General features: G+C 36.5%; 2 protein-coding genes across 2 annotated transcripts; one reads left to right on the forward strand and one right to left on the reverse strand.

Annotated features, from left to right (window-relative positions):
- The first annotated feature begins 14,396 nt into the window (after positions 1–14,396).
- LOC106619383 (inner nuclear membrane protein Man1) lies at positions 14,397–16,065 on the forward strand. The gene has a single exon (XM_014237447.3). The coding sequence runs from the start codon at positions 14,516–14,518 to the stop codon at positions 15,950–15,952; it is 1,437 nt and encodes a 478-aa protein (XP_014092922.1). The 5' UTR covers positions 14,397–14,515; the 3' UTR covers positions 15,953–16,065.
- Positions 16,066–27,990: 11,925 nt separating this feature from the next.
- On the reverse strand, positions 27,991–47,545 carry nvy (CBFA2/RUNX1 partner transcriptional co-repressor nervy). The gene is made up of 8 exons (XM_036369163.2): positions 47,526–47,545; positions 43,385–43,481; positions 29,746–30,401; positions 29,231–29,653; positions 28,806–29,162; positions 28,515–28,748; positions 28,334–28,441; positions 27,991–28,229 (listed from the first exon to the last, which is right to left on the reverse strand). The coding sequence occupies exons 1-8, from the start codon at positions 47,526–47,528 to the stop codon at positions 28,020–28,022; spliced, it is 2,088 nt and encodes a 695-aa protein (XP_036225056.1). The 5' UTR covers positions 47,529–47,545; the 3' UTR covers positions 27,991–28,019.
- Positions 47,546–72,089: the final 24,544 nt, after the last annotated feature.

Below are 72,089 nucleotides of genomic sequence, written 5' to 3' on the forward strand. Positions count from 1 at the left end.
AATCATAATAATGAGGGGCACCTGTGGTTTAATCTTTACATCTCTCTAACCATTCAAGCTATATAACCCAAATTTGCACAGGAGATATCATTTCGACACTTCTTACGAAAACATTAAAATAGTTGAAATCAGATGATAATCACGCCAACTCCCTTATATAACGGTTTTGTTAAAAACTGCTAAAACAGCGATAAATCAATAACGAAATGTGTCAAAGACATTAAATTATACATCCGAGATGACACAAAAGGGCTTTATAAGAGAAGGTCTCCGAACCTACTCCACAAATTTCAACCAAATTTTGTACATAAGATTATTTTGACATTCCCATGTAAATGAGCGAAATCGGACAGTAACCACGCCTAACTTTTCACTTTCCAGTACACAAATCAAGCACTAATTAATATATAGGTATACAAATTTGCACGAATATTCCCTTTAAGGTAGGCCATCTCAGGTCTAAAAATTGTCAAATTTGCATAAAGACTTTCGAACTTCCAGTTGACTTTATACAACATATGTATATGGGCCAATGTGCCACAAAACCAGTTATTATGGTACCAAATTTGATTGTAATCCATTCACCATTTCGTCGAACAATGAAATTGAACCTTTTCGCTACATTTCTTAATATAAAGTTTGGCCAAAACCTGAATGTATTTCCCCAGCTTTGATCCTTGCAAGTTGCAAGAGTATGAAATGTTTGGATAGATCCGAATTAGCTCTTACTCATAACAATTTATGGGGATGGTCGTGATCGTATCCGATTTCCCTAATTTGCACACTCATTTTGATCCCTTGTACTAAATTTGGATTCATAGCTTAATTTATGACTTAGTTCTAAAACATTAAAATTTTTGCTTAACATCATTTTGTGGACGTAACAAAAGTCCGATTTGGGACATACGCAATACAGACCCTTTCAGAGTGCCTAGGAAAACGTGTCCCAAATTCACTATTATCACTTAAATTATTTAGATTTCACATATATTGTATAAGTGATTTAATAAAAAAGACTGAAACCAACATTCTAGGTATATTTTCACTCTTTTCGAAGAAGCGGGTATAAGTTGTATTGATAAAAATGGAGTTACGACCAAACGAAAGACAACTGACATCAAAAATAAAAAGGAAATGACATCCAGTCCGCACATTAGATTAAAGCACTTTGTGGGTACAAGACTCTGAAAAAGAATCTTCCTCCGTATTGTGTAGGGATGTTATAAAATTATTATATACCATAAACTGAGATCCCAGATAATAATAATAACATTAGTGATTTTAAGGAAACTCCAAAATCCACAAAAATTAAAAATGATACTATCCACAAACAATTTACCGATTTTTTTGGGAGCAGTAAATTGTTCCGTGCGAAAAGAAGGAAGCAGAAATTTGTAGGACAACTACAAGTAATTTAGCCTAAATGAAAGTAATGAAATACGATATGCGATATAATAATATAAATATATATATTTTTTTTGATATAAGCGGCCCTATTCCCGCTTCCGTTGCCGTTTTAAAACGAAATAAAAATTGCTAAGTTGCATTCGCTTACGACATTTATCCAAAATAAATTCGTATTCTCCATTTTAAAGCGAATATGGTAACAGTTCCTTGTCATTGTAACACGAAGCAGTTTGAAATTTTAGTGTCCGAATAGGAAAAAAATCTTGCATATGCCAACGGTTTCAGAAAGAAAATAAAACTATTGAATTTTCATATATTTTGGAGGGATATATAAAGTAAGTAAAATTGCAATATTACTGCATTTTTACCATATACTCTCGCAACATGTTGCTACAGAGTATAATGGTTTTGTTCACCTAACGATTGTTTGTATCACCTAAAACTAATCGAGTTAGATATAGGGTTATATATAATATATATACCATAAATGGTCAGGATGAAGAGACGAGTTGAAATCCGTCCGTCCGTTTGTGTAAGCTGTAAATTCAGTAAAAATTAAGATATCTGGATGAAACTTGATATACATGTCTTGGTACCGCAAGACGGTTGGTATTGTAGATGGGCGTAATCGGACCATTGCCACGCCCACAAAACACAATTAATCGAAAACAAATAAATTGCCATAACTAAGCTCCATAATACGATACAAAGCTTATTCAGTACAACGAATTGCATTTGCGAAAGGCATCTTTAGTAAAAAAATTTTGTTTAAAGTCGGCGTGGCCTGCTCCATAATACATTTAATGTACATATCTCCTAAACCACTAATGCTGTAATAACCAAATTCACTCCACTCCCCAAACAACGGTTTTGATTAAATCTACTAAAAGTGCGATAGCTCATTAAATAAACAAGTCAGACACATTAAATGTTACACATATGATGGTAGATATTTGGTTCATAGGAGCCAATACAAAAATTATCATTTTTTTATATAATCCGTTTATATTCAAATTTGTCCACCTCACGCAATTTTTATACTCTGAACAGGGTATATTAAGTTTGCCGGAGACCCTACAAAATATATACACAAGTTTTTAAGCTATCGATCTGAAATTTTGCCCCTGTCCTTTTCTTACAAAGGCGCTGCTTATTTGTCGGAATAGCCGATATCGAACCACTATAGCACATAGATGCTATACAAACTGAACAATCGGAATCAAGTTCTTGTATGGAAAACTTTTTTATTTGACGAGGTATCTTCACGAAATTTCGCATGGATTATTATTTAAGGCAATCATCTAATCGTCGAAGAAATTGTATAGATCGTATGACTATAGCATATAGCTGGCATATTGACTGAACGATCGGAGTAAAGTGCTTGCATGGAACATTTTTTTATTTGACGAGGTATCTTCACGAAATTAGGCGCGATTTATTGCTCGAGGCAAGAAATTATTCTCCGCAGAAATTGGTCAGATCAGATCACTATATCATATAGCTGCCATACAAATTGAACGTTCGGAATCAAGTTCTTGTAAGGGGCCTTTGTATTTGTATTATAGCTTCGGTGCAACCGAAGTTAACGTTTTTTTTGTTTTTCTATAAAGAAAGTCAATTTGGTAGTGCTTACTCATACTTTGCTCATCCAGAAAATGTTATGCTATCAATGCTTTACGATAATCATGGCGTGGCAATAAAAAAATGTCTGTACTACCGTGACAACCTTTGCAAGATAAAAGAACTTAGAGAGTACAAAAAGCCTAAAATTCATTTTCACTGCTCTAATCATTTGAGTGAGTTATTTTTGGATAATGACAATATTTAACCAGAACCGAATTAAATTTAACTTTTTTGGCTCTCTCTAAATGAATCCGCTCTAATGTATGTACATATATTGTATATTTAAGGTATGAATGGAATTAAAATTCAAAATAAAGAATAAATGGAACACAAGAAATCCGAAGCTAGGTCAACAGGAGGTGAAATTAATAAACCAGATAGAGTGGTCGGATTTGCCGGATGCCCAAGTTGCGACGCGGAAAGTAGCAAATATTTTGGAAAAAAGTGAAGAGGATGCAGATGTTGCAACTACTTTTTCCGGTATTAACGCCAGCACTGATATACCCATCGCTTCAATATGTGTCGATTAAAAAAAAATCAAATAGGGATGAGGGATTAACATTGTTTGGCTAACAACAAGCGCAGTGCCATTGTTTCGGGTCAATAGAAGATAACATAAAATCCATTAAAAAATACTTTACAAATGTGTATTAGTACACAAGAAAGAAGTTTTTTTTGAAAAGGAACGCCTCCAAATATACGAAAGGAAAACCCTGAAATCTTCCGTAATCTTTTCCGACATGTATTCATATATATTTTTTCTTCATCATCATCACTTGAACTCGAAAAATATAATTCCGTTCTTGTCATTGTCCTATTTATTATGTACTTAAATCCACAAAAATAAATATTCTCTTGATATAACATCACTTACAGCATTTCATATTAAATTTGCAGCAGTTTGCAAATTATCCAAGATGGTCTTGTGTTTCAGAAACTCCATTCAGACAAAATTTTAAGTTCATCCTCACTGAAAATTTTATGAAGCAACATAAAATATCACAGCATTTCTACACCTTGAATTTTACAATAGTATATGTAATTTCCCAAATCTCTGATTCATATAGTCGAAAGTATGCTCAATTGCCAATCGTGCAGAACTTAATATTAAATATTTTCTGCTCATTTGTCAGGTGCCCATTGTCGCGGTAGGGTGTGACTACCATAAATGTGAAGTACAGGGATAAGCAGAATCACCTAATAAAAAACAACAACTAAGGAAGTTTGGGTGTAACCGAAAATTTTATATTCTTGCAAATTGCAAGTCGGCGATATACTTTTAGGTGTTGGCAAAACTTAATATTAAACAAGTAAGGAAGTGCTAAGGGAAATACCTTCAAGTGCATAAGGTTTGGTAGAACACCGAAAATCAATACATATGGTACGAGTATATGGTAGTTTAGGTAATTTGTGGACCAATTTCTATATTTTCGGCATTAAATTATAGTATTAGGTCAAGTAAAAAGTTCGTTCGGTTTTTATCTACGAGATGGCGTTATTGTCTATAGTACTAGTGTTACATCCTGTCATACTATACGGCGCTGAAAACGTGTTTATTCGCGCTAAAAGTTTGTCTTTGACCGTTTTTCGATTGATTGACTAATACGTTGTGAGCGCTCGTCAAAGATGGACACCAGCAAAGAGAAAACTCGCTATATTTTACAATTTTTCTTCGATCAAGGCGAAAAAGCAACCAAAGCGGCTGAAAAAATTAATTTAGTTCATGGGCCCAATACTGTAAACGAATGTGTAGCACAAAAGTGGTTTGCTAGGTTCCGTTCCGGTAATTTCGATGCTTGTTCGGAGGCTTGTCGTCGAAAATTGCGATAAAAGCATGGCAATAATGGAAACAGACCGACACGTGTGCACTTATTTAATTGCTGAGGAACTAAAAATAACCCAGAAAACCGTTTGGAACCATTTGCTATTTGAATCCAAGTCAAAAAGAAGCTCGATGTTTGGGTGCCACACGAACTAACGCAAAAAAACATGATGGACCGAATTTCCATCTGCGAATCGCTGCTAAATTGCAACAAAATCGACCCGTTTCTGAAGCGGATTGTGACTGGAGATGAAAAATGGGTCACTTACGACAACATCGAGCGCAAACTGTCGTGATTAAACTCGGGAAAGCGGCCCAGACGGTGGCCAAGACCGGATTGACGGCCAGGGAGGTTTTGCTGTGTGTTTGGTGGGATTGGCAAGGAATCATTTACTACAAGCTGCTCCCTTATGGCCAAACGCTTAATTTGGCCCTCTACTGCCAATAACTGGACCGCTTGAAGGCAGCACTAATCCAGAAGTGGCCATCTTTGATCAACAGAGGCCGAATTGTGTTCCATCAGGACAACGCCAGGCCACACACGTCTATGGTGACGCGCCAGAAGCTCCGGGAGCTCGGATTTGAGGCACCCACCTTATAGTCCGGACCTGGCACCAAGTGATTACCATCTTTTCCTGTCCATGGCGAACGCGCTTAATGGTGAGAAGTTGGCCTCAAGATAGTAATGTAACAATTGGCTCTCCGAGTTTTTTGCCAATAGGGACGCAGCCTTCTATGAGAGGGGTATAATGAAGTTGGCATCTCTTTGGCAACAAGTTTACGAACAAAACGGCGCATATTTAACTTAGATCGGACAAATGTACACAAAGTTATCATCTTTTGAAAAATCAATAAAAACCGAACGATATTATATGTTCAGTCAATTTTGATAAGGTATCTAACTTAATTGTCGATATATTATATACAAGTACAAGTATATCTTAGCTGTAGAAATTTTTGTTTCTGTAGCTGAACAGTTTTAGATCTCAACACTTAAAAAAATCTCTTGCCTTCTCTTACTTGGCTAACTCCGCACGTATCGCGTCGGTTGGGAGGGTTATTAATATGCGACATAAACTTTATATTAAACAAGTAAGGAAGTTCTAAGTTCAGGTGTAACCGAACATTTTATACTCTCGCAACTTGCAAGGATCAAAGCTAGTCAAATACCTTCAGATGCATACGGTTTGTTAGAACAAAAAAAAATCTATATGTAGTATATAATAGTTTGTGTAATTTGTGAACCAATTTCACATATTTTCGGCATTAAACTATAGTATATCCAATATTATACTTACAGTAAATTTTGCTAAGGAATCTTTCTTATTTGCTTGAAATATGTGGTATAAAGTCACTTGGAAGTTCAAAAATCTTTATATTAGGTTATGGAGGCTTATGGAATATTCAACCCATTTTTGACATACTATTATTTGGAAAGGATCCTCTCCAAATTTCAATTATATATCTCACACATTGACCGATATTTTGGGTAAAAAGTTAGCTATAGGCACTGTGGTTCACATATTCAGTACCTAGGGGCTTGAACAGTTTTGGTTCGATTTAGACAATTTTTGGTCACAAGTGGGTACACTTTAAACGCATTATTCACGCAAAGGTTTACCCCGATACAATCATTGTTGCTTGATTTGCGTAGTGGAAAGTGAAAGAATCAGATGGAATGTAAAATGGTGTTATATGGGAAATATGTTTGGTTGTAATCCGATTTCACCTATTTTCACACTCATCCACACCATCCGAGAGATAAAATTTAATGCCTCTGGCGTGTTTAGTGCTTGATTTATCACGCTTTTAGTAGTTTCTAACAGTATTTTGATAGACCCAAAGATACACTGTTATTGGAAAAATACGCTCTCTCAATTTCTTTAAAATTACTCCCACATTAAAATAACTCCCACATTGGTCGATATGTGTAGTACGAGTATAAAGTCAACTGGAAGTTCGAAAATCTTTATATTAGGTAAATGAGGGTTTCCCGTATTTTTTAACAGAACCGTTATATGGGAAGAAGGCGAGGTTAAAATCCGGTTTCCTTTATTTTCACACTGTCGGTGGGGGTTCTAATAGGATTTGTAATAAGCGAATTTGGTTATTGTAGCTTTAGTGGTTTAGGAGGTTATGTACATTAAACCTATTAGAGGTCGAGGCCACGCTCATTTTTAAAAATTTTATGTCTACAGATGCTTCTTACTACTGCAATTCCCGATGCCAAATTACAGCTTTAAATGAAGTGCTTAGTTATCGCACTATATAAGTTTTTGTTTAATGGCGTTTTGTGACGTGGCCCTTCTACTAACTCGTCTTCTCGTTTTTGCCAAGGAACGTTATTAAGTTATCGCTGGCACAGACGGATAAATGGACAGACGGACAGACAGACAGATCATTTATATATATATAACTCTATATCTAACTCGATTAGGTTTAGGTGATACAAACAACCGTTAGGTGAACAAAACTATTATACTCTGTATAATACTCTTTATATAAAATGGAAGCAAAACGCCTTCGCGTTTGTCCCTCCCCTTCAAAATTGTGGCTCGATGACGTCATACATTAATTTTTTCACCGCAAGTCGGGTGCCAATACAGAGACCAGTCTGGTTTATATTATGTTAATTAATGATTATCGATCCGATATTTAGTTGCAATTATGAGGTAGTAATACCTGCGAATTTATGAACTCCTTTGGTTATCATATTAGTTAGTAACGAAATCAATCGATTTGTATGTCATTAATTCGCCAACTAAATATCTTATTTTGAATCTGGAATACATTTCGTTAACATCAACGTTTTTTGCAGAAAATATACCTCTTTCGCTTAACCATCCAAGATTTTTGATTTTGGGATAACCTTCTCGATGAGTTTGGTCTTTGTTTTAGTTAAGTGACAAAAGTTATACAAATTGGTCGTTCTGCATATCGTCTTGTAATTGTGTGTCATCGTAAACTTATCCCAAACTATGAATTTGTTCTCCTGCAATACTTTGTCTATCGTAGAATTTTTTCGAAAGGTTGCAAGTTATGTTTCATTTATTTGTATGCTTAACGGCATCTTGAGTTCGCAATGAGCTGTTCTACCGCCTTCTAACAACGTACCTGCAAAAAAAAAAAAACAAAGAAACTGCAAGTTCGTATTTATTTAGGATTTGACGAAATCACCTTAAATGCGTTTGGCTGTGTAAAGATGACTAGTGCTTCGACGGAAAAAACTTGTGGCTAACTTGGAACCACCTGTCTTTGTTTTCGTCGCTTAAATTTCTTTAAAGTCATCATTCTGGCACATTTCGAAAAAGGTGGTCGATGACAGCCAATATTCATTGCAATACGTTTTACGTTATAAAGTACAGTCTTTGCGTATTTTCTAGATGTACAGCCCAGTGAACAACCATGGGGTGTCTTTCATGAATTGAAAATGAAATTAACATGTGTAGTTTAAAAAAATCTAAAAAACACGCTTTTGAAGCACATCAAACTAAAAAGTTTAAAATAATTCTTAATAGAAGCGGTCAGCAATAATGATGTGTTTCGGATATATGCTGCAATTGATTAATACGCCGATGTAAAACAATATCTCAGTTTTATAAATTTTCACCCATGACTACAATAGCGACTTTGTCAATTGTTGACGCATTACAACGTCTCACGTCCTGAAGGCATCTTATAAGCTTCAAGGACAATTTTATGGTCATCAGACGGCGTGCAGTCCAACGTGGTCGTGAATAATGCAACTAATTCCAGTTCCATAGTTGTTCTACAATTCGTCATTTCACCGAATTGTTGTTTGCATAATGTTGATCGACTTGTCTAGCTGAATCACCAAAAAAAAGATATGCAAAAATTTTAATCCACTATCTGGCGTTGCTAAGTGCAATAAGGAAGCTGTTAGATGATAAATTTTCCTCTGACTCATTAAAGTTGGCATACAATTTTCTTGAATATCTTTTGTTGCGCCAATTGATATAACTTGAAAAGAATTACTGTATTGCTTGATATAAGTCAAAAAATTTTTAAAATCTGGTTCATCTCAGGAAACCATTGAATGAAGTGACTCAGGTGTCGGTGAGGATATCGTCAATTTGACTTGACCGCTCGCGGAACACAATCTAGGAGTTTCATTGCGAAACGCAAATGCCTTGCAATGTTTGCACACAACGTTCGTTGGTTCCAATAGCCCATTTGCTGTCAATTGTAAACGACTTCCACGATATAATTGATTGCTGCTCGTATCACTTTATTTCGTGCTTCGCGTTGATCGTCAGTTTGACTTGCTCTTGTATTTAGTACAAAGTTTGTTCGTACATGAATAATTGGGTGCCCACTTTAATGAAAAGCAGACAGCACTGTATTTAAGTTTTTGTGAGCCACTTACACTCACGGTTAATATTACAAGTAAAAATACATAATATCTATAACATATGGGAAATAAGCGATAATTTTTTTTATTTTTATTTTTAACATGTATTTATGTATTTAAATAGTGAAATAAAGACAGTCGTGCAGAATCGATGTTAAACGAAAAGACGACTGCGCTGAATCGCTATATCGAAAAGGGTTGCGGAACGGTATCGAAGTGGATGGTCGAATAAAGTCCGCAGCGATGTCGATCGATGTTTGTAAACGAATGGGTTGACAGATTAAAAAATGTTTGTAGCGCGTTTGATCGTATATATCGCAGTGTAGAATCGATTTGAATTGGGCTGTCGAATTGTATATAGTGAATGCCGTGTGACCGATGATTCTGTCCTTTTTATACTCTCCCAACCTGTTGCTACAGAGTATAATAGTTTTGTTCAAGTAACGGTTGTTTGTATCACCTAAAACTAATCGAGTTAGATATAGGGTTATGTATATATAAATGATCAGGATGAAGAGACGAGTTGAAATCCGGGTCCGTCCGTCCGTCCGTGCAAGCTGTAACTTGAGTAAAAATTTAGATATCTTTATGAAACTTCGTACACATGTTTCTTGGTACCGTAAGACGGTTGGTATTGCAGATGGGCGTAATCGGACCACTGCCACGCCCACAAAACGCCATTAATCAAAAACAATGAATTGCCATAACAAAGCTGCACAATAAGATACAAGACTGTTATTTGATATACAGAATCACTTTAGGGCGTGGCACCGCCCACTCAGAGGTTGAGAGAGGTGGCGTCGTCATGTGGGGTGCAAATCCTTCAGTGTCCTCAGATGATGTTTTTATTTATTTTTAAAATTTTTTATTTAAATTGGTGGTGTTATAAAATTATTAGGAATGTATTAAATTTATATAATATGTTTGTGATCTGTGCAGTTTTAGTGATTAATCGCGGTTTTTTACCGCCCTTTGTAATAAAGTGTTTTAGCATATGTAACCCAATTTTCTGTGTAATACAAGTTGGGTGGATTCGACTGTCTGAGCCATAGTTTTTGGTTTGTTTGTTAATATGATCTATCGTGTATGATAAGTTGAAAAATTAGCTGTATATTTTTGCAACGTTGTGATTTTTTTATTTTTTTAGATATTTTTTTAATTTGGCATAGTCAACCAGTGCCAACAAACAATATTTTAGCGGTTGAAAGTCATGTTTTTTCTAATGTTGTTGATCTCTCAAAATTTAAATAAGAACAAGAGAGAATCAGTGGCAAGCGAGTTACAGGATCATGGGATTGGTTGAAGAGCGAAATAAGGAATAGTTAGATGGAGATCTAATTTTTCCTGTAGCCGTATTTGATCAACGTAAAAGTAAATCTTTTTCAGCATGCGCACGAAGAGTTAATGGTAGCAACGAGCGTAAGTATTTAAAAGGCTGATAAAAGGAATGCTTCGCAAATTGTTTCAATGTTGAGCTCAGAATCCGCACTAGTTTCGAAAATGATTAAAAGTTAAGATGATGACATAAAAACCGCTATTTCTTACACACCTGAGGAAGCTTTGGCTCGGTTTTTAGATGGAGGCTACACAAAAAGCTCTTATAAATTGTTGCAATATGGTGCAAAAGAACGAAACTGCAATATTTATACGAGCTACGATGTTTTGGTTAAAAGTAAAAGGGAGTGTTATCTCAGTGGCATACGTGTAACTGAATGTTCGGCTGATGTGAATTTGCAATGTCTTGGTGACCACACTAAAGGGCTTTTCACCAGAATTTGGGAAATTGGGGAGTAGAACATGAATCACATTTGACAATGATCGGCGGAAAAGTATTTAATGCCATCGCGGAATCATCATAACTGGCTTGCTGAATTTGTGCGCCGATTTCAAGATTAATGAATAATTTTAATTTGGTTCGGTTGTGGCAACAAGAAGTTTTAGTCATATCGCCTACATATTACCAATAAAAAACTGGCAAGTTCGTGGAGAAAGTAAAGTAATTGTATCTTGGTGGACATTCCAATGACGGGTTCAAGGAACCAAAACAGTGATAATACTGTTAGAAAAACGAAAATCTTTATATGTAGTATATTGGAGTAATTCGCATATACTTGTATGGTATAAAGCCAACCGGAAGTTTGAAAATTGTATATCAGGTATACGGAATGGTATATGGTATTTCTGACAATACGACATACTACTATTAGCATGCCTCATACTAACGATTCCTCATATGTACTAATAATATGCTCCCTGACTTTCATTATGGTACACTTACCATCACCAATATATATGGAGTAAAGTCAGCTGGGTGTTTGAAAATCGTGATATAAATTATATCAGATACAAAAATACAATGTTATTAGCAAAACGTGCTCTCTTGTTTTCACTAAGATAACTCACATATTGGCCAAAAATGCGGTATAAAGTAAACCGGAAGATCGAAAATCTATTAGGTATATGGCGTATATATCTATAATGTTCGCTGTAGGAACTTGGGTCCACATATTCGGTATTAGGGGGTGGGCCACGCTCATTTTTAAAAAAAAATTTAGCCCCAAGGTGCCCCTTTGCTACTGCGATCTTCTGTGCCAAATGACAGTTTTGCATATGAATTAAGTGTTTATGCCCATCTACGAACTCGTCCTCTCTTATTTGCCAAGGAACTCGTGTACTAAGTTTCATTACGATATCTCACTCTTAACTCAAGTTACAGCTTACACGGACGGACAGACAGACACACGGAATTCAACTCATCTCGTCATCCTGCTCATTTATATTGTATATACATATACCTATAATATAACTGCATATCTATCTTGATTAGTTTTAGGTAATACAAACAAATGAGCGAAACCATTGTACTCTGAAGCAACATGTTGCAAAATTATAAAAAGGAAACTCTACTTCGTTATATACTCGCAGAACGCCCAAACGGTAAGACGAGAAAATTTGCACAGTTATTCGTTTATTGCTGTAGAAGGTTATATCGGGGGCATTTTTTGCAAAATCACCGTCGATTTTTATTATTGTTGGCAATGAGTTTGATAAAAGGGATATTGTTCTTCTCACACAAAGTAACGCGCTACAGCGTATATCCGAAACCCATCGATGACGTTCAGCAATACCCGTTGCTTTTTTAGAAAGGCGAAGATGGATACAATTTTAACATGTATCAAATTGACTCTGTGACACATGCACCCACTAACAAGAAAGTTACAGCAATAAGCGTAGATATCGCACAATGATAAGAGAAGGGCGTCATAACCTTCTACGTTGTTGACGACTGTTTCAACAGTTTTTGTGTGCGAAAATTGAAAGTAAGCGTCTTTGCTAAATGGAATCATATTAACAACCTGTTTTCCGTTGGGTCCTAAGGTTTTGTGGAAAAAGACTCTCGACTCTTTCAGCTCAGACATAATTTAAAAGAAGTAAGGAAGTGCTAAGTTCGGGTGTAACCGAACATTTCATAATCGTGCAACTTGCAAGGATCAAAGCCGGGGATATACCTTCGGTTGTTGCCAAAACTTTATATTACAAAATATAGCGAAAGGATTCAACTTCATTGTTCGACGAAATGGTGAATGAATTACAATGAAATTTGGTATCGTATCAACTTATATTGAAGGTTATAGATTCACTTAGTTTTAATATTATAATATACTTCCCGCCAGCTTAAATTATTCTAAAATCATAGGGGGCATAAAAATAGATGAGCAGATTGCATTAATGTTTGACATTGCTCAGGTATACTTGAGAACTTATTTTCAAGCAATTTTACAACTATTCTAGCTGAACCCGATGTGCCCTACTACACCCCTTTTCATACTCTCAAGATGTTGCTGCACCTAATGGTCGGTTGTATCACCTAAAACTAATCGAGATAGATATGGAGTATAGGGTGCTCCATCTCGAGGTTTCCTACTTTTTTAAAGAAAGAAACACAAAAAATTCAAATTTAATGGGGAATATTTATTATCATTCGAAAGAATATTTTTGTCATAATTTTTTGAAGATTATCTCTTTCAAAAGCTGGCCGCAGCTACGTCTAAAATGGTCCATCCGTTGAGTCCAATTTTCCATGACGGTCTTGGTGGCCAAACGACCGGCGCAATACTTGAAACTATTGGCTCACCAAAGTGTCAATAAATCCGTTGATTGATGTGATGTGTGGGAAGTGGCGCCGTCTTATTGAAACCAAATGTCTCCGAGATCACGAGCTTCAATTTGAGGCATCAAATAATCGTTTATCATGGCACGTTAACGGTCGCTATAGATGGTTACGTTCTCACTGGCATCATTTTTTAAAAAATATGGACCGATGAACTTTTCAAGAGCGGCTTCAGTACTTGCAAAAGCTGTAGTTTGTACGCTTTAAATTTAAGATCTCGACGTAAAATGCGCCAAGTCATTCCATACGTCAGTCCGAGTTGCCGAATCGACTCTCCATGGCCTTCGTATATACTCTTAGCTACGGCCGCTATATTTTCTTCTCTGCGTGCTGGACGTGGTCTATTCAGTCGAATATTATCCAATAATGAATGTTGGGTCTGAAGGTGGGAGATGGTGTTGCGAATAGTACGCTCAGTAGGCCGATTGTGTTGACCATAAGTTCAGCGAATCTTTTTTTACAGAAAGTGAATTTTTGTAATAAAGTTGAACAATTTGTAAACGTTGTTTAGGCGTAATGTATTTTTAAATATAAAATAAATATGTAGAAACAATTTAGGGAAGTGTTAGTGTATAATAAGTGCATAACATAAAGAAAAATTAAATAGAAATCGAGAAATTGCAAGATAAAATTTATCAAATTTTCAACTTAAAATGCAAATATCTCGAAAACTATAAGTTTCCGGCGGTTCCAGTTATTTATATATATTCTTAATCTGGGAAATCTTCTCTAACCAACCATACCCCTTTTAACCTTGAAATCGTGGGAAGGTATACTAAAGACGACCCAAAAACAGCGTCCGAATACTTGGCATGTACGCGTACTTCACAAGGACATATCTATGTATGTTTATGCCGAGAAAAAATATGCAACTATTCGTAGAAAAGTATTCATTGACAATTTTATTCACTGAAACCCTCAAATATTTCAAAAATATTTTTAAAACGAATGCAATGTCTTATTTATCTTGTAAAAAATACAAATTTTCATTTTGAGAAAATAATAAAAACATAAAAATTTTATTTGTAGCTATATAAAAATAAATAAATTGTTAGATAAAATTTGTTGTTAAATCACTATTAATAGAATAATTAAAATTTAAAACTGTTTATTTGTGAAAATGTCTTTGGAAAATTTTGATAATTTAACTGATGTTGAATTACGTCATAAATTGCTAGAATATGACTTCCCGAATGTTCCCATAACAGAAACGAGTCGCGGTTTCCTTGTGAAAAAGCTTAAAAATCATATTAAAAATTTGAAAAATCGAAAGGTGTCAAAACGAACATACTTGACGGTGCGCGCCAAACAAGAGCTGGATAATTTGGTGGTTATTCAAGCCCATGACTGGAATCACCATAGCCTGCATAATAGCGCACTACTCGGCGAGGACGATGCAGCAAATGCTGTTCCGGATCTGTATGATATCGCAAATACCGACACTCAAATGACCGACCAAGTACCATTTCTTTTACCGAATCCTTTAGTAGACCAGAATATAAGGAATAGCATTCAATTGGCAGATTCACAGTTCAATTTAGCTAACAACAGTCCATGCGGATACACCACTATGCTTTGGAGACTTCTAGGCTTGCAAGAAAATTATACCAACAGCGTATGGTGGGCCTTTACATTATTTTTCTTAGCCATAACTTTTATGTATATGGCGAAGATTGCCGATTTCTCAAAGTACATCAATGAAGGTAATACTAACTATGTAATCTGTAATAAAATTAACCCAGCAAACCCGTTTTTGCGACCACCATTCATCTGTATTGAGAAGGAACGTGTGGAACCAGCATTAACAATTGTGCGTCTGCTAATGATGCAACTAAGAAAACCATCAGAACGGTTTTACTGTTACGATACTAAACAAACGAAAGCTATCAGTGTGACAGAATTTATTAGACAAGAGTACAAAGGGGATAGTTCAGTGGATATTCGAAATTTGAGAGCGGCTCAGTATCTCATAACTTGCAATCCCCAGTGGAAGATAGACATGGTTGATAATAAAGGAGCGACAGTTATTTTTAATGGAGTTGACAATATACTAGCAAATCAGAATATATTTTTTGTACTGAAACATCCTCAGATGTCTTTGCCATGTCAGCTATACCAAAAAGCTCACCGATTCATAAATCTCGGCGGAAATCTATCGCTCCTGTTGTGTGTATTAATATTCCTTTGTTTTTCATATTACTATGTCCGTCGCATCCAAAAACAACATCTACAGACTGTGCAAAGTTTCATTGAAAATATTATAGAGGAACTGCAGAATCATGCAGCAAATAGCGAGAGTTCAGAAGGTCGCGAAGTTGATGTGAACCATTTATGTGATCAACTGATGCCCTCCAGAAAACGAAAATTTGAAATGAGATTTTTTAATGAGGCTTTGAAGGTATTGGAGTCTAGTGACAGTCGAGTGCAATTTGACTGGAAGATTCGTAATGGTCAGAAATGTCGCACCATATGTTGGGTTGATTACAGCGACGAACTAATAACAGGGCGTCCTGCTGGATACACAGAGGGTTTATTTAAGGCAGAAACTACATGCTAAAGTTGGGTTTTCCAGAGTTTTTCTTTATAATATTTTGCTATGACTGGATCAAATAAATTATAAATTATATAATCGTTCTGCTAACTGTGCGTTGCTACAAAGTAAATAATGAATTTACCGTCTTTTACTTGTAATTTACTATAAGTCATCCGTTTAGGTCTGCGATCTCATACCATATATGTTACATATTATATTAGGGCAAGTAAAAAGTTCGTTCGGTTTTTATCTAAGAGATGGCGTTATTGTCCATAGTACTAGTGTTACGTGTCGCATCATGTCATATTACACGGCGCTGAAAACGTATTTATTCGCGCTAAAAGTTTGTCTTTGACAGTTTTTCGATTGATTTACTCAGTTCGTTGGGAGCGCTCGTCAAAGATGGACACCAACAAAGTGAAAATTCGCTATATTTTACAATTTTTCTCTGATCAAAGCGAAAAAGCAGCCAAAGCGGCTGAAAACATTAATTTAGTTTATGGCCCTGATACTGTAAGCGAACGTGTAGCACAAAACTGATTTGCTAGGTTCCGTTCCGGTAATTTCGATGTCAAAGATGCACCACGCGTCGGGAGGCCTGTCGTCGAAAATTGCGATAAAATCATGGAAATAGTGGAAACAGACCATCACGTGAGCACTTATTTAATTGCTGAGGAACTAAAGATAAGCCAGAAAACCGTTTGGAACCATTTGCATAACCTTGGATTCAAAAAGGAGTTCGATGTTTGGGTGTCACACGAACTAACGCAAAAAACATGATGGACCGAATTTCCATCTGCAAATCGCTGCAGAATTGCAACAAAATCGTCCCGTTTCTGAAGCGGATTGTGACTGGCGATGAAAAATGGGTCACTTATGACAACATCGAGCGCAAACGGTCGTGGTCAAAGCTCGGGGAGCGGCCCAGATGGTGGCCAAGACCTGATTGACGGCCAGGAAGGTTTTGCTGTGTGTTTGGTGGGATGGGCAAGGAATCATCTACTGCGAGCTGCTCCCCTATGGCCAAACGCTCAATTCGGCCCTCTACTGCCAACAACTGCACCGCTTGAAGGCAGCACTCATCCAGAAGAGGACATCTTTGATCAACAGAGGCCGAATTGTGTTCCGTCAGGACAACGTTAGGCCACACACGTCTTTGGTGACTCGCCAGAAGCTCCTGGAGCTTGGATGGGAGGTCTAATGCACCCACCTTATAGTCCGGACCTGCCACCAAGTGATTAGTGAGAAGTTGGCCTCAAGAGAGGCCTGTGAAAATTGGCTCTCCAAGTTTTTTGGCAATAGGGACGCAGTATTCTACGAGAGGGGTGAAATGAAGTTGGCAACAAATTTACGAACAAAACGGCGCGTATTTGACTTAAATCGGACAAATGTACACAAAGTTATCATCTTTGAAAAATCAATAAAAATGAACGAACTTTTTACTTTACCTAATATATATTATCAGAGTAATATTTGTATATATGTATAATTACGCTTAAGCATCCAAACAAGTAAAAAAAAACACTCATTGACTAGCCTTGAGCAGCTACAGCGAACTCAGGGCCAGTATTGACGTTCTATCATCTGACCGCAGTGATCTGATGAATACTCTCACTGTAACCTTCCCCCTGAGTTTCGGTCCACCCATGAAAAGTTTCACTGCGGTTCTTCTCAACCTGCTTCGCCCTACCACTTATCCCCGATTGGTATGTAAGCAAAAAATTAACTACCAGTGCGCAGTCGGAAGTTATTCTTTGGAACTTTCCGTGCACCCACAATTGCGGACTTTATCCACGGGTGCTTTCTGCATAATGGCATAGACAACCTTTTCAAAAGGGAACTCGAGGGAAACTAAGATCTAAATATAAATCCCCGTAAATATAAATCCGAAAATATACTGAAATTTTTTCCAAGTCCTCCTTGAGTACTTGAAAGTTAGACTTAGTTTTATTGCTATATTTTAGTTCACATCAGCTAAAATTATATTTAAAACATCTTCAAATGAGTTATTGTATATGTATGCGATATTAACTCGACCAAAGAGGCTAAATTTAGTATATTGAGTTGATGTGGAAAACGTCAGCCTGATATTCGGAATTCCTTATATCAGGGATGTGAGGTTTAGACCAACCAAATGGCTTAACCATTTTTAAGAAAACTTGTCCATATAATTTCATTTAAATATCACACATCCCACCTAAATAATACGCTCTGAACGACATATTCGTCATAAAACTTATTAGAATAACGAAAATCATTAAAAAATCATAAGTAGTACCAGGTGTTCCTGTATGAAGTGAGCGTTAAGATACAAATGTGTCTGTAGAGAACATTTGTTGTAAAAGAGCCTTATTTTTTCTTCTGTTTTGGTTGGCATGACATCTGTCAAACATATTCAATAACCTTACAGTCATTGATCAAACAACATCATATTTTTTCATTAAGTTGCAAATGTCAAATTTTGTACCGAAAAGTGATAATATGCGGTAAGCATTCATTTTTTGTTTCCATTTGAAGAACAGTGCTGCAGAGCCGCATCGAATGCTTGTCGAGGCATATCTATCAGTAGTAACATGCCAAAGATGGTTTCATCAGTTCAGAGATAGTGATTTTGATGTGAGGAATAAAGTACCTGGAAGACCCCCAAAACAGTTTGAAGACGCCGAATTGCAAGCAATATTGTATGAAGGTCATACTTTGAGACAGAAGGAAATGACAGCCATGTTAAACAATTCAGACCGTTTGAAAGGTATAGGAAAGATTCATAAGTGTGGGAAATGGGTACCACATGAATTGAATGAAACCAAATGGAAAACCGAAAAATCACTTGAGAAAGTTTTGCTTTAAACTACGAACGAAAATCTGTTTTCCATCGTATTATCACCAGAAAGGTGGTAAAAATGTGTAAAAAGCAATGGCCAATACTTCAAATAGTTTTTTTTTTTACTTTTTCATTCAAAATTAATATTTCATTTTCACAAAGCGGTATATGGGAGCGGGGGATAGTATTGACCCGAATTTATCAATTTTGGCCAACACCACAAACTACTAACATGCCAAAGGCTAATAAAATGCTCCCAAGGTTTCATAATGGTACCTCACATACCATCACCACTCATATGGACTAAAGTCAGCCGGATGTTCACAAATCCTGCTATTAGTTATACTATGTTTCGCACACTTTTGCCAAACTAAGGGCTTACTTGATATTCATGACATTTTTGTACTCTTGCAACATGTTGCTACAGAATATAATAGTTTTGTTCACGGTTGTCTGTATCACTTAAAAATAATCGAGATAGATATAGGTACTTATATATATAAATGATCAGCATGAAGAGACTAGTTGAAGTCCGGGTGACTGTCTGTCCGTCCGTCTATCTGTGCACGCTGTAAGTTAAGTAAAAAATTGAGATATCGTAATGAAACTTGGTACAATTGACGAAAAAAGAAGGACGAGCGTAGATTGCGTAATCGGACCACTGCCACGCCCATAAACGAAAACCTATAAAGTGCCATAACTAAGCACTGAATAAAGATATAAAACTGCTTCCACAAAGATCTTGGGTAGCTAATTCTGGCCACCTGGGATTTTTGTACGCGAATTTAAGCCTAAACTTAGAAATCATACTGAGAAAACATTGTTAAATTACCAAAAGCGACCACCGATTTAAAAATTGAATTGGCAAAAACTCGCTAAACATTTATTATCAAAATGTTAGAGGTACTTAAACAGTTCCAATTTTAATTTCCATATAATTGTGCAATATAAACAGCGAGTTTCAAATATTTAGATATGAACGACTGAACAGAATCGGAGGAGGTGTTTTATTTGCCGTATATTCCTCTATTCCATCTGAAGATTTTCTCTTTCCGGGAACTTAAACACGTAAAGCTTTTTAAATCATACACTTCAATAGATAAAAGGTGTCTGCTCCAAACAGACTTAAATAATTTGGTTGCATGGTGTGATAGAAATAATGCCATTGGATCTCAATAAATGTAAGACGATGTGCTGACGATGATTGTTTTCCCGTAGATCTGTACACACCCCTCCTTATGTAATAAAACACCAGAGTCTAGAGCAAGTTTTTAACTATGTCGATTTTGGAGTTAATATGGTCTTAAAAGTTGGTCTAAAAAATAAATAATTAGAGATCCATGTATTACTAAAACACTTTTTATAACTTTGTTTAGACCTATATTGGAATATGGCCCTGTTGTATGGAACCCTAGTTTCCAAATCGATTTTGACAAGTTAGAGTCTATTCAAAAACAATTTTTACTTTTCGCCTTAGGACATTTCTGATGGGATTTTAGGGTTAAGTCTACCTTCATACACTAGTCGTTTAAAACTTATAAATCTACCTATACTGTCTAGTCGTAGGGAAATGCTTGGCATAGTATTCTTAGTGAAAATCGTGAATGGAACAGTTTGCAGTTCTTTTCTCCTGTCTGAAATTAAATTTTATATCCCGGTTCGCTTTTCGAGGCAAATTTCGAACTAAACGAACAATTCCGCCGTATATGTCTTGATTTTAATTCTCATTCCAGCACATTTGACTTATCAGACTCATTTTTCAAACTTAAAAAGACTTTACTGCTTTACATACATCCATATATGTATAACGGTTCTGTTAAAATCTACTTAAAGCGCAGTAAATCAATAAATAAATGCCTCAGAAACAATAAATTTTAAATCTGAGATGGTATGAGAGGGCTTTTTAGGAGTCGCTGTCAAAATTTTACGATTATTCTGACATTCCTACGTCGCAGTGCGAAAACTTGCGAAATCCATCTACAACCACGCCTACTTCTCATATAACACATAAATTCTATCTGATTCTTTTACTTTCCGGTATTCAAAATAGCAATTAATATAACGTGATAAGACTTTGCACGAATAGTGCCTTTGAAGTGTGCCAGTTTATAACCAAAAAGTAGTAAAATCGGACCAAAATGGTTGAAGCCCCAAGGTACCGAATACATGGACACCTATTCCTATTGCGAACGTTTTATCGAAAATATCGCTGAATCTGTAAGGTATACTATAGAAATTCAGAGAGAATCCTTATCTGATAATAATACACCCGTGTGGCAAAAATGGTTTGAATCTGATCAATATCTGCTTTAGCCCCCTAAAACCTAATATAAAGATTTTCGAAAGTCCAGCTGACTCTATACCGCAAATAGCGGTCAATATGTGAGTTATCTTAATGAAATGAAAAGAGCGTGTTTTTCTAATAACAATGTATCTTAGTGCATAAAATAGATAAAATTGGGTGAAAACTTGCCCTAGCAGCCATATAACTAGTATCAGAATTTTAAAACATCCGATTGACTTTATTCCGCATATGTTGGTGATGGTATGTGCCTTATAGGTACCTTAATGAAATTCGGAGATCATCCTTTTCTGTTAATAATATGTGTTAATGGAAAAAATATATAAAAGCGGTTCAATACTATCCCTATCTCTCATATACCTAATTTACGATTTTAAAACTTCTGGTTGGTGTTACACCGTACATATAATGACTTTCGTTATTCCAACAAACCCTATGCTAAATATGAGTTTTATATTTATAAAATTGCTTGAAAATATTTTCTTAAATATACCTGAACAATGTCAAAAGTTCGTGAAAACAGCCCAGATCTTTACTGTCTCCAATATACCCTATATAATGATTTATGATTTCTCACCTGTCTTCAAACCGTTTAGGTTGGTCAAAATTTGTGATATTTTAATTAATTTAAGTGGACAGGCTAATTAAAAATCATGTGGTTTAGCGTTGAATATGTTGTTATGCATATCACATCCATATATTAAATTTTATATCAGATATGTAGTATGTCTTATCAAAGATGATAAAGGCGATTAAAATATATTAATAAAACTAAGTGAGTACATGACCTTCAATGTAAGCTAATAAGAAACCAAATTTGTTTGTTATCCATTCACTATTTCGTCGACTAATGAATGTTAAATTGTTTTGCAACCTTTTTTAATATAAAGCTTTGCCAACACCTTTGAGTATTTTACCGGCTTTGATCCTTGCAAGTTGTAAGAGTATAAAATATTCGTTTACACCTGAACTTTGCCCTTCTTTACTTTTATTTTTAAAACATAAGACTTAAAATATATGATAGTAAATTAAAGAAAACCAAGATAAAGGGTTACAGCAACTTTTTTTCGCGCGACAAAACGTATTTTTTCACTAAGAAAGAGTCATAAGATTATTGTTAATGCATCAGAAGACATGTTAGCGCAGGGTTCATCTGATGATCTGGTATACATATGTATGAGTATGTAGTCTGTTCGCTTTGACAGCTTATAACAATATCAGCCCAGCGCCATACTCACTTCACAAAAATCTTATTCTAATTACTATTTTACTGTTTTGCCTTACATCACTTGCAGCTTACTTACAAGCTTGCAATAGGAAGTTGCGTAGTATTCAGACGGTGTTTTCAAAAAAATTTTACAGAATCAATTAAACTTAAATATGGTCAATGATTTTGAATTGGATTTGGTAGCTGTTCATATAAAGTAGGTCTACAAGAAAAAATTGTTGTTGTTTTTATATAATATATCAATACATTCGTCTATATTAATTTTGTCGCCTTTTAAATAGTCTTATGCCAGCGCTTCTTCCAATCGTCAAAACGCTTCTCAAACTCGATTTTTGGGATAGCCTTTGGCACTTTTAGCGATTTTCATCTATCTTAAAAACGACGGGCCTTTAAGGTTTTCTCTATTTTGGGAAATAGGAAAAAGTCACACGGAGCCTATAGAGGCTGGATCATCGTTACAGTATTGTTTTTGGCCAAGAATCCCTGAACAAATTCGTTGATCCATTTCTTTTAACAAAAGAAAATCGCCAAGCTCATAAAAAGACATCTAGCGGCTCCTACTGACAAGGTAAGCAATGTTTACAGCTGAAAATTTTATCATACTTCAGGGGTATGTACATATATCAACATAATAAAAAATGTTGGAAATTGGTCTCTCCAAACCAAAATTTTTATATTTTGAAATTCTCGTTATTTTCTGAAAACACCTCGTATCATATACTACATACGAAACCTGGTTTTCGTTAATAGAAACTACTTACATATGTATGTATATTGTATATGTACTCGTGTAATGTATACATACAGCTAACGTGAAAAATCCGACCAAACTTCAATTCCACATCAACTTCAGAATTTCGTTTACAAGAAAATTTACTACCTGAGTGGCTTTTGTATTCATGCTTAGTATCTGCTTTGGTGGTTTTTGGCACTTGAATGAATATTCAAAAGTTTATCCAGGTTTCACAATGGTACATATCCCGCCGCTCTTTCCAAACCACACAACGCTTTGAGTTCTCATCGTCCTCTCGTCTGTCATTCATTCACTGTTTTACATGCACTTATCGTCCCGAGGCAAGGATATAAAGACTTGTATGAAATACAGTCAAACAGACGGACCAAAATCCGATAAGCACGATTACAGGGATGCGAATATGAGAAGAAGTGCTTAGGTTTTATGCAAGTTGTAAATACAGTTATGATTAAAATAGTTTAGAGGGCAAAAATAGTGCAATACATTACAAAAATCGAGCCGTCGTTAACTATGACTTGAATCATAAAAATTTCCTATTGACAGTAAACTGCTACAATAGCTGTATTCAACTTGCGAAGCGTTGGAGAGTAGATAATCGAACAAACTATAAACGAGATGTTGACATAAACAGGCAGCAATTGTGTAACCCCTTAGTTTTGTTTTCTATAAACTATTATAATCGTTTTATATCTTAAGTTTGGAAAACCGAAGAATAAAAAGAAATTTGTATTTTCATTTGTCGTTAGAGCCATTCTATGCTAATAGTAAAACTGGTCTAAAATATGCAAAGCATAACTTGGTACACTGAAGATAGCTTTAATTACAAATTATATCACTTTAATGAGGTGTCCGCGTTCTCTCATGTACGATTAACTTGTAACCTTTTGTTCTTGCTATTACATATAATCTTTTTGTGAAGAGAACAGCGCGCAATAATAGTAAGCGATTCGAAGACAGCTAAGCTTTTTAGAGAGAACTGAATTAGGTTCATTTTAGGAGAGCATTAAGTAGTTATTTCTTTGGAAATATGTATTTTGAGGACCGAGCGATTTAAAAGAGTTTGCATCAGATTATCAAGTACCTAAATGAAATCTTTATTTGTGTACAGTGAACAGTTTCTATCTGATTGATCTAAATTTGTCACCATATCAAAAGTAAAAGGCCTTTTGGTCCGCGCTGTATTTTGAAATAAAAGATGTAAAGTAATTCTACTAGTGTACCATTCATGAACAATTATTATAAATACCATAAGTGAAGGTACAGTTACGAGTGCGTAAAATATTTTCCCTGTGCAGATTTTTTCATCGTCACTGTGCTCAATTGGCCACGAGACGTGCATGTACATACATACATATGTAGATGATGTATACAAAGTTTGTTGTCGAACTGTTGTTGACGTTCGTATTTCTGTTGCTGCCGCCGCTTTTACTTATGATATAACCTGCATATTTCATATGAATGTGTGTGTGTGTTACTTTGTTGATGTCCTTTATTGTTTGCCTTTCTCTTTTCAGTTACTGCCATCATTTTGTGTTGTTGTTCTTTGTGCCTTTGTTGTAGCAGTTTTGTGCTTTTCCTGTGGTTGTCACAGGCTTTTGTTTACCTGTGCGCTACGGTGGGGATGCCACTTCCATTGTAAAACTCCCCACGTTGTTGCTGGAGCGACAAAACTGCTGTCACCAGCATTTCTACATTTAAGTTGTCGTATTTGATGCAAACTGGATATGTGTTAAACGAGGAGGCTACTTCACACCACAAGAGAATCTGGATTTCTTCGAAAAGGTTTAATTTATCCCATTTAACATTATTATTAACTCCTAATCACACCTCGAATCCGAGGTTTTTAGCACTCTCAAAACCTCCAAAAACTATTTCTGATATGATTTTTAATACTCTCATAATATGTTCGACAGATTGGTTGTTTGTAAACTATGTCCGTCCGTGCAAGCGATATCTTGAGTATCTATAACTAAGCTCGAAATTAAGAAAAAACTGAAATTTGCAACAGAGAAGTGGTTAAAAATGTTTTTAAAATAGGTTTAAAGTGCATACACTAGCCGCCATAAGTCTACGCTCCTCCTCAAAATAAATCTTTACTTCTTTAAATAATAGGAATTATTATTTAAATAACTGAAACTTTGTAAATGTACAAATGTATGGCGCATTTCAGCCTAACCTCAATGTGAGTTCACAAAATTTGTATATTTGGAGTGTTAATAATACTTCAATATTATTAATATCCAGAACCTAGATGCTAAATGGTTCCAACATGAAATGAATTTGTGAATTGTCCACCCAGGTTCAGTGACTTAACTAAAAGGCAAAGGAGGAATAATAATCTCTTAACAGTGGTCATATATGTATGTACATATCATAACAAAATGGGTATTGCAGACTAACAGGTGATACTCTCGCAACTTGTTGCTACAGAGTTTAATAGTTTTGTTCACCTAACGGTTGTTTGTATCACCTAAAAGTAATCGAGTTAGATATAAGGTTATGTATATATAAATGATCAGGATGAAGAGACGAGTTAAAATGTGGGTGACTGTCTGTCCGTCCGTCCGTCTGTGCAAGCTGTAACTTGAGTAAACATTGAGATATCTTTATGAAACTTAATACACATGTTTCTTGGTACCGTAAGACGCTTGGTATTGCAGATGCACATTAAATTTTATCTCTGGGATGGTATGAGATGACTTTATAGGAACCGCGTTCAAAATTAGATAGTGGGCGTGGCACAGCCCACTTCTAGGTGAAAACCCATATCTTGAGATCTCCTTAACCGATTTCAACCAAATTCGGTACGTAACATTCTTCTCATATTTCTATGTTATAGTACGAAAATGGGAGAAATCGGATTACAACCACGCCTATTTCCCATATAACATCATTTTAAATTCCGTCTGATTTTTTCACTTTCCAGTATGCAAATCAAGCAACAATAATTATATCGGCTTAAATCTTTGCGTGAATAACACGTTTAAAGTATGCCACCTTGTGACCAAAAATTATCTAAATTGAACCAAAACTGTTCAAGCCCCTGGGTACGGTAATAAACAAAATTGTCGCATTTAGAGTGATGATAATCCTCAAGCCATTGTTGATGGCATGACATGTTGTGATTGTGTGTATCTATATTTTTTCTAAAATGTATCCGGCCATAATGTTGCAGTGAATTAGGAATGATATAGGCCCAGATTAATGACTTTTTCGGGCCTGAATTGGAGGATTTTAATGTGGACGACCTTAACAGCTAACGCAGCAATCTATTGAAGGAGTGCGTTATGTCGCGTCAAGGGCCTGTGTCGTGGCCTCCAAGGTCCGATTTAACACTGCTGGACTATTTTTGAGGGGTTGTATCTAAACAGATAAGTTTAAGACAATTGACGCCTTGGAAGAGAATATTCGTCGAGTTATTGCTGACCTGCGACCAATTCTTACAAAAAGTGGTAAAAATGTATGTAAGTACATATGTACAATAATTGCCTTTAATGCTTAGCCCAATTTTATTAAAATATCACTCATGTTGGCGTGTAGTTAAGAAGAGAGCCGGAATAATTTTATTCGATAAATATCAGCGAAGTGCAAAGATCTTACCGAATTTGATTGAGGTACATAGGTCTAGCAATTAAAATAAGTATAAATACACTAAAGTATTAGAAGCTGGCTTAACGCACACTTTTCAAAATCTTAAAAACCACATGAAGAGCAGAAAATTTCGTACAAGACTATGAGCTTTGAAATTTAAAATGATTTTATTTCATTGACTTATAAAATTCAAAAGGAAAAAACCAGTTTGCCTTAAAATAGCCTTGCCTATTAATAACTTTTAAACAGTTAAAAATTGTAAAATACCATTTTTGAAGTGCATTCAATTCCCTAAAAAATCCACGAACCGAAACATGTTTTCAAGTAGTTAGAAGCGAGATTTAAATTTTTCTATCTGATAATAAGAAAAGAAATAAAATACTGTTAGGCGTAGGACCCTCTCGGTACAAGAGCTCATACTTGGAGAACCTTTTTTAGAGGTGTCTATCAACGAAATTTTTAGAGTACCAAGCGAAATAAATACCTAACCTAATGTACATATACTTGTATGTATCAGTATATGATTATGTTGACCCTGTGCAACATGAACGTAATGTAAAATATAAAATAACGCCGCTCAGAGCATGAAATTATAGTTATTTCCAAAAAAATTTGTAAAACATTTTCCATTAATTACATACTATGTATTCCTACTCACCTATTTTTTCTCCCCTATTGAATAGGTAAAAGTGTGTCTGCATTTATAGTCAATTAGTTATCATTTCATATATTTTTATTTATTTATTTTATTGAGCAATAACATAAATTAATACATTTAAGATTATTGAAATCTGTTTATAATACGTAATAAATAAATTACTTAAATTACAGTATATTTTCTTCGTTTTCTACTTTTTGTTTTTGGTTTTTCACTCTCAGATTAATTACTTTAATATTAGTTCTACTAAATCGGTTTACAAATTTTTAACTTTTTTGAATCAATGACAGAGAATATTTAAAATTTTCAACCATTGAAATCAAAGTGAACTTCTACATTATTCTAGGGGTGCCCTCATACTGTGATATATGTATGTATTTAGTATCTGTGCGTAAAACGTCTCATTAACATTTGAAGTTTGAAGACTGCTATCGTTTAAGTGAATTCCAAACGTTAAAATTTTATCTCCTTCTCTATTGTATTATATTATATAATAAAATTTTAAAGTCTATTTTGATTATGGTTTTGATATTGCTGGGCTGATGTAATAAAATTCCTTTCATTTTTTAGCGTTTCAATGCCGTTCTCATTCTAATTTCCACTTTACTGCAGATTTTTATACATAGTATCAATAAATGTAGTTTATATTGAAGTTAATTTTAATTAATTTATGCATAATTTTTAGTTTAATTTGACTAGCACAAGTACTTTTTCTTCGGTTTCATCATGCGAATGCGTCATTTGGAGCCGACCCCGTTCGCCACGAGTGAAGTCGGTGGCGCAACACTGCTGCTGCCTGAGTTCTGTGGCTGCGGCACTTGAGACGTTGACTGCGGCTGATTAGGCGGGGATCTAGAGATGGAGCCACGCATGTTTGCCGTAAGTGGGATCCCCTGAGACACACTGTGTTTAGCAGAAATATCAGATGATCGCGTAGTGCCGCAAATCTTCGAAATAGCATTAAGCACAGAAAAATACGGTTAATATTAGATATGATATTCAATGTATATTCCAAAAATGCCCATTCGTTCAACAGAGGTTTAACAGTTACCTGGTGATGGTGTTCCCAATCCTTATGCTGGCAGAAAGCGCCACAATAACGGGCCAAATTGCAGCCAGAACAAGTTTCGGTTGCTTTACGTCCACAATTCCAGCAAGCCTTAATACAAAATAATAATATGTATAGGTAATAATGAAATAAAAGCTTTCCATTATTAATTTAGTCAGTTTACATTTTGGCCGGCTGTAATCGAGGGAGACTTGTTGTCCATTTCACGTTCGGCTGGCACGGTTGCTGCTGCTACACCTGCGATAGCTGCACTGGAATTGTGGATACCACCTGAATGGCGACTCATCTCGACGAAAAACTTTTCCATACGCAAGCGTTCCTGTGACATCACTTCTGATGCGCGTGTTTCTGCTGCTACCACTGCACGCTGTATTTCAATCACCGCCTGTCGTTTCACCTAAACAAACAAAGTATATTTCGGGTGAACTAAGATATCAGCCTAGCGGGTATTTACCTGGTTGACTGCTTCTTCGGCATTTCGTTTGAACTCAGCCACCTTCTCTTCAGTCTGACGTCGTATTTCGGCCAGTGATGCTGGTGTAACTTCACTGTAGTTGAGCTGTTGGGGCTCTACGCCCCGCTGTTGCAAGATGGTAATCGCCCGTTTTGTCTTATCCACCATTGCCGAGATACAGTTCAGCATGGTGTGTATATTCTTCCATTCCTCTTCGCCGCCGAGTGTGGGATTGACGCTGCCAGCACCAACCGCACTAGTGCTTGTGGTTGGGGGACCAGACCGTGGAGGATGTCGTTGCGCTGCATTTTCAGCAACGGTATTAACTCGCAGATCACGATCTTCCCTATGATTTGCCTATAGATAAATACAGACATATTACTACCAGCATTTCAAATACATCACAACTAACTGGGCAACTGTACCTTCTCCATAAGGCTGTTGAAATTATTCTCGGATTGAGTAATTGCTGACGTGCTACTGGCTGCCGCCGAGTAATCAAAAATGGTTGGTTGACTGGTAAATGCAAGACGTGCATCGGCGGATGCGGCGTTTAAATGAGTCGAATGTGCATGCAAGGCGCGCTTGGCCGGCGGATAAGCGGCCATATAATCATTCCAGTCTTGTATTCCATTGTGGTGTTCCATTAGAGTGTCCGAAGCTCGCCGCTTAAAGACGAGGCTGGTAGTACCCGCGCTGTTGGACGCTGTAGCTTGCACAACGGCTGCCGCAGCTGCAGCCTGCGCAGCATCCATGTGTACGAACATGTCACTGTATTCCGCAGAAGGCCCGTGTGGAGAAAACTCCATTACAACATTCTCATTCGTGGTAACGTATTGTAGTGTAGTCTAAAGATTGGCGATCAAGCAATTACAACCAAGTCCATAACATTTCTAGATATATATAGACTATATACTGTAAATAACTAAGTAATTCTTACCTGATTACTGGCACGCGCTAATTCGGAGATCTCGCGTTGCAGCAGGGAAATGTGATTTTTGAGTAATGGAATGACATACGGACGCAATGGCAAATTGATGGCATCTTGAAGTGTCAGGCGGAACTCATCAATGCTTATGCTACCACTGACCAGTGAGAGCACTAGCGCACGCACACGATCACTTACTTCAGGATGAATCTCTTGCGCTAACTGTACCAGAGATCCAAGAAATTTACGTATCTTACTAAGTAGGCGTGTCTGCTCAGCATGCACTGCAGCAGCAGTAGCTGCAGCAGCGGCAGCAGCCAGTGCCGCCTGTGTAGGTGGTGTGGGTAGTGGAGGCGGTGATGTGGTGGTCGTTGCTCCATTCACTACCGGTGAGGCGCTGGCATTACGATTCGGTCGTGGTGGTGGTGGTGCCAGGCTAGAGTGATGCAGTTGTGGTGACATAGGTGAACGTGGTGCAATAGCCCGTGCGCTCTCCGGAGAGTCGGGGGTGCGGCAACTGCGCGTTCCGTTAGCGTTCGGATTCGAACAAGTCGAACTAGAGTTGCTCACCCCACTGCTACCACTTGCACCAGCGCAGCCGTTGGTTTGCGAAGAGTTATTGCTGTTGCTCGAGTCCTTGCCGGAAGAAGAGTTGGAGGAGGAGTTAGCTGCAATAGGAAACGAAGAGCCGAAATTGTAAATGAATAAGCAATGTTGTAATTAGCGTGTGTTAGTTGTGTTCTGTTTGGATAAGCGTGCCACAAGCACCGCAACAGCAACATAAGGTGAGCGCCTGTGAAAAGCAACAACGTTTTGCTGCTCAACTACCAACCGAAAATGTTACGAAATGTGGCCAGCGGCAGTAGCGTGGCAACCAATGCTGGTCAAATTTTGAAGAGGCGAGTGCTGCCTGTTCTAGTGATTTTTGTTGCAGGCGGGTTGTCATGCTCAAAATATGCAGTACCTGAAACACGCAGTTGCCGTTGCCATGTCCGTCCAACCGTACCTTTATTGTTATGTCACGGCGTTCGTGTGTTCGCGCAACCGCAAATACCGAGATTTGTGTTACATTGCTTCTGCCACTGACGTCGACTCAGTTATGCTGTGTTTCGACTGCTGTTGCTACTGTTGCTGACCCGAAGGATAAATGCGTTGCTGTCTGGTGGAGCATGCGAAAGGACATGTCAGCAGCCGACACATCATAAATGCATTAGCTGCAACATGAAGAAGGCATTTCGCTTCGTTGCTTTGCTGCATTGTTGTATTCCACATTCAAGTACAAACAAAGTACAACTTCAGCCATCTCTCGCTCCGGTCAGCTGCCTCTGCTTCATCACCAGAGACTCGAGGGCAACTGACCAATGTCACAGTACATCCTGCACATTTTCCACACATTGGGAATTGTGCTTTTGTAGAATATGGCATGCTACACGAATATGGAGCAGTGTTGTCCGGCCATTAACCATTGCACGTTACGATAGTGGGCAGCAGACAGCCGGCAACTTCGGTGTGGTGTGGTATTCCCGAACATGGCAAATAAATTAGTAACATTCTGGACAAATTGCACTTGCACACGAGTTTTTCTCATCGCTAGTGTTCTTGTTGCAATAGCTGTCATTCTCGTTTGTCGATGATTCTGCCGTCCTGCTGTTGGTTGTTAGTGATGGTGTTGAAAGCGCAAACACGTGTTTCAACATTTGTTGCCAAATACATGATTGCATTTTGCTGCCACATGTACGTACATGGAAAACTTTGAAGAATTTGCTCCTACATACAACAATTATCTCAAGTTGGACATAAAAACAGGGAGTGGCAATGATCGTGTTTGAATAGGTATTAACTCGACATTCTTCATATACCCCCTGCTTATTTGCCTACAGGTACGCCGAATGATACTCTATTATGCATTTAGATATACATATATAATTTTATTAAGCTATTTATTAAATTTGGTCTCGCAGCTTATTTTCTCTTTTCTAAAACTGCAGTGTTGTGAGTGAAGCATTTTATTATTTTTGGTAAAACATTTATCGCAGAGAATGTTGAAGTATAATTCCCTTGTAACAAGACAGAAAATTTAAATCAAATTGACCTCATATAGAGTAAAAACAAGAAAAAACGTTAACTTCGGCTGCACCGAAGCCATAATACCCTTAGCATGTGCATTTTTTTATAAAATAAATGAGCATCAAAAGTTCTTTTTCATAATTTTGATCGGTCAGTTTATATGGTACAATCTGCAGTGGTCCAATCTGAACAATTTCTTCGGAGTTTTCCATACAATGACTTGAGTTGGATTGGTTAGTTTGTTTGGTATCTATATGCTGTAATTGTCCGATATCGGCGGTTCCGACAAATGAGCAGAAAAAGACGTGTGCAAAATTTCAGACCGATATATCAAAAACTGAGGGACTCGTTCGCGTATATGTATATGATAGGCGGACATGGCTAAATTGTGCAACTATTTGCTTTAAAATATCCTCGATCTCGGGGATTATCTCTTAATTGTCGCTAAATTTATTTCCCAATAGCATTTAATTGACTTCTGAGTACAAGAAAATCGCCGGGGTGCAGAACCGGGTAATACAGTTGATGCATTACCAAATCATTACCTAATCCTCTTCGTCATACAATTATACTAATCGCTCGTTCTTTCCGTCAGTTCTTTCAGTTCAGTTCAATATATTTGGTTAAAAAACAAGTTAATCTAACTAACAAATTAAGCAAATAAAACACCAGTATTATGAAAGTTTAAGTGCATGTATAGTAGATCCGTACAAAATCACAATGGGTTGAATTTGTAAGCAGCGTCGCTTTCGTTAGTTGAGGCTGATAAGTTAGCTGGCTATTTTGTAAGTTTTAAATATGATTGTAAGCAATTTACAATTAATCTAGAACCAACTGAGGCGTATTTCTGTATAGAGATGCACAAAGTTATTAAATAAATGATAGCTGGCGAGGTAACGATGATGACAGGACGTCTTACGTTAAGTTATGTACAAACTCGTATGAATAAAATAACTGATGGCAACAATGATGGCATTGTTTGAACAAAAGCCGAGGCTACATGATCCATTATATTCGTCGACACTCTACCACTTTAACTTGACGTTTGTATATACGTGTGTGTGTCGATCGCACATCAGAGCCCACCTGCTGCCCTGACGTACGTATGGACGCCACAGCAACCCTCTCCCACAACCCGCAAGGAATAGAGTATATCCGTTCAAATCGTAGATGTGTATGCCATGAATGTATGTTATATACGAATATATGTATGTTATGTCAATACCTGAATGGGATTTGGGTGTGATTTTGTCGCAGAGATATTAGTTGGGTTTTTGGGCTGCCAGCTGGGCTTGGTTGGTTGTGCGCTAGTCGCTCGCATGGTCGATAGAAGACAATTTGCTGTGCAAACAAACCAAATTGAGATAAACGAAGCGTGTTAAAACAACAACAGCTGCAACAATAACGAGAAGAGCGCAAACAAAACGGAAATGAGAAGGAGGCACAGAATCAATACGGGTAGCGTGCGGGGACATACGACAAAAATATTGAATGATGACATGTCACTCGGTGAGCAGTGCACAGCGGCAACCACCTACAATGGGATGAAAATTTTTTTTAAGAAACTGAGAGTATTGGGTACGAAGAATGCACCATTCAAGCCACACATCAAAGAAGAGCGAAATTCTGACTATAACAAATAACTTAGGCGATAAAGGTCTTTGTCTGGCCCCTTAGCGCCCCCTGTTTCTCCCTTAGTTTTATCACACTGTTTTTGTCAAAGTGAAAACAATTAAACAAACAAATAAAGTAAAATGTAAAAAATAAAGCAGCATCAAGTAAATAAGTGAAAATGACAGAAAATAATATCAAAAAAAGGAGAGTTATGTGGAGTGAAGCTGCCGAAACCGATCTAATAGATTTTTGGCGGGAAAAAATGCCACAGCTACGATCGGCTAGTCAAAACCAGCTGTTTTATAAACTTTCAACGGCAGTGAGGACAGTCTAGATTAGCGAATATATAAAATGTAATTTAATTGCTTAAAATTGTTGGTGGGAACATGATATAAGCCAATAGTGCAACCTTCGATCATATTGTTCAGACTGGATCACTACAGCACATATGCATAGATGTCCACAAATAAACAAGAATGACCACATAAACAAAACGAGTCCTTTCATTTTTAATAAAAAATATGTTTTAAGTCTTAAAATTTATGCATAAGATATTCAACAACATATTATTATTTCCATAGTCCATATGTTTCAATTGAAAGGAAAGAAAGTTTCATATCACAGTTTATGTTAAATAAACTAAAAACTAATTCCACATAAAAATAGGAGTATTCTATGTAGTACGAAAAATTCTAAAAGTTTTACCTTAAAATTATTTCAAACCTTTACTAAATATTAAAATAATTCATATTTATTCGAACAGCTTTAGTTTCAAGAGAATTTGACCAACGCCACTAAAATCAGGGACTATTTTTCAAGTTGGGGGGATGTCGGACAAAGTTGACATAATACAGACATAATACAGAGGTTTCAGTCAAAAATTCTCAGAGCGATAAAGGGTTCGCCATGGTACATTCGAAATAAAAACTTTCACAAAGATCTTGGTATTTTTATGGTATATAAAGAAGTAGAGGACAACAGAAAGAACTATGAGCTTAAACTCCGTAATCATCCAATTCCATCAGCTAACGTCTCGTTGCATTCCTGTATTCAAACTAGTTTAAAAAGAAAAGTTCTACCAGCCTTTTAAAGAGCAACGTTTTTCCAAACAGGCTCAATGACCCCCTTCAGCTTGTCTTGTTTTAAATAGATTTAAGATTTTATTACCTATCGTTAGGCTTTGAATAAGCAGATTCAATAAATAGAAGATATCTTAATAAAAATAGGCTCTAGAACTGGTACTAACAAATAATTCAATTTTGGATTCATCTGACCACAATATATTTTGAAATTTAAACACGGGCCCGGAGATTTGCTTTTTTGCAAATTTGTAAGGGTAAGGGCCTCCAAATTTGGGGGACCTCCAAAGGGAGGTCTTGGTTTTTTAGTAGCGGTACTTTTCGTAGACTTTTTGCTCTGTGACAATCGCCCACAAAGAGTTTCAGTATTAACTGATAAATTTGGTCCATCGCTGATGCTCCTGGCTGAGGCAGAAGTATTAATTTTGGGTTTGGGATCGTCAGCAATGTGCGTTTGGCTCTTTCGTCCATGTGTTTCATTTTTATTCCAATAATTTAAGGCATTTGCTACTCCTTAAGCAAAATATCAAATATATTTTTAATATTTTCCTATTATTTTGTAGATTGATCGGAATCAAGTGCTATTGTTTAGCCGCTATAAGACGACCCATCACGGTCGATTTTACATACACACATTTACGGTCGCACATAAGAGTGTGTAAACACTACGAGCTACTGCTGCTGCCATTATCACTATTTACCTCAGCAGCAAGACGAAGTGAGTGATGTTGCAGCTGAATCCACAAATTATTATCTCAAAAGCAAACTCACGCATTTGAGAGATACGAATATAACGGCGATTGAAAGGACGGCAATATATGTTTATGTACAAATGTATGTAAAGCTCATATTTATACATATGAACGCTTAACTGTGATAGCTGTTCGAATTTCAACGCACACAAGTACTTGTGCCATTAGCTAGCTGTTGCCATCGTTATCGGTCCCACACAAATACGCAAACAATCTAAACAATCCTGCCCACACGACCAACAACAAACTTACAAAAACACCTGTTTGGGAAACGCGCACCACGCCGTATGTACCTAGGGACGAAGAATTTCAATTAGCCTGTACAAACAAGAGGGACAGTGCTGTGAATGATGGTTTGGATGGTTTCCCCGCTAGTTAGTCAGGAAAGCGTATTGCGGCATTTTCCATGAAGATTCTTTCCCGATTGGCAATTTTCAAAACATGGAGAGAGTTTAAAATTTTGTTGGACCCTTCACACAGTTTGACAATTCCACTATTTCCGAAGTATTCAGTACGTTTAGATTAATCCTTTGCATGCATATTTTGTGATTTCAATGAACCCATTTCAAAACAAGTAAGGAAGGGCTAAGTTCGGATGTAACCGAACATTTTATACTCTCGCAAAGTCAAATGGTATACTCGTTTGAGATTTCTTTGTGGATTGGCTGATATTTTCGGTAGAAGGTCAACTATAGGCACTGGGGTCCACATATTTAGTACTTAGGGGCTTGAACAGTTTTGGTTCGATTTAGACAATTTTTGGTCACAAGGTGGCATACTTTAAACGTATTATTCACGCAAAGTTTTACCCCGATATAATCATTGTTACCTGATTTGCATAGTGGAAAGTGAAAGAATCAGATGGAATTGAAAATGGTGTTACATGGGAAGTTAGCGTGGTTGTAGTCCGATTTCGCCAATTTTCGCACTATGACATAGAAACGTGAAAAGAATTTTATGCACCGAATTTGGTTGAAATCGGTTTAGCAGATCTCAAGATATGGGTTTTCACCTAAAAGTGGGCTGTGCCACGCCCACTGACTAATTTTGAACGCGGTTCCTATAAAGCCGATTTATGCCATCTCAGAGATAAAATTTAATGTCTCTGGCGTGTTTAGTGCTTGATTTATGGCGCTTTTAGTAGTTTTTAACAGTACCGTTATATGGGGAGTGGGCGGAGTTGCCGCCCGATTTCAACTATTTTCACACCGTCAATAGAAGTGCTAAAAACATTTGCTTCTAGTGAATTTTGTTATTATAGCTTTAGCGGTTTAGGAGATATGCACATTAAACCTATTAGAGGCGGGACCACGCCCACTTTTAAAAAAAAAGTTTTAACTGCAGATGCCTCTCCCTAATGTGATCCTGTGTACCAAATAACAGTCTTGTATCTTATTGCGGAGCTTAGTTATGGCAATTTATTTGTTTTTGATTAATGGCGTTTTGTGGGCGTGGCAGTGGTCCGATTAGGCCCATCTGCAATACCAACCGTCTCACGGTACCAAGAAACATGTCTACCAAGTTTCATAAAGATATCTCAATTTTTACTCAAGTTACAGCTTGCACGGACGGACGGGCAGATGGACGGACGGACAGACAGTCACCCGGATTTAAACTCGTCTATTCATCCTGATCATTTATATATATATAACCCTATATGTAACTCGATTAGTTTTAGGTGATACAAACAACCGTTAGGTGAACAAAACTATTATACTCTGTAGCAACAGGTTGCGAGAGTATAAAAATATAAAGTTTCAAAAGAACTATCTCTATATTGCGAACTCTCTGTGACTACTCTTTCGTAAGAAATAAGCATTGTTTTAGCCTCGGATTCAGTTTTAGCTCTCGGAATGCCTCTCTTTAATAGTTAATGTATTCCATCCTGCCTCTTTAATATATTACGTTACAAATTTGTCTATCTACAACAAGGAAAATAATCCCACTTAAAATTCATTATGTATTCATTGCTTTAAGAAATGTGTACATTTGTTTTCAACGGCTCAAGTCCTCTCAACAACTTTATGGCTTCATAAAATGATGAGTAGTTTTTGAAAATTTGTGTGGTTTTTAACACCTTTTTATACTTTACGCTCATAAGTGCAATAGTTAGTATAAAATACAGTGTACAAAGCACTAGTACTTATTCTGTATGTCATTATCATTCGTGTATCTATACATAGAAATACTGGCAAAAATATCATAGGTGGTGTAAAAAATTTTACATTCAGTAAATATTTAATAAAGTATATTTGCTGATAATGATTGTCATTCCAATTTAAATTAAAATTTAACCAAAATATACTTTAAATAATAAATATTTTTAATTATACTTTAACATCTGTGGTTCATTTCGAATTCTCTAATAGAAGTAAAAAAAAGATTTTCTGATATACGATTTGTTCAATACAATTTGTATCAGTAATTATAATAAAAAAGGAGCAGAGGTGATGACATTCCAAACCATATTAAGATGGTCTGAAAAACCAGAAAAAATCTTAACTTCGCCATACAAGAACTTGATTTTGATCGTTCAGTTTGTATGACAGCTATATGATATGGGGGTTGTATTTTTTCATATATTTCGGATTAGAGAATAAAAACAAATATTAATCATCGAAAATCGCTTAATTCTTTTTTCAAAATATTATTCATTAAGATCTATACACTTTTGCATGAGTTTGAACTAATTGTAGAAGCACTTTTGCCACTCTGAGGTATCTCCAAAACATGCGTTTTGAACACATCACTCTTCAGATGTCGAAAAACGTTGACTTCTTAGTTTATTATTAACGTTCGGAAATAAAAAGAAGTCATTTGGTGCCAAGTCAGGACTATACGGTGGATGACTCATCAAATCGATGTTTTGAGTGTTCAAAAATGTATTTGTTTCAGTCGATGTGCGAGAGCTCGCATTGTCGTGGTGAAGACTGATGCGTCTTCGTCGGTTGGTTTTCTTATTTCTTAAAAGACAACTAGCAAACAAATGGATGTGTACAACTCAGAATTTACTATTCTGCATTGTTCTAGTGTATGGTTGCGACATGTCGGCTCATCTTGAAGCACCCATACAGTCGAATGTTGTTTACCTTCCGGCCTATACGCGTAAATCCACGATTCATCACCTGTCACGATGTTATAGACAATTTTCGAAACACCGTTATCTATTTTCTAACATTTCTCTCATCCACGTGCCTTTTTTTGAGTAATTAACAAATTGTGTGGGATCCAACGTGAACAAATTTTTTTTACAGTCAAATGTTCATGCAATATTGAATATTATTAGTATGCTAGGCCCACTAATACCTATAGTTATCTCAATCTCACTATAGATCACATGACGATCCGGCAATTTCAGTTTGCGCAGAGCATCGTTTCCGTAACAACAACTGATTTTGGACGACCTTCACTAAATGTGACTGGGAGAGTTCTAGGGCTTCGATTGAACTCACTATACCATCGATAAAAACTGGTCCTTGATGGAGTTTCAACGCCAAAATTGAATCGAATTCAGCGATGCACTGTTGCTGAGTTAATCCACGTCGAGAGTCGTAAAACATAATAGCGCCAAAATGTTCGCGATTTGAATCCATTTTTTGGCCTAGATGAATATTTTAAGTTATTGTAAACATCACAAATAGCATTTGTATGTCAAAACATCGAAAATGTCAAACTTTTCGAGTGTGTGCGTTTTGTGTGTTGCCAGATTGCAACGCTAGGGTTGCCAAATCCCGAAATATAAAAAGCAGCCTACGTATAGTGGTTCGATCTGAAAATGTTGTAGCGTTGCCCTGGATAATCTTTCATGCCAAATTTTGCGAAGATATCTCGTCAAATAAAAAAGTTTTCTATACAAGAAATTGAATTTGATCGATCAGTTTGTATGGCAGCTTTATGCTGTAGTGGTCCCATAGGAAATATTTTTCTGATATTGCAGAGTTGCCTTGGTCAATAATTCATGAAAAATTTCATGTTCAGAGGTTTAGGTATCTCAAAAACTGAGGGACTAGTTTGCGTATATACAGAAACACGGACATGGCTAAATCAACTCAACTCATCACGCTGATCATTTAAGTATGTATTGTATATATTAAGTTCTCCGATGTTTCCTCTAGGTGTTACAAACTTCGTGGCAAACTTTATATATCCTGTTCAGGGTAAATTCCCACTTTTTTACTTCGTATCCAACAACGTACTTCTAATGAACAGTGAGTAATAGACCACTTTTTTCAAAATATTCTTATCGTAGTGGACAACAAGTCAATATGTAGATACCAAATTAATTTGAATCAAAATAAACTGAATTTATTTCTTAACTAAGTGAGTTAAAATCGCCTAATGCTTGAAAAACTATTTCAATCGACAGAACTCCTGTTATAATTCGCAGAAGTTGTCATCTTCAACAGCACAATCTATTGTGCCTAGTGGTATCAACCGCATTTTCACTACACTTGGCAATACCCATACACATTTCCCAATAGTCATGATGAATATTAACGAGAGCACTGTTTTCTTTCCATCTTTCCAGTGGGTTCGCTCCTAGTGTGCGATCCGCTGGGACAGTGCTGCTGATGAAAGCCGTTTTGTGTGCGGCCGGCCTTTCAACAAGAACGTCGGTTGGTCACAGCTGCGCAAAGTTTGGACACACATTTCGATTGCACATAAAATGAAAAAGGGACCCTTATATCGACAAATATATGTAGGTATTATTCAAATATGTACATATACGTTTGTATTTGCATAGATTTACCAATGAATAGTGTCCACATTTCATTCCAGCCCGCTTCGCTATCAGTTTGGTGGCACAAATGAACAAATAGAAGCAGGTAAGGGGTTTCCACCATTTTAAATAAAAGCTCTAATGTGGTATTATCTTGGGGCTTCTACAAATACAAAACATTTTACCGCATTCCGTTACCCACACGAAGATGCTGCGATAATACTTTTTGTTGGTGCTGTACAATAATGTTAAATAAGGTACTTTTCACAAGCAGACGACGTAAACAATTGCAATACATATATACAAGCTTATTTAGTATGGAATCATGGAGGTAACTTCCCATATTAGCATGGCTCTATCTAATCTCTTTATTTCTCTCTAACTCTCACTGATTAAATTAATACTAGGTTGTAATCACACAATTTATCCAGTTCCACTAGGGAACTAAACGTTTAAAGACTCGATGCACTGGTTGCTCACGTTGTCGCCATAACAAACTGTAAAGAGTAATTTCGATTTGGCGAAGACTACGTCAGAACGCAGTAAGTGAAGAACTACAAAATACAGAGATATTCCATTGCGTTGTTTTACATAAATTTAAACTATTATTAGTCATCATCGATTCTCTCTTTCTCTGCACGCTAACTTTGGACGCCGCTCTCTTGTCAAAAAATTTACATTTAAATGCAACAAAACAGTAAGCGAGTTGAATCCTGTACAAAAGAGTACTCAGATACCTGAATCAGCTAGTATAACCGCTTTCTCCAAAGCCATCAAGTTTCGAAAGCAGATTTCATTTGGATTCAGTGACCTAACTCTTTGATGGCTCCTTCCCCGCGATACCGTCATTTTAAATATCATAACAACCGTCTCAAGGTGTGATGGGGAAAGACGGTATCCAAGAGCGCACAAGTGGTGTCCCACAATTGACCAAACACAATTGGACAGTTGCTGCAAATATTTATTCAAAGATGGGGCGTTGAGTTGGAGGTGATTGGAGTTATACAAACTTTCTTTTCATGCTGCTATTGTACACATGGTTCTTGGTCACTACTGATGACGAAGCTTAGAATTGCCGCAACTGTGGCAGCTGTTGCCTTAATGTATGTACATACATATGTTTTCAGTTGAACTGTGGGTGCGACAGCAAGTTTTGTTAGTTTTGTGGGGACTGATGCTGCGAAAGTTCTGCTTTCTAAACTTTTCTACAGTTGGTACATAGTATTTCTGCTAAATTTTTGCTTGTTGCACTAAAACATTTTGTTTCAGTTTTTCTTTGTGTTAGAAACATTCAAAATTAAAAAAAAAGCATTAAAATTTATGTTTGCCTAATGGCAATGCAGAGAAATGGTGTGTGAGTTAAACGGAATTGCCTGAGCGCATATGTTGCACGCTGGGTATGCCCAATGAAAGTTGACTCAAATTTATTCTTACCGTCGACAATGGCAATGACCAACGTAACCAATTCCGTTTTGTACAGTTCTCGCATGCGACATTTATTACATACAAATGGATACACACACGTCGCCATGACTATTTATAATCGCTGGCAGCTGTTAGATCTATAACAGTTTGCCAAACTATTGCAACTTTTAAATCAAAATAAAAATATTGAATTCGCCGGAGTGCAACTTCCAAAAGCTTTTTTCATAGCTTTTAAGCCAATTATTTTATACCCCAACTAATGAAAAATCGATACTCAGTTGGCATGGATCTGCATATAAAAAGTTCGTTGAAATATAGAACTTCTGAAGGATGGATATAGCAACAGTTCTTCTCTTCTTCTTAACTGGCGTTGTTAACGCTTAGCCACTTGAGCAGAGTTCAATTTGTCGAACATTGTTGAACGTTCCTACTAAAGTGAGGTTCACGTAACCAGAAGAGACCTGTATTTTTATTTTTCGAGATGACAGCGTTCCTCCCATTTTTGGGGGAATGTTTTGACAACAACAAACGACAGAAATTATGAAATAGATTTTAAGTCTCACATTATCGGCATTGATTCTGCCTCCATCAGGTCTGACTTAATATCTTATACTATAGTTGCAGACTATCCCATAGTTAGCTAATGAAACAAAAAACTCCATCGTCTTTTCTTGGTTTTCGAGTTCTTCTTTATATTTAATTTAAATTTGCACATATGTACATATGTATGTACGTATATAATATTAATTAAACCGATTTTGAAACTTTATAATATATGTCTGTACATATGTCTATACTCGCTCAATATTTAAGCACACTTATTTAGAAAATTTGTTAGAACTTTTACCACGAAAAATAGTTTCTATTTCAAACACAGTGCCATAAAAAAAAACCTTCCTGCATTTATGAATCTTTGGCTGACAATAGCAAATTTGTTGCTAACATTTTCATTAGGAAGTAAAACTACATACATATTTTCTTTAGTTTAGTTTACTATTATACCCTTACCACCACTAGCATTGAGTATTCGCTCCGTTAGCCATGTAAGTGGTGAGTGGGTGATTGGGGCAAATAAGGTGAATGAGTGTATTTTTCCGGTTCATGTATTTTCTTAGAATTTGCATGACACAACTCACAAGCAACCACAGGAGACACCTGTTTGCATTCCCAGCAGAGCCGGATGTGTTCGGTGAAGTGGGCGACGAAAGCTTTTTCAAACAATTCGGAATAGAAATCGTAAAAATAATCCCTCGTTGGTTTTCTTGGTCTTTGTCCTTGGCTATGTAGTCTTTATTGTTACGTAATTGTTTTTTATGCGAAATTCCCATCATGATGCTACTATTCATAAAAGACGTGCATGAATATACTGTTATACATAAATATGTACGACAGATGAATACCGTAAATTTGTACGCACCGCTTCATATGTTATTATTAAGTTATATTATTGTGCTGCGAACAGCGGAGGGCGTTCTTTATTATATCCTGAACATAGTATATAGGTATATTAAGTTTGCCGAGAAATTTGTAATACCCTATCGTTCTGAAATTTTGCACATGTCCTTTACTCACTAAGAAGCCTTTAAGTCGGAACCACTAATATCGAACGACCTGAACGATCAAAATCAAGTCCTTGTATGGAAAACGTTTTTATTTGATGAGATATCTTCATGAAATTCGGCATATTATAGCTTAATATGTAGCTTCCAAATTACAAAGGTATGCATTGTGCTCAGTATCAAAAGAACACTGTAATATCTCCTTTTCTTTAATTGAATTCAGTATACACTGGGTGTTTACTTATTTAGAAAATCTAGAGCAGAAGTTCTTTAGTTATTTTCAGACCCTAATTAATCCAGGTCATCCGCTCTATCTAATAATCCGAATTAATCTAATAAGTTATTTGATTAGTAGTTTGTTCATAAAGAATATCGTTGAGATAATTTGAATATTGATTGGATTGCAAAAATTTACGTAAACGTCATAATACGAACCTTTGTTCCGTCGACTAGAATTATTGTGTGCAGAAGTCTCATAGGCGTCCTTATCAGTAATTTCTTCTTTAATTATCGTCTTGCCGTCAAGAGCCATCTGCAAGCAAAATAAAATAATTGTTATTCCAATGCAATATAATATTAAATGGAAATGTACCATATACATGCTCTGAAGGAAATATATACCTATTCACCATAACTTTTAAAGGTGAGATATTCGCCGTCGTCTTTCAACAAGGCCTTTAAAACATTTACCGTTAATTAAGCTAATACTAAGCTAAGCGTTTGCTATTAATTAAACTTTGTACGTTGATTGATTAGAATCCGTTTGAGAATTTGGTTTCTTTTTCATGTACGTCATTTTATAGAATTTATTTCAGTTTCCTTAATTTTCTTTAATATTTAATTTTAGTTTAGGTATTTATAACCCTGATTCTAGTACACAGTTATATTTAGATTTGTTAAATAGATCCTAAAGTTACATAACTACAAAAAAGTTTGATGACAAATGATGATTTTCCCACAGTGCAATTACGCTGTGCGAGGGTGGATTGTTGTTGATTTCGAGGGGGTTATAATAGTAAAATAGTATCTGACATGCAAATCAGTAGTGAGTACTGTTATAGAGCTAAAACAGGCGACGATGATACTTCGTACGAAAGCAAGAAATGCCGAGTTTACATTGTTATATTAACCAGTGATAATACAGTTGCAAAACCAACATCGTCAGTTCAGAAAAGGAGAATGACATTAGTCTGCTCTAAAGCAGTTAGATATAGACCCGCCGAGAGGGAAGTGGGTCGGAGGTGATTCCCCCGGGTCCGGAAATCTCGAAGTGGACCGCATTTTCCAAACAATTGGTGATTAGTAAAAGTTAGTTAGTAAAAAATAGAATAAACGTTGTGATTACCGATAAAGTAACGTTTTCACGCTTTTGTAGATTGGGTCAAAAAATCGGCAAAGCTATTGCCGCTTTAATTTTCAAAACATGGTAGTAATATGAGCGGTAAATATAAAGGAGGGCAAAATTACATCCAACGTATTAATAAGTATGCAGTTCTTTCGCTCTGTGGGGCCCACACGCTGAATTTGGTTGGAGTCGACTCGGCTGAATGTTGTTCTCCAGCAATAACTTTTTTGGTGTCGTTCAAAAATGTTTCAATATTTTCAGTAGCAGCACACAACGTTGGGAAATTCTGAAATGCAAAATATTCAGATCACTTCACTGTCTTTATAATACAAGGTGGTCTACCAGAATCGAGGTCATTAAGTCATTTGCGAAAAATGTTCCCGGATTGATAAAAGATTTAAAAAAAATTAAAGAACTTAATTGCAGAAACTCGTCGAGGCGTTGATGGAATTTTGAAATATAAGAGCAAATTTGAGTGCGTTTAAATAGCCACCATATGGTTTAAAATCTTTCAGTCAATAAATGAAAGAAAGTTGGTTCAAGAGATGAATGCCACCATCGACGCTAAAGTTAGAAATACAGAAAATCTTCATGTGGACTTGCAATGTCTACGCGACCAGTGTGAAACAATTTATAATGAAAGCAAAATTGATGCAGAGGATAGAGCATGTCGAGACGATTTTACAATCAGCAAAAAAACAAAAATAAAAAGGGAACGACCTACATGAAGAAGTGGATGAAAATTGGATAAAGAGGAAATTAAATTCAAAAGAAATCGATCTTATTTCTATGGCAGCTCCATAATTTGAAGGAAGATAAACTCAACGCAGCTGTCAAAAAGTTTGTAAAAAGTTAACGATGCAAATTTTGAAACCCGTATGCTATCAAAGCTCGAAAATTAGGAAGACTTTTCCCAAATATTTATTTGTATCGCTTTGAGAATATTTTGCACTTTATCCGTATCTGTTTCAAGTGGTGAACGTTCGTTTAGTGCTTTAGTAAGGATCAAAAATTTAAATTAATCATGCTTGTCACAGGGCAGAATTTCAGAACTAGCTACACTATATTATCGACTCATTTGCTGTCGCCGATGCTCGAAAAACTCACTTCCACACAGTTTCAAATAATTGAAGATAAGAGGATTTTAAACAGCATGTTCATAAACTTAATCACGATAGTCAACAGCTTTTAAAAGAACCGTTTTTTCATGAATTAGATTGGTAAATAAATGTTTAAATGAGAAGTTTCTGTCTTCTTATTAACTGTAAAGTCGTGCTATCCCAATATTCATATATTCCGGTATAAACTGAAAAAATAGTTTAGACTGAAAATCTATGTATGAACTGATATATACATATGATCATTATTGATTTTCAAAATCGTGCAATACAAATTTGTTCCAGCCAACATCAACAAGAAGTCAAATTAATACAGATGTGATCAGAGCATAAAACATTACGTCGTATTTGACTTATTCCTTAAAAACATTGAAGTAGTAAGTGGAAAGATAGTTATTAAAGTTTATAAAGAATTATAAATATTTACTCCTGGGCCGGGGTTTTCTTTCGGCGGCCCTGTATACATATAGTAAAATTATAATCGAAAGAGACAGGGTAGCTTCACTCACTTGGGAATACTTCGTGGCGAGGCTCCAATTACGGAAGGCAAATTATGCTCTCCAATGAAAATCAAAGGGAAAACATCTGCATCGTCAAGAAAAACAACATTGGCAAGGAGCAGTGGGCAGAGTTCACGCCGGTCCGGAGTGAATTGTTGGAGCCCTGTAGCCATATTAATGTATGTAAAAATATGTAAGTACTGGCGGCAGCTGCTGCATGCCTACTTTCCAAGCCCCGTCTGCTGCCCACTTTGACTGCCTTTGGCTGTCCGCTAGCCTAACTGCTGCTGCCTGAATAAAATAAACGATGCCGGCGATGAAATCAGCATTCAGTCATTGAATGCAGAGCAACAGTCTCTGCTAGACATGATTGCTAAAAAATCAGCACCACAAATAAACAATAACAACACGACTACAACTACAACACCATAGAGCAAGCAGCGTACCTATCCATGTACGTCAATTACAACAGCTGGCCTCAACAATGCGCAGCATTAAAACAAGTGTTGGCAGCGAAAGCTACACACACACAGGTTTACATGTTTCTGCTAGAAATATATGTAGATTCTACTACCAGTCAACAACATCTGTTGCTGTAGCTGGAGTGCGACGGGCGGCATATACATACACATGTGTGAGCGCATATGCATATGTGGATTTGGGTAATGGTGAGTGGTGACTGGTGAATTGTGAATGGGTGAATGGGTGAAGCGCACAACTGCGAGAAAACATTTTCCGCTGGTCTCCTCTCTACATTCAGCGCGCTGTGTTGTTGTGTTTCTTTTAACCTTTTCGCCTTTTGCGCCGATTGGAAAAGTAACACCTGCATTCATAAATTGCTTAAAAATCACCTTGGCTGCCGGCAATTGAGAATGACAGAGTGTCTGGCGGACTGACTGATGGGCAAAGAGCTGTACCGCCACATATTGGACGGTGGCAATAGCATGGTGGCGGAGTACACAGCTGCAGTTAAGTTGTATGCCGAAAATTGTCAGTGTATTGTCTATTTAGATACTATAATGCATGACATACATACAAACAAATACTTGAAATGTGAGCGAAAACCCACATTTAAGCACACACTGATATGTAGAACCTTTTAATTTCCTTTAATTAAACGAAGCACACAATGAAGCACGTGTGATGGATGGATGCGTTCAGACTTCATATTTTTAATCGCGTATATATTTTTAACGGTGACATGGCAGATATTAAATAAACTTTTTATATTTCGTGAACGCATTTCTATTTTTCTTTTCTACAAGTATTCTATTCTATACCCAAAGAAACAAGTCCGTTCGGTAAAAGTCCAGACTACGAAGTTTTCGTGTCCTTTCTATATGCAGAAATTTATACTGGTTTAATAATTATTTATCATTACCTTTAAAATATATATTAATATGTATTTTTTTTTGTTATTTAGCTGAAAAATAAAGCGGAACCCGGTTAAAACTTAAGTTTGGTTTTATAAGAGATTTTTCATAATTTATTTGATGAATAAATTTTAAAAACATCTTTGATAACTAAAAAGATTTTCAAAGTATATTTTACTGTTAAAATAATAAAAATATTTAATAATAAAATATAAATTAAATAAATAGTAAATAAAATACCATAAATGTCTTATTATTTCCAATGAAATCCTTCAGCATCAATAATCGTTTCATTCCGTGTTCTTGATACGTCCAGTATATAATATCGGGACTTTGGCCAGTCCATTATTATACTCTTGTTACAGAGCACACTAGTTTTGTTCACCTAAAAGTTGTTTGTGTCACCTAAAACTAATCGAGATAGATATAGGTTTATGAATATACATAAATGATCAAGATGAGGAGACGTGTTGTCCGAATGTCTGTCTGTCTATCCGTCTGTCTGTGCAAACTGTAACTTGAGTAAATATTAATCGAAAACTTATAAATTGGCATAATTAAGCCTCAATTAATTCAACTGTAAATTGATACAACGAATCGCAATAGCGAGGGTCACCTGTGGTTTGACAATTGTTAAAAAGTGGGAGTGGCTTCGTCCCTTAATAGGTTTAATGTATATATCTCTCAAACAATTCAAGCTATATCACCCAAATTTGTACAGAACAAACCGTTTCGACAGCTTTTGCGTCTGCGTAAAAGTAGGTGAAACTCTCCTACATAACGGTTTTTATAAAAACTACTTAAAGTGCGTAAATTAATAATGTAATGAGTCAGAGTCATTAACGTATACATCCATAATGGCACAAAAGGGATTTATAGGAGCAGGTGTCAAAATTTGACAAATGGCGTTGCTCCGCCCACATTCAGGTGAAGTCACATACAACACCTACTTCTCATATAACACAAATTTAAATTTCATCTGATTTTTTGACTTTGCAGTGTGCAAATCAAGCACTACTCCATATGTATATTGAAATAAAGCTTTTTAAAAATAATGCCTTCAAGATATGCCATCTCAAGTTTAAAAATAGTAAAAATTGGGCAATAACTTTTCAAGCCTCCATACACCGAAGATGTGGACCCAAGTATCCATGGTTAACTTTTTACCGATATTATCGTTCAATGTATGAGATATATGATTGGAATTCGGGGAGAACGCTTTAATGACCAATATGTGAGTTATATTAATAAAATGGAGCAGGCGTAGTCTTCTATTAACGGTGCATATGTGTGCCTAAAATGGATTAAATCGGGTAAAGACTTGACCTAGCCCCTATATAACTAATATCAGGATGTTCACCCATCCGGTTGACTTTACTCCTTATATATTGGTGTCGGTATATGAGGTACCTTAATGGAACACAGAGAACGTCTTTTTCTGTAAATAGTATGTAGTAATGCTAAAAATAGATCAAATCGGTCCAATACTACCTATATTCCCCATGGCTTGATCTCCTTTTTCTACGGTTAACTGGGACAGTGCAAAAAAATCAAATTTTCATATAGAACCCACTAATGGGTTCAATTAAAAAAAAACAAGTCCGTGCAAAAAAAAAAGAAAACATGAAAACAGATATTCTTACAGTGAGAATTTACATAGTTAAAACACTGTAGATTTTCATTGTACGATATATGTATTATGGTTAAAAGGAAACAACAAAAAAGATTCTGGGAATGGTAAAAACACAATAATAAATTTCAAAGTTCATGTAAATATTATGTGTTACATTTATGATTTTAAAAAAAATCCGTCATTAATCGCTGTGTCTTCTTTGCCTTCACTTCTTCATAGAGCGAACGGTAGCATTCTACTGCTTCATTTAATTGGCGCTGGAATCTTGCAGACGGTTCTGTGTTTGGGTCCAAGTTAAAGAAATGATTTTCTAGTTTCGTCGCCATTTTTAACCCCTTTTGGATCAAAGTTGCACTAATACCAGCAGTGCTGGAATGTTCTTTCCCCATTCTCTTTGTTGTCATTTCCATCGTTTTCATCAAAGTTTTGCAAAATCACATCGTAAGAAATGACAACATTTTCGAAAAGTTCATTGATATCTTTAATGCTTATATCGTGAAATCCTTCTCCTCCCATCGTGTTTGAAACTTGGAAAATATCGGCATATACAGATAATGTCTCATTCTCAGTCTCCATTACCGCGACTCAGCTGCATTGAATACTTGGTGAGCCTCAACCTCCCAACCGATTGTTTCTAGGAACACTTTAGGAAACTCTCTTGCCGCATCCTCATTTGCTGAAGCTCCTTCTCCTCTAATTTCCATGAAAATGAGAACGCTTGGCATCAACTGAAGTGGAAGGCATTTCACTATTTATTGTTCCATAAAACTGCTGCATCTTTACTTTTATGGATTTGGTATCCACAGGAATCCTCTTTTATGAGTTATATCCTTTGTATATAACTTCTGCTTTAACAACTGCAACATCTCGAACAAGAAACGTATGGGAGAAGCACCCAGTACTGGCGGCTGAAACCACTTTTCATATTGTGCTTTCATTTTTTCAGATAGTGCGAATGGTTGCTTCATTTATTTGTTTACGTTTTGAAATTTTTGCAACCTTTTTACCGGCTTTCAAATCATCTATAAGTATAAGTTTTTCGTTTAAACCTAACTTAGATTGCTTGACAACCACGTCGCTATGTTTTGTTTTGATATTTCCCTGTTTGCCTTTCCTCGCAACCTGATGCAACAGAGGTTGTTGTATCACCTAAAACTAATCGAGTTAGATATAGGGTTATGTATATATATGATCAGGATGAAGAGACGAGTTGAAATCCAGGTGACTGTCTGTCCGTCCGTCCGTGCAAGCTCTAACTTGAGTAAAAATTGAGATATCTTTATGAAACTTGGTAGGCATGTGTCTTGGTACCGTGAGACGGTTGGTATTGCAGATGGGCGTAATCGGACCACTGCCACGCCCACAAAACGCCATTATTCAAAAACAAATAAATTGCCATAACTAAGCTCCACAACAAGATACAAGACTCTTATTTGGTATACAGGATCACAATAGGGAGGGGCATCTGCAGTTAAAATTTTTTTTTTAAGTGGGTGTAGGTTTAATGTGCATATCTCCTAAACGCTAATACTATAATAGCAAAATTCACTGGAAGCAAATTTTTTTGGAACCTCTATCTACAGTGTGAAAATGGGTGAAATCGGGTGGCAACTCCGCCCACTCCCCATATAACGGTACTGTTAAAAACTACTAAAAGCACGATAAATCAAGCACTAAACATTTTATAGGAACCGCGTTCAAAATTAGACAGTGGGCGTGGTACCGCCCACTTTTAGGTGAAAACCCATATCTTGGGATCTGCTTAACCGATTTCAACCAAATTCGGTACATCACATTCTTTTCATATCTCTATGTTATAGTGCGAAAATGGGTGAAATCGGATTACAACCACGCCTACTTCCCATATAACACTATTTTAAATTCCATCTGATTCTTTCACTTTCCACTATGGAAATCAGGCAACAATGACTGTATCAGGATAAAACTTTGCGTGAATAATGCGATTAAAGTGTGTCACCTTGTGACCAAAAATTGTCTAAATCGAACCAAAACTGTTCAAGCCCCTAGGTACTGAATCTGTGGACCACAGTGCCTATAGTTGACCTTCTACCGAAAATATCGGTCAATCCATAAACGAGTATACGATTTGACTTTGCGAGAGTATAAAATGTTCGGATACATCCGAACTTAGCCCTTTCTTACTTGTTTGTCATTACTTTTGTTTGAATTCTATTAACAACAGTGTATTTTGTAGTAGGTAGAATTTAGAGTTACATTTTTTTAAATATTTATTCGAATATAAATATGAATATACCTCGTATTACTATAACATGTTCTAAAATGAAGCATATCTGTATATACGTATTGAATTTTGATTTTATTGCAAAAAAAGTATATAATTAAAATGAAAAACACGTGCTAAAAAAGTAAAACCTTGTAAAAGAGGAAACTAGGAGGTGTACAAGAAAACCGAGTACAAAAATGAGTGCAAAGATTAGATCTAGTGTACTGTATATATTGGTTGATAAGTACGATATCTTGGCAAAATTAACTGAACATATAATATTGGATATACTATAGATTAATACCAAAAGTATGTGAAATTGGTCCACGAATTATCCAAACTCCCATATACTACATACATGATTGACGTTATTTCGGCTTTGATCCTTGCCAGTTGCAAGAGTATGAAATATTCGGTTACACCCAAACTTTGCCTTTCCTTACTTGTTATTCATTTGTTTTATTTTTATGAACAATTTCTTAAATGTTTTTTTATCCCACAAAAAAGAGACTTGAGTTTTAATTTTAAGAGGTGGGGTAATCTATTTCATTCTGCCTTATAGCTCGATACTTCAGATATTTTATTTTATTGCAAAAAAATCATTGAACGGCATTTCTCACATACTAACTTTAAAGTCTTTAATATCTTTATTTGAAACCTTGATCGAATTAACATATTGTATATACTTACATATGAACACTGAAGATCAAGACTGGAACAATTACAGAAATGAAGTTTGATGTAATAAATTGCAAACATGTGTATATTTTCGTAAAAAAAAAGTGAATATATTATTTTTACACAGGTTTAAAGTGCACTTTAACTCCATTGTTCCACTTTTGCACTCATAAAAAAAATAATATTTTCTCCTTTACTTTAGTAGTCCACAATTCATTCACTTGTTTTAACGCATTCAGCCGTTGTGGCATGCTCTCATAAAATTTTTATATGAAATCTGGCGAAATCGCGTACTACCCATTCTCAACGCGCATCCAAAGCCTTTTGGTGGATTCGGGTAATTTGCCAATTGCCGTTTCAAAAAACGGCATAAGTTCTCTATGGGATTCATGTCTCGGCAAGCCACTTCATTGTTACAAAACTTTACGATTTCAACCAATTTTGCACTAAGGTGTTTAGAATTATTATCCTGTTTGAATATAATCAGGTACTCCCGCAAGCGAGCCATATCCACAGCAATCAGCAAAATTTGTTTTTAAAATGTCCAGATATTGTTCTTTTTTCATCTTCCCATTGAGCCCCAATATTACCATCTCCATACTGCGTAATACAAACCTAAATCATTAAACATCCACTTCCAAACTTTACAGTTTGCTTTACTTGATGGGGTTGAAGTGAGGTATTTGACCAGTACCAGGAGCGACCACCTGATTGGAAGCGAAAAATAGTTAACATTTTAACGTAACTCAAGAAAGAATTGAACATTGTTTTGAGAAATTTCGATTCGAATACTAAATTACAGTGTTTACTTAATCGATGCAAAACTGGAATAATGTAGTTTTGCCATACTTTTTATTTTTTCGAGGCCTTGCCACATAATATCTTGCATTTTTTTTTTAGTCACAGGATACTTCAACCCACCTATAAAGGATATTTAATAAAATAATAAAACAAATAATCCATGTATACAATACAGTGCATCAAAGTCCATGTATGTAATTATTGTTCCAGTTTTGCTTTTTAGTGTAAGTATATAAACTCGAAAATTAAACATTTCCTTCGAATTCCACGTCACCAGATCTTTGCTTTTCTTTCTCACTGTCTTTTGCATATTGTTGTAGTCTGTCGCTTTAAGGAGCTGTACAGTTTTTTAGTTTAAGAGTGCACAACTGTTTTATCTCAATGAGTTTCCAATTGATGCCATTTGTGCTACTGCAGCTGACAGCCGATCTTAATTTCCCCTGCACCGGTACATCGACAATACGCAGGCACGACGCGTCTGTTTCTCCACAGCCGTGAGTATATGAGATATTTTCAATGGAATTTTTAACATACTGCTCATGTCTGTGATTATTATTGATACTTTTCTTCGGTCGACTGACCAGATAAATTTGCATTAAATTTTATTATTGATTATAATTACGTGGGTAAAGCAATTTGCATATCTTGCTGTTTGTAAATAACATATTACCTCTATGGTTCAGGAATTCAAAATAATAAGGTTCTACAACTAATATAGATTATTAATTAATTTTTTTTTAGAATTATTACATTAATTTTTTATGTGTCAGTTTGAAGACTCTAACTGTATATATTGACCCAAAATTTTAGGTCACGACGCTATGAATGGAAACGAATTTGTTTACAATTAGTAGGAAAGTTTGACAATCATACAGTGCTGCTTCTTATTTTTCTTTAGCTTATGCCGTGGGTGCCACTATCTATGAAATCTATCATCCTCGAATCCACACTCTCTTTTACTTGTGTTGTTGTGTGAAGTGCCGCTTGGCGCGAAACCTCCTTCAACAAGTGTAGTTCTGACAGACAAGCAGACAAGAACATTCCCATTCACTCCACTTCACTGAATACTAGTCTAAACTGCTTCAGCTCAACTAACTAGCAGCGCTATTCCAAACATCAACAGAACAGAAAATTGAAAGAGAGTAAAGGGAAAGAAAAAAATATATAAGTAAATAAAAGGATAACAATTGAGAGTAAGGATTTCTTTCCTCACATTGTTGCAGAGAGGCTACGATGCCGTATTGCTGGAAATTAGTATTGTAGAAACGAGGTTTGGCTCAGTTACAGCAGTGAAGAGAAACAGCTCAGAACAATGGCACAATCAACTGCAATCCATGAAATCGTAGTAGGGGCTTCCCTTTGTGAAAGCGACTGCTGCTGGAGGATGTGTGTTGTCGGCTGTCCGTTTGTATAAGTGAATGTCGGTGTCAGCTGTTGTTGACAACCTGCTGCAATAACAACACAAAGTGTATGGCGTCGTTGATGGTTACGAATTGTTCTGCCAGTGGGGCTGGTGTTGGCAGTAGCAGCAGCGCACATAATTTTCTCTCCTTTGTGGTGCTGAAATATCAGCGACAACTGCAGTGACAGCAAAAACAACAACACATATGGACATAAAAACAGGCATGTAGATGCAATTACTGTAAAGCAAACTATATACTCGTACATACATACGCACATATACATACATATTTATGTACTTTGTACAGGGAATATACAGTTATAAGCATTCAAGTATGTTCACCCGAAATACTTTGAGTACAAAAAAGTTAATTTTCTTTCTAAATTTTCGTTTAATCAGTTCTTGAGATATTTAAAAACCTGCTGTACCCTAATTTACCGTACATATGTAAGTTATCTGCTAAAAACTGCACTCACCTCCATTTTGAGAATGCTGCTTAAGAGCGATTAATCTATAATCAATAACATATCAAGTATACTACAGAAGATATACACCTATAAGATATATATGCGGCATGTCATTCATCCTCTCTGCCTGAATTTGAATTCATCATCCTATAGAGGTAGGAAGCCCTTCCACTTAACTTTGCGATGTATGTACAATATAAATCAAGAATTAAATAATATAAAATATAAGAATATAGACTAGACTGTTACAAAGAACTAATATTCCAGAAATGCATAAGCCTTTAACACACCTAGATAGGAGTATACAAGTTGTACTTGTACATCTTTATTATGAACGGGGTAAAAGAAACGTCGGAGACCCTATAAAGCATATGGTATATATAAATGACCATCAGTTTTTGAGATATCGTACTGAAATGTTGCACACATTTTTTCACCAAGAAGTTGCTCATTTGAGGGAACTGCTTACGTGTTGTCTTAAGTTCTTGTATGGAAAACTGTTTTATTTGAAGAGGTACAGTGGGTCACAGCTTATTTGATACAGCAGTCGATATAAATTTCGAATCCTAATATTTTCTAAACTGAAAGGAATATTGGAAAAATTTAAACGCTATATTATAGAGTAAAGAATTTCATATATATAATCTACTTCATTTATTTCAAAAATATTTCATTTTCAAATATATGTATATAAAATTAAAATTACTGCTTAATTTCAGGTCACAGCTTATTTGATACAGTTCAATTCATTCTAAAATAACATAAACAAATCACTTTCCATCTTAAATTTTAATATTTTGTGTGGAAGCCTTTCGCCTTAACAAGAGCCTGGATCCCGGTTGGCATTGATTGGACCAACTTTTGTGTGGTTTCTGGGGTAATTTTCTGCCATTCCTCTAGTAACAACAATTGAGCAGCGTGAACTGGTCATAAACCATTTTAAAAATTGTAAATCGGTTCGAAAAATTGGTGAAATTGTGAACCTTAGTGCCTCCACTGTACATCACATCATTGAGCGATATTTACATGAAAATCGATTGGAAAATAAAGGCAGAAGCGCGCCAAACAAAATTTTTAGTGCTACCGACGAGCGCTATATTGTTCGAAAAATCAAGGTAAACCCCAAACTATCGGCTCCAAAATTGGTTGTAGATGTTCAGCAAGAATTAGGAAAAACATGCATGCTGAAACTATCCGCCGCGTACTCCGCGAACATGATTTTAATGGCCGAGTAATTAGTAAAAAAAAAAAGAAAAGAATTATGTCGACTAAAGTTCGCTCGGGAACATGTTTGTAAGACCCATGATTTTTGGAACACGGTTATATTTTCAGACGGGTCAAAATTCAATATTTTTGGGTCCGACAGCATGTCTTACGCTTGGCGAAAAAAGAATAGAGAGCTAAATAAGGAGAACTTGAGAGCTACGGTGAAACATGGCGGTGGAACTGTGATGGTCTGGGGTTGTATGTCCGCAGCCGGTGTAGGAAATGTGGAGTTTATTGAAGGGACAATGGACAAAAATATGTATCTTAATATCCTAAGAAGGAATTTGCTGCAAAGTGCCGAGAATCTTGATATAAAAGAAAAATTCCGCTTTTATCAAGATAACGACCCAAAACACAAAGCAGCAGTCGCTCAATCCTGGCTCATATGGAACTGTCCCCATTTGATGACACCCCCGGCACAGTCACCTGATATGAATGTTATTGAAAATTTGTGGGCATTATTAGACAAAAACCTTCGAAGCCACAAAATTTCGAACAAAGAGGAATTGAAAAAGGCGCTACTAGAGGAATGGCAGAAAATTACCCCAGAAACCACACAAAAGTTAGTCCAATCAATGCCAACCAGGATCCAGGCTCTTGTTAAGGCGAAAGGCTTTCACACAAAATATTAAAATTTAAGATGGAAAGTGATTTGTTTATGTTATTTTAGAATGAATTGAACTGTATCAAATAAGCTGTGACCTGAAATTAAGCAGTAATTCTAATTTTATATACATATATTTGAAAATAAAATATTTTTGAAATAAATGAAGTAGATTATATATATGAAATTCTTTACTCTATAATATAGCGTTTAAATTTTTTCAATATTCCTTTCAATTTAGAAAATATTAGGATTCGAAATTTATATCGACTGCTGTATCAAATAAGCTGTGATCCACTGTATCTTCACGACATTTGGCATAGATTATTATCGGAGGCAACGATGATGGCAAATAGCTAATTACTGTCAAAATTACATACGGCATCTGTTACTATAAAATTGAAACTTTAAAAAGTAGATTAAAATTGACCGTAGTATTTATTTATTGATTTCAGTAAATAAAATCTCACATATCTCTTAGTACTTGCAAACAATTGTTTTAGTGCGACCAAATATACAATTGACATACATGCATACATATACCATATGTAATGTTCGACAGATCTTCTTCAGTGCTGCCAGTCTGTTTGAACAGCTGGTATAATGTATTCGATTTGCTACTATCTGACGTTTGGCGAAGACTCTATTTGAAAAGGTTTCTATTTTGGGTTATGGTTCATATAAACTGCGGTTTTGCGGGAACCTGTAAAGCCTTTGGCTTTTTGTGGTTCACTATTAGACTGGCCATGAGGCTTTGAGGCCTAGGAAGCTCTTCGCTTTCGGCAAGGTCCACCTTTCAACGATTGTTGTAGTTCTAACTGGACACTGACCGATCGAGATTCATGTGGTAAGATTGAACATTGTACCGGATGCCAGCGGCATCAGCTGTTTGGAAGAAGATGAGATCAATACTTCCTCCTCGAATGTCTTGCTACTGCCAGGTCAAGGCAAAAACACCTCGGATCTCATAATTTTAGTCATTCAAGTGAAAGAGTGGAAATAGAAATAAGCAGATTTGTGATGGGTTCAAGGCTTTTTGCCAAGAGCTGGTATATAACTGTACGAATTTTTCCTCTGGCTTCTCTGTACATTACAGTTTAAGTGTGATATCTTGCCAGGCTGAGAGATTAGTCATCTAACCTAACATAACCATAATATAACATATAACACCTGCTAAGCATATACATACATATGTATTTATAATGACGGCTTCTGTACTTAGCCCTTACTTAATACACAAATTTGACTTTCATTATAGAATTATTGTTCCACGTACCAAATGTGCTCATGATAGAATATGATATTTCTGATTTGAAATTTACTCTATTGAAAATTTGAGCTCCATTACATTGATTTTGAACAATCCTGCAAAAATGACGAATGAATCGAAATGTCTGCCGCACTTGCCACTCTGACATGCAAGTAATCACAAAAATACTTGGTGTAGGTACGTATAGTTATGTACAAAAAAAGAAAAATCAGAATAACCAACGGAGAACAGAACATATTTAACGCATTGAGGGCAGCCTGTGGCAAAGAGGGGAATTTTTTCAATTGTTTTCGTGGAATATATGTAAGTATGTATCTATGTACTTTACATACATGCAACGCTTACAGTGGGTACTTGTGCCCTTCAAAATTACTCATTTTCCGAGCAAAGAAAATGGAAACTGTCACTAGCACAGACCGTAGTTACAACCGCTGTTGCCGCATGCCGCACCCGCTGTCGATACACAAAGCTGCCAGCATAACCACAGGCAACTGTCAGTCATAACAACAAAAGTAAATGGAAGAACAACAAGAGCGACGGAGACACTAGCAGCAATAATAAAAACAACAAAAAGCACCACAATGACAACGACAGCCGCTGGCAATTGCTGTGAAAATAATTGCGCGCCACAACGAGCTGTACATGCTGCTGCGACTGCCACGGCCACAAGCCCAGGCTCGAAGCACTTGCACGGGCCTGCCGCGTACGCAGCAAAACAATGCATTGCCACTTTTTGCGTCGCCTTCTGTCGCAATTGTGCATATACATATGTGTATGTAGGCCAGTGTATGGCACAAATTGTGACCGTGTGGTCCCCGTACCCTGTTGACTGCAGTGTTAGAACGACGACGACACTGCCGTTTGCTGCCAGCACAAGTGTTGCCAAGTATTAAGCGCGCGCAATTTGCCACCAACTGTTGTCGACTGCCCGCCTGCCTGCTTGCTTGCCTGCCACTGACAGGAGTTACCGATGCCGACAGTGCTGCCACACTTTGTTCGCTGTAAATGTGCTTTTCTTTTTCCGGCTTTTCGCCCTTACTTCGTGCTGTGTTGTTGGATTTGTTTGGCGTCGGTGGCAGACTGTGATTTCCAGTATTTTATTTACACGCTCCCATATTTCTTTCGGCCTCCTTGTGCTAATATAAAGTACACGCATGGACATACACACCTACAGCTGTAAGAGAAATGTGCGAAATAATAGTTTTCTCCCGCTGGCTTTATTTTCGATTGCTTAAATTGTAACTGGAGTTGAAGCTTTCGGTTATTCCAACTTCTGATATTCTAGTTGCCAGTAGCACAATACTTTAGTATACTTCACCGGAAATTTCTCGTCTGCATTTGACATGTTCGAGAAATTGTTGCTTCCACAAGGGACTCTCAATCTTGAATTTCATAAAGTATGGTAAATTATTGTATCTTTGCTGTTTCGAAGCAGTGACTGAAATCAGCAAGATATTCTTAAAATAAATAATCGGTATTTTTAAAAATATTAATATTAATAATAGCACTGATCCTCACTCTTCAAACTTTCAAGGATTGTGATTGTGTTTAAGAGTACAGGTATAAACAGTTTTAATTTGAATTTTCTTTTAGTTTGCCGTTATAATATTTTGACCTCATGCTTACAGCTCTTCTTAAGCTAGAACCGCGTAATCTTAGAAATCTCTTATTTTAAAGTCTTTTGCCAAGTCATTTCTTGTTGTAATATGTAATGAGGATATGTTATCAAGAACAGAGGTGAAGCGCAAATCTGGCGGGTTAATCGGAAACGTGTGAGCTGCCACTGAGAAACGTTTACGCAATCCATCTTTTGAGATTACAAATCTTGTTAAAAAATCTGACTGACTGTTTTACGATATGAAATGAAAACTAGTAAAATCCAGACTCTTCTTTATTAAATTAACCAAAATTCTAAATAAAAACCATCCTTACAAATTCTTTTTAGCTCAGAAAAAGCAATATCAACTGGACGAAAACGAAACTTTCACAAATAAATCGAATATTCTCACATAGCATCTTTAGCCTAAGGGTGTCTGTAGAGTGGACGCTTAAAGCCGAACCGAGCGTAAAGCTGATATCGAGCAGCGGTGATCGCGGTACCCAAAGCAGAGTGGATGCGAGATTCAGCGCTGATTTTCGCGCGTACTTTGCTATTATAATGTTCTGTTTTCTGTTTGTAACAGTTTATTTTAACACCGAAAACTTTAACATCATTTTATTTAAAACAAGAAATGTAATTAATTATGTCTTGTATGTTTTGTGAGAAAAAACGAAAATAGAGAGTCAAAATATACGGGTATTTAATACTTCCCGATAGATTAGGAAATTGTCGTCATAAATTTGGCGTTAAAAATATTAATAGCGGGTATTTAATATATAATCATAAGTTTTCCTTTGAAAAGCGAATCCCGCCTGAATTCTTGCATTCCTCAGCTTTGAGCTGGGCTCGGCTTACAGCATCCACTCTGCAGACACCCTAAGGGTTTCTCTATTCGGTGTCATATGCTGTGTTTGGCACGTTTTAAAGCGTCGTTATTCGAAATAGCGTTCGTATATTTCAGCTGCAGATGTGCGAACGGGTGCAATTGGTGTATTAGTCCTTTTGAGCTTGTCAACCGCACATTTTCCATATTTTTATCCTTTCACCAGAAGTGCACATACTTGGGAGATGTTGGCGCAAGCGCTCACATGTATGTTATCTTTCCTGATAGGTCTTTTTGACGGATGGATAAAAAATGCTGCGTCCCAGCACTATCAAAACTAACTGTCTACAGCCCAACTGCTGTTCGCCTTTTAGAGGCTGTAAAAGTTGTAATGAACTAGTATAGTTATGGCAGCAAAGCTGTACAAAAAATTCACATACATACATATACATATATGTGTATGTACTGTGTAAGATTGCAGATTCTGGCATGTACCACATAGGAAAACTTTATGATTACCCGACCATGTCCAAACTTGTGTATTATTGGCACTCTCCTGGTCAACCATTTCGAATTAGACATAATTTTTTCGTATTAGGCTGAATTTAATGAACTCGGTTCATCAATTACATAGTACTGGATTAAAATTTACTTGCAGTTTGGAATATGTGTTGGCATTTCGATAAGAAAAAATCTCACCAAAGGAAGTTTAGAAACTTTGTTGAGCTTATTCACTTGATGGCCAAATATTTCAAGATAATTTTTACACGCCTAACTGTTATACGATATCGTATTTTATTTAGGCTCCCAAAAAAGTCACCAGCAAAAACTAATCAAATGTGTGTCCAGCTTTCCGCGTCTACGCTTGGTGGTACCCCAATGCCAAATAAAATTCATTAGATCTATTTCAACTAGAACTGTTTGACGGCAGCAAGAGAATGGTCACAGGTGTCACGGACGGTGTCGTCGTCATACACTGAGAGGTAACATTTGTGCGCAACGACTTTCCAGCAACAACTGCTACATTAAAGCGAAAGTAAAATACATAATTAAGGGAGAGTACAACAAAAACCAGAAAGTGCTGGGTGGGAGTGTACGTGCATGTGTTCCTACGTAATAAGCCGTTGCACCTCCTCACCTGATGCTGGGTCATTACGACAAGGCGTTTAAGTATAATAGGATAGAGGCATGTGCCTCAATGGGCTCAATCGCGGCGGCAGTGGGTTGTGCACTTAAGCCATCAGTACAGCTGGTGCCTCTCCCACAGCGGCTGGCCATGCAACAGAAATAGATCTCCCTCTCGTTTTTTACATCATCTATCTTTGTTTTTCTTAAATTTTCATAATATTTTTCTGTCGGATTAGGCACATTTTCTACCTCAGTCTGCTTGGATAATTCAAGATGTGTTTGCAAGTGAAGTTTATGAATGTTTTGTTTGCTATTTATTTGTAGACGCTTTTACCTCAATTCGGTAAAAGGTTAAAAAAAACATGCAAATATGCAAATTTGAGGAGAAAAGTTGTTGGATGAACATTACCAAAGATATTACAATAATAAATAATAATATTATCTGACACATTACTACATACATTATGTATGTACATACTTATATAAAAAACAAAACCTTGTAGTATTGGTGGTACTAGCTTGTGGCTCTCCGCCGGAAGTTTTCGGAAGATTTTCTCAAGCGAAGAGGAAAATTTACTGTTTGAAATTTTATTTAATGGATATGAAAATGTTGGTTAGAGAACGGCAACGGTGTTTGGTATGAAGTAAAAATTCTGCCTATAAGTTTCTTAAGATATGTCCAAAAACAATCCCAGTCAACCAAATTAGCATTTTTAAAGTGGGTTAATATCTCCAGAGAGCACGGAAATATAACATAATTTCAAAAGTAAATATGTAATTTGATAAGCAATACATACACATATACATGCGTACATACGTAAACATATTTTAATACTTTTATATATATACATACATACATGTATATTTGGCTGTTGTTTTTGGCATTTTTATTTTTCACATTTAAAAATTTTCTTCCGCCCATTCACTCACTTTGTTCGACGCAAGCCACGCATCATCTGTCTTCTGTTAAATTTGAAGTTGCGGCCCTGCCACTGGAGTGGCTGATACTTACAACAAGCATTGTTGTTATTGCCGCGCCTGCTGTTACCATTCAAACGTACATTTGCGCCATTCCTCTGTATTCTGTTTGTTGCTTTGCTGCTGCGTGGTTTGCTCACTCGCTAATTTACAGTTTTCAATAATAGAAATGCTTTTGGCGCAATTACAGCTGCGACATTTCGCAGCCGACACGCAAAGCAAAAGCGTTGCCAAAAGCAATTGTCAGTGGCCGAATGACAACGCTCAGATATGAAACAGATGCCTAACTTATGTTGCGTTAACATCGGCGCGCACAACAATAGAAATAACACGCGTAGAAGATGTAAAAGCTAGACATGATGGCCTTTAAGTACTTCACAAATACACATATTTACGTACAGACATATGTAGTGTACATATATTCATTGGACACATGCTGTTGAGGTATCGTTCGCATATGGCCGCCGTTGTGAAGGCAAGTCACATTGGAACGACCAACAGGAGCTGCAGAAAAAGAGCAACAAAGATGTTGCAATGCCTCGGTAATGGTAACAAAGGTATGTGTGTTTGTGTGGCACGCAATGAAGTGTTGCAATTTCGATGCATTCAAATGCGAATTGGTGCCACATTGGACTATGGTAAATATTATATATACCCACTTAGGTGATAGTCATACGGAGACTAAATAAAAATAAGGTAGCAGAGGAGGTGTTTATACACAACATTAGGATTGCCCAGACATGCGGATTGTATACAATTTTTCAATGATGGCTATAAATATTGATCCTGGAGGTCCTTCACCTAACAAGGGTTGGCAAATTTTGTCTTATATATTATGATTTTATTCAGAAATCTCCCAACATATAGATTTTGGAATATAGATTAATGTACCTATATGAAATGTCCAATGTTGTTGCAATGAAAGGGGAACATAAAAAGTAGCCTACTTGAATATAGTAACTAAGTAAATATACGCAAATGTTGCAAACAAAGCCAAAGTCACGTACGAGCTCAACAAACAAAATATAATGATTTACGAAGCTGGCAAACAAACAAACGAAGCGTACGAAGGTCTTGAATATTTTGTAGTTCATATAAGGTAGGTACAGTGTGAATCTGCAGAATAAGTGGCCAACTATGGGCGAACTAGGCGAAACTTTGAGACGAAGTCAGTGTATTCGTTCTTACATATATATGTATGCATGTAAGAAGCAGTCATGTGGCAATCAGTGCTGCAAGCGACTTGCCAAACTTCCATTACCACTGCTCATCCACACCCAAACACTTGTTGGCACGTGCAGTAACGGTGCAGTAAGCGTACAGCGCACATATTGTGGCGTTGACTGTTTTGCAAGTTGCCTAATTGCATTTCGTCTGCATGTTGCACGTGCTGCCAGCCAATTCGGCACTTTGCAGTGTAGGGCCTCCGTCGCTCTTTAAATCATATTTAATGCATTCTTCCAACGAATTTGCGGCAAGCGCCATCAGTTGGATACAGGCGCTTTTAGATATATATATATCTGGCACGTGTGCAAACGATATTGCCACGTAGAATTATTTCTTATAAACGTAGAAATTTGCTTTCACTCTGGTATTTTATAACACTTTCTGCAAATGTGTTTGTTGCATGCCCCCTCTGATAGCTCTCGCATGTGTTAACACACATATGTACATTAGGGTGACCGTTATTTCCCAAGTTGATTTTTTTTGTAGACGCAAGGTGAAATTTTACTAGACGATTCAATGTGCTTTCTTTTACTTCATTTACCTACTATTTTGCAGTAGCACCTGTTTACTGGGGTGTTTTTTTACATTTCCTGAGAAAAATTACCATAGCAAAGTTTTTCGATTTTAAGTCGAAATAAGGTTTCCTCCTTATTATTTTAACTAAAAAATGATGTATTTGGGAAATAAGAAGGTAAGTTTCCAATAAATTTGGAGAAATCAATTTTTTTGCTTCAAGATAAAAATAAAAAACCCAATAACTTGGATATTTGCACTTTTCACATAAATTTGGTAATGTGAAATAGGTGTAAATACAAAAGTTGCATTTCTGCCGGAAATGGAGTTAAACCATTTCTAAGGTTTAAAAATTCAATTATTCCACTTCCCTTCGTCCTCCCGACCTACGATTGCCCATAAATTATTTTCCCTCTCATTTCTATTATTTTGTTTTCCGTTTCCAATGGGTTTCAACCTACTTCGAATTTGTTTTACGTTTTATTATTTTCAAAGGCTTCTGCATTGGTCTAATTAGAATACTCTGATTTCAAAGTTGTCGGTTGATTTGCTTCGAAGATAAAAATAAATACGAAGATCAAAGAATCCTACGTTACATACATGGGAAAAGTATATTGATTTGGGCACGATTTAAATTGAAAATGAAGAACTTGCTTTGGATTACCTTTTTTAGAGCAAAACCTAAAACGTCTGCAACAAAATCATCTTGGAAATAACGGACACCCTTATGTATACACATATGAATGTTAGTTCTTATATGTATGACCTATAATGATAAAGCGAAAGGTGGCAGTTTTGGTATGCAGCCTTGGCATATACTAGTGCTTGTATATGGCATGGCCCCCTCCCTGTGCTCTCTTGTTGCTGTTATTTTTGTGTTTTTTCCGTGTGAGTGGTTGTCCTTGCTAATTTCGACGGTGCAGTTGTTGATCTGCCGCATGGCAACATTCTGACACGTGTCGCCTTCATACAAGAATGCTGGGGCGACTATTGCGGTCGCAACAGAACTTTGATTTTCAGAGCTTTTTCTCTAATTTCTTCTATTGAATATAAAAAAATATTGTTGTTGTTGCCGTTAATGGAGTTCAATTAAAACCGAGTATGACAGCAGGTGTTGCTGATGGCTTCAATGGCTGAGCAACAAAATACTTTACAAATTCCAAACCCTCCACATACAACTATACACATAAGCTTGTACATGGTATATATATGTTTTATACATTGGAATTATATTTATATCCAATTGACTTGTGTCCTAATTGAACAATTAAACTAAAAGATGAAAACCAGCAGGATAACAGCATAGTTAACTGAATTATCTATTTGCTGTCATTTGGATGCACCGTTATGCTTCAGATAGTGGACGACGTGCCGCCCTTCCGTACTACCGCTCGTATCAAACGAATTTTGTCAAATGTGCCCACGTAGAAATCAGTTCTTATTTGTTTTTGTTTGACCAGCGGTGGTTAGGTCATATCAGCTGATTCGGTCTAAGATTTTGCGTCGGTCACTAACTGAAGCATTACTCAATCATTATCAAGAAAGTCATCATAGTTTCTTCCACAAATCTCTACAGAAGTTAAATACACATATGTAAATATGCCCGAAAAAACCAAAGACGCCACGAGATGATGTTGTGGGTACCTGAAACACTGTTTTCTAATTCCTTGAATTTCTACTCAAACTAGAGAAGAGAACGAGAAGTTACTGCTTTGTTCTTTAAGAAAAGTCAAAACAACAAAAAACGTCGAAACCCATATATCATGCATTGGTGTGTGGTTGGTATTTCTTGTGTTGAATTTATCAATTTATACGCGTAAAATTTATTTATTTATTACATCAATATTTTTGTTATTTAGCGTTTCCTGTTCTACATCATAATGATTACGTCAAATATAAAATATTTCCATGTCAGTATTAACCTCTTCTTACACACGCAAACGATTATTAAGCTAGTTATATTTATATACCCTGTACAGGGTTGCAACAAAGTTTGTAACAGTCAGAAGAAATCGTTGGATACCCTACAAAATATTTATATAAATGATCAGCATGACGGGCTGGTCGATTTAGCCATGTCCGTCTGTCTGTCTGAATATACGCGAACTAGTCCCTAAAATTTTAAGATATCGGTCTGAAATATTACACATGTCCTTTTTCATTTGAGGAGATATCTCCATGAAAGGCAAGTGTTATTGCTTAAGGCATCGATGCAATCTCTGAAGAAATTGTTCAGGTCGACTCACTATAGCATATATCTGCCAATCATCCTTGTAAGGAATCTTTTGTATTTGTGAAGGGTATTGTAGCAACCGGTAACGTTATTTCTTGTTTTTTTTTTCGTTTTCAATCCTTTCTATGTATGAGTATGGGTACTAGTGCGAGTATAGAAGCAGATAGCAACTATATATATCAAAATATACATTACCAATGGTTATCGGATACCAGCCACAGCCAACTGATTGTCCTTTATTATTGCATACCAATATCTCAAAATTATTCAAGATCAATTGCTTGCAGTATTTTTCGAGCTTTGGTGTTTGAATACATACAATACCTACGAACGTTTCAAATATAATAATTTGTTAAATGACAAGTGGGCAGAGAGAAATTGATTAGCCATAAATCCAAATAAAACTGAACTAGTTTTATTTACTAGGGTATATAAAATCACTGATGTTACTCTCCCTCGTTGGGAGGCTCTATTCTTCAACCGGTGGACCAGGTGAAGTATTTGGGGCTCATCCTTGATAATAAGCGCTCATAGAAGCCAAATATCGAGGAGAGAGTGAGGAAGGCATCGGTCCCCTTGTACTGTTGTAGAGGAGTAACTGCGAAAAAGTGCGGCCTCTCACCAAATGTGGTGCTCTGGCTCTATGAAACCGTAGTTAAGTTTATCGGGTAGCTGTTTGGTGGAGGGCGCTTGGAAAAACCACACTAGCGAAACAGACGGAACGTGTTCAAAGAGCGGTCTCATCGGCATCTGTGCTACACTAAGGACTACCCCTACATTGGAACTCAATGCCATTCTATACGTTGCACTGGTAGAGATAGCTGGTGCTTGGCGGCGAAGGCTGCTATTAGACTTTGCTGGGTATATGAGAGGGTCCGGGCAGGGTCACACTGAAATTGTCCACGGCTTTGATTGTATTCCTTCCAACCTTGATCACTGCACCGCAGAATCTTCTCTTGACGGTTCTTTCTCGGCTCACATAACTGCGAGGGATTTGTGGGCGGGGTGAAGCCGTAGGAGAAGGGGTGCAGTGAGTTTCTTCACCAACGGATCGAAGTTAAGGGGAAAAGTAGGCGGTGGAGGCTTCTGTCGGGAGCTCTCCATCAACTCTGGTTTCAGGCTACCATACCCCTGCAGCGTCTCCCAAGCGGAGGTGGCGGCCAAGGCAGCAGTAGATGTACTGCTCCGGAGTGCAGCTTCCTTCAGAGAAGTATGCAATCACTCCGACAGCCGACCGGCTGTACTAGCTTTGAGCAAGCTGACGGTGAGCAATAGCTTCAGGCTTCTTCCATATCAGACTGGTATGAGTGCCCGACCACAGCGTAATCGTTGGAAACAGCAAAGCCGATGAGTTGGCTAGGGAGAGCACTTTTTCTCAATGTCTGTTTACGTTCTGGTGTTGGACAACTGGACCTCCAGTGAACTCAGCAAGCGCTGGTCAACAACCAAAACTTGTGCGACTGCGAGATCCTTCTGACCCGGAATGAACCGTAGAGGTCATTCGAACTACTTTATCATAGCAAAGTCAATCTTGCCGCACTTATAAGTGTTCTGATTGGACACTGTCCAACAGGTTTAAGCGCGGTGTGGCTAAATATTCTGCCGGACGCTCTTTGTCAAATTGTTTGGATTACGTGATCTACTTCTTAGGAGTTTATGGGTAACACAAAGGGCGAATTTATGTCTAAGTGAGATTCATCGAGCTTGGATTAACCATTCGACCTAACCTAACCTAATTTAGCGGAAGGATCTTGGTTTGCGGTAGAGCTGCAAACCGGTTTTCGAACCGAACCTTTTTACTGGCCTTGAGCCGATTCACGAATCAAACCGCTTTTATTTTAAAATGCAAAACAAAACAATGAGATGTCATTTTTCACTGTGATTTCAAATAATGGCGTCTGTGTTCTCAAAAGGTTGGCAGACATTTAATGAGGTTATTTTGTAAATATTTTTGAAATGAGTGTGAATCCAGTACACAAATGCTTTTATGTTGACAAAAATTATTATATAAGTGAGGGAATATTTTGTAATGTTAAAATGAAAGGAAAACATACAGCAAATTTGGCGAGACACATACAAGAAAAGCATGCCGACGTTTCAGAGAAGAAAGTTGGCGAAATTTCGAAGAAGAAATTTTCTTCATTTCATTCTTATACGATTTATTCCAAAGCGCACCGACTTTATTTTTGTCACCTTTCACAAAGCCATGAATTGAATAACAATAATAGCATCCTGTTCTGCATTCCCCTTTAATAATTAACAGTTATTTTTATTATAAAAATATATTGTTTAAATATCTTTTTCCGCATGATTTTAGCATTTAAATTTACTTGTATTTACATATTTTAAAATGTGCAATGTGGAAATTAAATAGTGAATGTGAAAAATAAAACACGGAATGTCGGATTGAGAGTTTATTTGCTTGAAATTCACTCGGAAGTGAATTACAGAACCTGCCTGATTGCTTTCATTTTAAGAGTAGTCATAGTGGCCGAAAGCTTTCCCAAATAATTTTAAGGAATGCTTACGAGTTAAGAGACCTTCATATTATCCGACCTGGGTTAGGTCCCGTTACAAACATGAAAAAAGCATCATATTTCTAACGGCCGTTGTGTTTTAAATAACTTAACAGTTACATGTCCCACCTTTTGTCGAATAACCCTAAGCCAAACATCACAAAAAAACTAATTAAATACAATGTATGTACGATGATCACTTCGTGGTGGGGTGGTAACTAGAAAACTCCAATTTAGTCTCATGTGCACATTCGATGCATTTTTTGTTTTGCAAATTTTTCGATAAACAATCATATCTGCCCAAAAAAAGTGTTTCACAATATATAATTGTTTTTTAATAATAAATATTCTATGTCCTTTCTAATACCATTACAATTCGTAAGCAAAAATATACCATATATTTATACCTTGAAGTTTGCCACGAAGTTTGTAACACTCAAAAGAAAGCATTGGAAATGCTATACAATATTTATATAAATGATCATCATGAAGCTGCACATTTGTCGCAACCGTCGAATTCGAATTTTCTATTATAATTTCAGAACGTTTAATGTTGCAAACTCTGCCTTCTAATTACTGAATTAAATTTAAGTTCCATATTTTCTCGAAAACGTTTTTAAATATTTTCTGCTCTAAATTTAAGGCCAACAGGTGCAGTCTTCTGTCGTTTTATAAAGTAATGTAATTTATTCAATTAATTTCTTAAAATCAGTGGAAATGAGCGAATCTGGAAGTAAACGCCACTAGCGGCCATTAAGATTACACATTGCTAGCCATTTTTTCTGCAAACGCAAATTCAAGCTCAGGTTCGGTTCGAAAAATCTGCAACCTAAATAAATTTTATTAAACGAGCAATTGAAATGCGACAGCAAGCACATATTCAGTTGTCCGCACAGAAACGTTAGAGAGCTCATATGTTATTTGTGTGTACTCGAAATGAGCTGGCTTTACTCCCAGAATGTCTGCCAGTGATTTGGCTAGCAGCAAAAATAGACGATATTTATGCGCCTGGACCAACATAAACTAAAAACTTGCTTTCCTAGACTGCAGAGACCGCAAGGAAGGGGCCGACAGATGCTACAATAACAACAGTGGCGTCAGCAGCTGCCCCTTTGTCAACAATAATTCAGAAATTTCAGAATATTTGATGAAGCGCAGATGCTCGGAGTTCGGGCTCTTCTAAAGAAGTAATATAGGAACGTTTGCCTGCTCAGTGGCGAGTACGTGTGTCCAACTGGATGTGGACACCCATCAATTCATACGATTTATATTGTGAATTGGAATTTTTCTTAGGCTGTTGAACATAATTAGATGTACTCATCTTCAATATTTCACGAAGAAGGTGCTATAAGTTTACATTTACGAACTTTTAAAGCCAAATTTATTATATTTACAAATAGTGACATTTACAAATTCTTCCAAAGAAAATAACCATCCACTGACAGTTTTTACTTGAGTAAAAAACGTGCTCCGAACTGTGGCGTTGAGTGCATTTTAGGTCCTAGTTGAAGTGTGCTTCAAAAAGGACTGCACTGGACTCGAGAGTGGTGATTTGCCTGCATTTGAAATTACGCACATTTGTGTCGCAACTAAATATACGTAAGTACTCACAGAAATATAATACAAGTTAAATAGAGGAGAAGCACAATGATAAGTAAACCTAGCGAGTGGACAACTATGTTTGCCAAGTCTCAAGTGGACAAATAATTTAAGAACGTTCATTTCGTGGGATCAAAGTAAAACGGTAAGCTTACTGTTAGGTTGGTATACCTTTAAATACTTTTTATTCAATATGCAAGGAATTTTTCGAAAATAATCTTATGAACCAAAAATTTGTTCAAATATATTTTCAATTCATCATACTTATTTTCGCGTATACTTTTGCGAAATATACTAATTTTGACTCAATAAAATCGTATCAACCCTTAACCGTTTATATTTTATCAAGTTGTAGTACTCGAACGTCATAGACTTCGTATTCTGTGAATATCATTGTATCTCTCCTACTAACTATCGATATCCCGGAGTGGAATACGGAGTACAAGTGCTAGAGAATGGGCTGGTTGAGCACTGCTTTCTACTAGATCTCGGTATCTTTATTTCAATCGAGGCGGCGGGTTGCCGTTCTACCTTATTTATGTTAGATCAGTCTATAGGATAAGTTAAGATCTTTGCTATCTCGCAAATTCTATCACCACAATATTCAAGTAAAATGGGATATACGTCTTGCAGGGGGAATGCTTTCCACGATATCTCGATCATAAGTGAATGCTTTTTGATCTTAACCCTAGCGCAAATAGCAAAATATTATAATAATCCAGACTCGAAAGTGTGTTTTTACCTATGCTTTGAGAGTGCCTCAAGTGTGAAAGTATAAGAAATGTATTGAGCTGCACAGCATGGTACGTAACAGGTGAACTGAAAAGTGCGCAGACTAACACATAGATGGCACTACTGGTATTAAATCCATATGATTTGTAGTCAGCCCTAACCTTTCAAAGATACTTGTACAAATTTGACAGCTGTAAAACTATTAGTTTATTAGATATAACATTTTGAGTGAAGTAACTTGTGTTAGTTAAAAAAAAATTATAGAAAGGAATTTCGCGTATTAATAAAATATTGCGTTTTGCCGAAAAAAAAATACTATTGCAGCCAAGGCTTAGCCTGATAACCAATATTCGGACTTTGTGGACACCACGAAGAAGCCATTACCACGGAAAACATCATAAAAGTGCACACAATAATTTTGGATGATCGTAAAGTGAAGGGGTTTGAGATAGCCGGGACTATTTATTCACAATATATCCAGTGAACACAATATATTCAGTGAATAAATATTTGGGTATACTAAAGCTCTGTGCAAAGTCGACGCCACAATCCATCAAAAACAACAACGATCTTTTCCATAAAAAGTTCGCAATAAGAACTGGGGGCCACATATTCGGTATCTGGGGGCTTGAACAGTTTTGCTTCGATGTTGACAATTTTTAGTTATAAGGTGGCACACCTCAAAGGTACTATTCGCGAAAAGTTTTAACAGGATGCATTGAATGGCTCTTGATTTACTTATAGGTATACTAGAAAGTGAAAGAATTAGATGGAATATAACATTGTGTTATATGAGAAGTAAGCGTGGTTGTAGACCGATATCAGTAGTAATGTCAGAATAATGCTACACATCGAATTTGGTTGAAATATGTCGAATACGTCCCGAGATATGGGTTTTACCCTAAATATGGGCAGTGCCACGCCCATCGTCCAAATTTGAAACCGACTTCTATAAAGCCCTATTATACCATCTCGTGTATAAAATTTAATGTATCTGTGGTATTTCGTTACAGATGCATGGCACTTTCAGTAGTTTTTAACAAAACCGTTATATGGGGAGTGGGCAGGTTTATCACTCGATTTCCCCTG

The sequence above is a fragment of the Bactrocera oleae genome, chromosome 4 (genome assembly GCF_042242935.1).
Source record: "Bactrocera oleae isolate idBacOlea1 chromosome 4, idBacOlea1, whole genome shotgun sequence".
NCBI lineage: Eukaryota > Metazoa > Arthropoda > Insecta > Diptera > Tephritidae > Bactrocera > Bactrocera oleae.

Coding starts and splice junctions, on each gene's coding strand:
- LOC106619383 (XM_014237447.3), top strand. CDS start 14,516: ATGTCTTTGGAAAATTTTGATAATTTAACTGATGTTGAATTACGTCAT.
- nvy (XM_036369163.2), bottom strand. Junction 29,654..29,745: donor TAGCGCGTGCCAGTAATCAG/GTAAGAATTACT, acceptor GCCAATCTTTAG/ACTACACTACAATACGTTAC. Junction 28,230..28,333: donor ATTGGGAACACCATCACCAG/GTAACTGTTAAA, acceptor GCTATTTCGAAG/ATTTGCGGCACTACGCGATC.